Source organism: Xenopus laevis, chromosome 1S (genome assembly GCF_017654675.1).
Source record: "Xenopus laevis strain J_2021 chromosome 1S, Xenopus_laevis_v10.1, whole genome shotgun sequence".
Lineage (NCBI taxonomy): Eukaryota > Metazoa > Chordata > Amphibia > Anura > Pipidae > Xenopus > Xenopus laevis.
The window spans coordinates 172,015,610-172,087,698 of record NC_054372.1 but is presented as its reverse complement, the minus strand read 5'-3'; the positions used below and the strand labels follow the sequence as shown (position 1 = coordinate 172,087,698).

General features: G+C 39.5%; 1 long non-coding RNA gene across 1 annotated transcript; it reads left to right on the top strand.

Annotated features, from left to right (window-relative positions):
- Window positions 1-29,713: 29,713 nt before the first annotated feature.
- On the top strand, window positions 29,714-60,100 carry LOC108707257. The gene is made up of 3 exons (XR_001934257.2): window positions 29,714-30,145; window positions 40,134-40,238; window positions 58,715-60,100. It is a non-coding gene; the product is annotated as an uncharacterized LOC108707257 (long non-coding RNA).
- The last annotated feature ends 11,989 nt before the right edge of the window (window positions 60,101-72,089 follow it).

Sequence of the window (72,089 nt, the reverse complement as noted above, 5' to 3'; positions counted from 1 at the left end):
AGGGGCACATTTACTTAGCTCGAGCGAAGGATTAGAATGAAAAATACTTTGGAGTATTTTTTGGCTACTTTGACCATCGAATTGGCTACTTCCACCTTTGACTACGACTTCGAATCGAACGATTCGAACTAAAAATCGTTAGACTATTCGACCATTCAATAGTGGAAGTACTGTCTCTTTAAAAAAAACTTCGACCACCTACTTCGCCACCTAAAACCTACCGAGCACCAATGTTAGCCTATAGGGAAGGTCCCCATAGGCTTTCCTAGCAATTTCTGAAATCGTTAGATCGATGGATTAAAATCCTTCGAATCGTGCGATCGAACGAATTGCGGTAAATCCTTCGACTTCGATATTCGAAGTCGAAGAATTTAACTTCGATGGTCGAATATCGAGGGTTAATTAACCCTCGATATTCGACCATTAGTAAATGAGTCCCATAATGTACATATGCCCCATAGATGTTTCATTTAAAGTTAACAAAATAATTAAGTAGAATTGACATGGGCATTGTCCTGCAAAATGTGTTCCATGAAAGTGCAATTTGTTTATGCTCTGCAATTGCCACATCATCTTTGATCTAAAGTCTATTCAAACAGTCATTTATTTAGCCTAATGCCATTTATTTCAGTTAAGCTGCACAATTATATTTAACTTAAAAACAATATTTTTCAAAAATGATACAGCAATTCCGAAATACAATCAAAATGAAACATTTGTATGCACATAGGGCCATTTTATATACATAAAAATATATAGATGTAGTCGTGAAGAAGCCACACATCTGTGAATATCCTTGTGGACTGCACCCAGGCATCTAAAGTTGTAGTTTTCGATGATGCCGATACTCTACCCTGTGTGGGTGTGTATATGTATAATACACAAAAGCCATGAATATCTTTTAAATTATATCCTTATAAACGGTGAGTTCTGATGTCATCAGTTATAAACGGTGAGTTCTGATGTCATTTCTGTCACATGACTCACTGAAACTTGTGTATTATAATAAATAAAGTACCCCAGTTGCAAAATATGAGGATATTAGAAGTTATCTCAGAGTTCCTTGACCTGTATAAAAATGATATGGTCATGAAACTCCTCGGTGACTTATAATATCCTTATATTTTACAAGAGGGGGTACTTTATTCACTATATATATATATGTACTATATACACACGCACAGGGTAGAGTATCAGCACTTTCGAAAAATACAACTTTTGAAGAAGAAAATTTTTGGGTAGCAAGAGGGAAAATTTGTATATATGGTGTTTATCAGTGTATTAACTCATGAAATTTGTGGCTAAGATGTTTGTACTATAAGATCTATGTACAGGACTCTGAAAGCTAATAATTAGTATTTTCCCTCACGACCCAAAAATCTTCTGCTTCAAGGAGAAAACCACGTAATGTAAATATATTATCTTGCAATAAGAATGAAGTGGAACTATTGTATGTTATATAAGCCTACTGCTGCAGTACAGCCTGAGTTGCTTTTCCCTGTGGGGAAAATGCTAAAGGAGTTTACAATCTGGGCCCCAGAGTGGTATTTCCCTCTGCTCCTACATCTGGTGTGGGGCTTAGACAATTATAAATAGCTTCTATCAATGGGAATCAGGAGAAAAGGATGTAGAGACATTTTTGCAACTATCTGTCAAAGCTCTTACAGATGAATGTTTTTTTCCTGCAGTCGATTTTTCATATGTTTTACCACAGGGGACACATGAGTTAACACAGCTTGTTCTGTTCAATCCGTTTTGCTCAATCTGCTGCAGGGAAGTACCAAACGCAGGTAAAATGCATGAAATTGAGGCTTCCTTGCCACAAGTACAGGTATGGGACATGTAATCTAGCATGCTTGGGACCTGGGGTTTTCTGGATAAGGGATATTTCCATAATATTTCTCTCTTTAATCTAAAAATATTTAAAAAAATAAATAAACCCAATAGGCTTGCTTTGCATCCAGTAAGGATTAGTTATATCTTAGTTGGGATCAAGTACAAGCTACTGTTTTATTATTACAGAGAAAAAGGAAATCATGTTTAAAAATCAGAATTATTTAGTTGTAATGGAGTCTGTGGTGGTTGGTAGTGATGGGCGAATTTGTCCCATTTCACCGAAAAATTAGGGAATTTCCCGCAAAATTGCAAAAAAATTGCCCAACATGAATTTTGATGCCTGCGTCAATTTTGCCGCTGCCGTTAAAGTCAATGGGTGTCTAACTAATGTTGACATGCGACAGTTTTGACGTGATCGACTTTTCCGACGGGCGTCCAAAAATGTTTGGAGTTTTTTTGGAGCGGCAGTTTCACGAAACGCGGAAATTCGCCGTGAATTTGCGTCTGGCGAATTTATTCGACCATCACTAGTAGTTGGCCTTCCCATAATGCAGAGCTTTCTGGAAAATGGGTTTTCTGGATAACAGTGTCTCATGCACTGGAATGCATGAAAGACTCGCTCATGTAAGAGCCCTAACTGAGCTTTATATCTGTAGGCCCCATTGCCTGTTGCAAGAGAAAAGGGAACAGTTATATTTTGCACAATAAGAGAAATTTAAATGTTGCTATATATTTTTCTGGCAGTATTTGGTTGGCTATACCACCAGTGCTGTCAAACCTTAAGTGTTTATTATACCAAACCACATGCTGGTGTCTAGTAAGGGTGCAATTTGCTCACTGCATCTGTGAATGTGCCCTAATGTCAGACATGCAGAGACAAGCGGTGTTTTATGCAACGATGAAACTGCAAGATCAGTCTGCCACACCTAAACAGGAGCTATAGCGAACAAGGGGAGAGGAGAATCATTACTCTAAGTGGGTAATTTACTAAAATGCTAAATGTTCTTAATATTTTAGTAAAACAACTTTGACTCTCATCCACAATTTTAACTTAGATATCAATAAGTACAATTATTTCAGATTTGACGCCCGAATGCTCAGACTTTTCTGAATTGGACGCCTGAAAACTCCGAATTTCTAAAAACTAAACATGTTTTGGATTAATGTACAATGATCATGATATCTTCCAATTGTAGAAGGGACATCTGCCATTGACTTCTACATGACCTTGGCAGGTTTGAGTATTTTCAGATTCTGACTTTTAGCAGCCTCAGGGTATAATTAATCTCGAAAAATTCAAGTTTTTTTTCCCACACGAAAAATGTATGTTTTTCCCCTCTAAAACCCAGACAAGAAAAATTTGAGTTTTAGTAAATAAGCCCCTTAAGTTAGGCAGATACACGCCTAATTGTAAATTTCTTTTTTGTGGAGTTCAACAAATTATTATAGAATGGCAAATCCTAGGCTTCCAATATCCACAGGGAATCATTGAGAATGACCTGACGCTTTCTCTACATTTCTGCTCACCCTGTTGTCATTGCCTCATTACTATGGAAATAAATATAGCTAGAAATATAACCTGCAAGCTATAGTTCAGCTATACCTTGATGGGACTGGACACCCCCTGTTGTAGTGAGCCAAATTACTTTCTGTCTTTTTATTCATATTCAGCCATCATCATTAATGTATGGATCAGGTTAATCGCTGAAGACCCATGTGACGTAAACTGGCAAATGAGTATTTCTTGGAGTAAATATATTGGTATTTACAGTGACCATATCTCCAGTTTAATTCACACTAAATGAAATATAAGTAGAAATGCACCAAACTGCCAGAGGCCACTGCAGGGGTCACCTTTAACACTAGCGCCTCCTCATCCCCTTGAGGCCCTCCAGAGGCTCGTGCTGATGCGAAGGCAAATGGGGGGCCCAGGCTGCTCTGTCTGCACCCAGGCTCCAGCGATCGTAGTTCCGTTACTGAATGGGAAGTTCCAGTTTGTGGGTTCTCCATTCTAATCTCAAAGCAGAAGCTGTGTTCTTGATGGGTAGTGATGGACGAATAAATTGGGCTGCCACGAATTTGCGACGAATTTTCCGCGTTTCATCGCCAGCGTCGATTTTCTTGATTTTTCCGTGAAAATGTCAGATTTTCACGATTTTTTTGTGAAAACCTTCAAATTTCACGATTTTTGAGTGAAATCCTTCAAATTTCACAATTTTTGAGTGAAATCCTTCAAATTTCAAAATTTTTGAGTGGAATCCTTCTAATTTCACAATTTTTTGTGTGAAAACGTCTGATTTGCACGATTTTATTCTGAAACCGTTAGAATTTCACAATTTTTTCGGGAACTTTACGATTTCATGATTTTTTGCGAACTTTTCGCCATTTTGAAAACGTCTGATTTGCACGATTTTATTCTGAAACCGTTAGAATTTCACAATTTTTTCGGGAACTTTACGATTTCATGATTTTTTGCGAACTTTTCGCCATTTTGCGGGAAATTCGCAAATTTTTTGGCAAAGCGAAATGGGAGAAATTCACCTCACTGTTGATGAGGGTGCTGAGCAGCAGATTGATTAGGGACTGTTGCCTTCACCACCTTAAGGTCCCCATAGACGCAAAGATTTCTCTTGCCGAACGACCGATTTTAGCGAAGTCCGACCAATCCTTCAAAATTATCATGCGGTTAGTGGGATTCGAACGATCGAACATCTTACGATCTTTCAGCCGACATCTGTCAGGAAATTGATCGGCCAGGTTAAAAAATCTTTGTGGGTCCCAGTGAAATGTATCTATGTTTACAGGGCCAAGCAGGCAGCTATTCTTTGTTTTCCTGGCAAATTGGTCAGTTGATGGACAATTCGTACGATTGTATGATCTTTCCGAGATAATCGTGGTCTCACGATGATAATCAGATCTTTTAAAAATCTCAACATCTATGGCAGGCATTAGAGGTGGATCAGTAAGAAAGAATGTGTGAAAGCAGATGGAACAGATAATAATTCCAATCCAGGGCACTCACTATCCTAAAGGCACAGTGCCTGCAAATGCAACAGATCTCTAGCCAATCCAGAGTGTCTGAATCTATAAGGCTACTTTCTGCACCAATGACTGCTTATTTAGATTTGGAAGAATTTCTACATAAAGAGTAGCCAAAACCGAACTTGGTTAGGGTGAGATGGGTTAAAAGGAGCCGAAATGTCCTTCACAAGCAATTACATGCAACGTGAAGCCTTCTGAAAACAGAAAGTATTTCATTGTCTCATGCCATACACATAGCACTGCCTTTGTATACAAAAAGAGTGAGATTCGACTTGAAAAAATTTAACTGAATTTGGAGAAAAGTTTTTTCTCCCTGAAATTGAATCTTACATTTTCATGTGATAAACCATGAGATAACATTTTGACACTGAATTGAATCTTGAACATATTCTACTTAAAAGAACAATGTGGCAGTGCATTGTAATCTCTTAACATAGAAGAAATGTACTTTAAAGTAGTCCCATCCATCCATTCCACTTCCAGCTGCCTCCTTTCCCAGGCTGTGCAGGGGAACACTCAGCACACTGCACTGTAGGATAGCTAGGCTGACCTGATAGGGAACTGAAGCCTGTCTTTGTTTGTGTGAATGCAAGGCTGTGATTGGCTATCCCTCTCCTACTGTGCCTAAACACACGCCCACCCCTTATTTGAAACATGGACAGGGATTGTAGCTTATCTATAGGGAGCTCCAATAAAGGGTTGTTTTTAAAGAAAATATAAAAATTTAGCCCATTGTGAAAGCTGCACCTCATATTAGCAATAACTGCCTGATAATTGTTTATGTTATATGTCTCCTTTAATGGATGCCCAAAAAGGCTGAATTCAAATATTATGCAAGATTTTTTTGCTGCTCCTCATGAAGATGGGACCATAAAGAATTGACTGTGTCTGGGCCTGGCCTGCGCTCTCCTGTGGTTGAACGGATTGTAACCGAACGCATGAGAATTCAGCCCAGAACGCTCATGTGTAAAGGTCTAAGACTTCTGAGCTGTTCATATTTGGAATGCAATGAATCCTGGAATCGGATCAGAATCTGGAGTATCCCAGCATTTTTTGTCAAATTCAATGGCTGATTGCAAGCCAAATGCAAATCTTTAAAATCATATGTGACTTTTTAAATCATAGGACCAATGAATGCAACAATCTATTCTTTTTAACAGATGCAGTTTTCACATTTCTTCCCCCTCAAATTTACATGTGTAATTTAGGATTCAATCATATGTGGGAGGTTCGGTTTTTGTCCAAATCCAAAAATTGTGGTTTGGGTTCATCCCTAGTACAACTGAAAATGAATTGTGTCGTGTAAAATCAAACTTTCATAATTTCATTGAATTGACCTACAGCATTAAACCTCTTCTGAAGATTCCCTAATACATTTCCTTCCGTTGTATTGGAGTCATTTTTCATTCCTTGGCTTTGTGTGAAACACTTTTAGAATTGTATTTGGAAGGTACAGGTTGGTTTTGGTTTGGAAAAGGAGCCAAAGTCCCAGTAAAGTCTGCTGATACCATTATTAGCCCACATGCTTTGTTTTAGTAGTGTGGTCTTCCAATAAATCTTTTACCACTCTTGACTTTATCCCAACGTGTTCATTGGAAACCAGATGCATCAGGTTATGCGCAGATGCTTTTGATTGAAAATTTACATTATGGATAATGCCACACACAGAGTTTTGAAGTTCAATTTCACTATTTTTCTCCTCTGGTAACATCTCTATCCCAGTTACTATACCTACATTCCCAAACCACATTCACTTTCTACAAAACTCCTTAGCACTCCATAGAAAAGCAAAAGCACAAGGCTGAATTTCTCTCGGTGCACATTGTGAGCGTCACAAATATAAATGTCTTTATAAACCATTTCTCTAGGTTTCATTTATACTTCAAAGACATTATTACATTTATATTTTGATCTATTATATACCTTCTGTAAATGCTTCACTAAAGATGTCCAAATTAGCAGATAACCAAGTGATCCCATAAACAGGAAAGTCATGATACCAGAATTTAATTCCACTATTCAAGATTTTACGTTACTGTTATTGCATAGAGAATAAAAAGCTGCAAAAGTGCCCTAAAATGTGCAGTGAAGCTGGAGGCAGACATTTTCATTCATCATTCATACAAACTGGATATTGTAGTGCATTGCAGGGCAAACTGTTTGCAGCATATTTGATAGAGACTGGGAATAAAGGTGTTTTTTTTGGTTTCCCCCATACTGCTGGTATGATAATGGCTGATGACATAGGTGTACAGGTTATGTATCCGTTATCCAGGATCTCAGAATTACAGGCAGGTCATCTCCCATTTCTCTGTTGTAATAAAACAATACCTTGTACTTAATCCTAACTAGGATACAAGTAATCCTTATTGATGACAAAACAATCCTTTTGGGTTTAAGTAATGTTTTTATGATTGTTTAAGTAGAGCTAAAGTAGGGAGATCCAAATTACATTATCCGAAAACTCCCCAGGTCCTAGGCATTCTGGATGACTGGTCTGTATATATCTAGAAGGGTATATAGTAAGCAGGTATTCCGCAATCAAATAGAGTAAGTGGGGACTGTAACTTGCATGTAAGGTGCTTACAGCACTAAGTAATGTATTTTGTTGTTGAAGAACCCAAATATAAAGAATTCTTCCTTCAAAATGGTACACAATGTTGATGCACTGTACTTAAATGGATATTTTCATTTTCAAAATTAACCAATTAATAGTGCTGCTCCAGCAGACTTCTGCACTGAAATTCGTTTTTCTAAAGAGAAAATGGATTTTGAATTTTGAAATCTGACATGGGGCTATATTGTCAGTTTCCCAGGTGCCCCCAGTCATGTGACTTGTATTCTGATAAATCTCAGTCACTCTTTACTGCTGCACTGCAAGTTGGAGTGACATCACCTCCCCCCAGCAGCCCATCAGCAGAACAATGGGAAGGTAACCAGATAACACCATAAGAAATCATGACAGAATCCATTTAATGTGTTACAATGGTATGTATTGCATTTTAAACGCTTCTCTCCGCCTGTGGATTTAAATGAGATAGCGTTCTGCCCTGATCAGTATCTTCATGTAGCTGCACTTTCAGACACAACTTCAGCCTATATAGAGAGGAGATGGGCTTACAAACACAAAATAAGGCATTATAAATCCAATCTCTTCTCCATGTACCTGCACTCAGGCAGAAGCCTGACAGTGGAGTTACAGAAGCCACTAATTAGAACGGATACGCTTCTCTCATCCTCATTTAAATCCACAGAGAGACAGAGAGAGAAGCATTTCAAAGTAAATGTGTGCCTTAGTGTGATGCAGCCAATGTGTATAAGAAACGGATCCGCACACACGCTGATTAATGCAGTCAGGAAATATCCCCTTTTATTCAGCCACCAAGCAATCAACGTTTCGTTCGGGGGGGGGGAGCCCACGCCCACCCTTCATCTCGCACACACGCTGATTAATGCAGTCGGGGAATATCCCCTTTTATTCCGCCACCAAACATTCAACGTTTCGGGGGGAAGCACCCACCCTTCATCCTGATGAAACCCCCGAAACGTTGAATGTTTGGTGGCTGAATAAAAGGGTATATTCCCCCGACTGCATTAATCAGCGTGTGTGCGGATCCGTTTCTTATACACATTGGTTGCTAAGGGACACGGCCGGGTCAACAGAAGGAACGCACCACCAATTGCAGGATTGGTGAACTACATGTGTGCAGTAGGAGAATTACATTGTAATCAAGTTAGTGTGATGCAGAGCAGGACATTAATATTGGGCTGCATTTGCTGTCCTCTAGTGCCTGACAAAGAGTTACTAATGAGGCCCAAAAAATCCATTATATGTAATAGCGTAAACCGCGAGCACTCACTCGCACCTGTCCCATGGGTCAGGATAGCGCCTGTGCTACAACGTAAATCACGTCCCCGGATCCAGACGAACTTGATACAAGTATACGGCAGTCGTACGGAGCACACGGTGCCTGGAGTGATTAAAACTGCGTTTATTGAAAATCCATTAAAAGGATAAGTAAATTTCATGAATGTGACGCGTTTCGTGGCGTCTCGCTACTTCCTCAGAAGCAAAATATCCATTGCTGTTGGTGAAAGTGCCATCTCAGCAGCAGGTAGTGGGATGGTTTATAACACGAAATTAGTATCACTCGCTTCACATATAACCTCAGAGCTATTTCTCTCTATTTACTGAATGATGGAATGTGTGCAACACATAGATTAGCACACACATCTAAAGGAATTGTCTCTCTGTGGTTACACTTAACTCTCTGTAAGTTTCTATACCTCACGTGGTATATTTCAGCAAGGTAATATAAGTATTAAAATATGTTTTAAATAATATGTATTTATGCTGCAAGATAGTGGTAGAATTCACTGATTGCAAATCTTTCTTATTTACAGATATATTAAGTTCCCTGTGATTGTGGATCAGTCTGTGTTTTGGTGATATATGCAGGCCCGGATTTGTGGAAAGGCCACCTAGGCACGGGCCTAGGGCGGCAGGATTTTAGGGTGCTGCCCAACCACACCCACATTGTTTCAAATACACTGAGGATGCGTTAGAGATAAAATAATTTTTTTAATTCCCATGCGACAATCCCCATTGATCCTGTCCAGATGATAAAAATTTGCACGGATAAAGGGGAGGGGATAGGGGCGACGAACGGCAGTGGGCCTAGGGGTGCCCGCTATGTAAATCCGGCCCTGGATATATGTTAGGTTGTGTTTGTATGCACAGTATATAAACAAGTCAGATAGCTGCATGTACACCCAATGGACAGGGAAATGCACTTTATTATCCTTTTTGCCCTGTCAGCTAAATTATAGACTTTGATCTGCTATACTGAACCATTAAAATGCCTCTTAATTAAACATCATTTTAATAACCATTATGAACCTATTGATCGTTTAGTCACTAATGACTAACATAATGAAAATACTAATTTAATCTATTAGAAAATTACAGGTTATTTTAAAGTATTAACATTGCCTCTACCAGATCCCTGAATTATGACATCAGCGCAACATTTTCTACACCGATGCCTTGATGTTGTTTAAGTGGTAAATTATATATAAAGTATGTGCATTACCATTTTTTATCTATTGCTGTCTATGTATCTTTCTTAGAAACAAGTGCTAGTAGGCAGTGTTATCTTCAAGCAGACTAATATATCACTCTGGCAAGGGGAGATAGAAAATTGTGTATACAAGCATAATTTCAAGGTTACAGAGATCTCATTATACCGTTAGCTTTTATTGAAAAGGATTTAATAATGTAATTTAAAAGGTAGGTCAAAATAGGTTGCCACCTCAAAGAGAATGAAGAAATAACATATTGTGCATATATATTCCCTGACTGTAGTGCCATGTTAGTTGCCTTTGAGAATTATGAGTATACATGACAATAACAAAGCATAATTGTGCACATTTTCATGAATGAAAATATTATTGAATTCGGCTTTGAAATAAAATTATGGAGTTGAATCAACTCAACCAGCCTAAATTGCTGGATGTAAAATTGAGTAGAGAACAAATAGGCCAACATGGAACAGGCTGACTGCAAAGATTTGCTAATACTAGGCAAGGAACAAGAAGAAAAACTACATTATCTCTATTATAGGTTGGGTTAGTGATGGGACAACAATCAAAACTGTATCCAATGAACAGGGCCTTGCACTAATGAGGCTAGTTGAAAAACATGCCCCAGGAGACAGCGCCAAATGGGTTACCAGGGGTTGTAAAAAGACACTCCTGGTACCTTAAGAGCCAAATTTCCTTTTTTTAAAATTCAACTTTACTTGGTGGGAGAAATAAATGGAGAACGGTGTTTCTTTGCCCACCAATATTCTGTGTGCCTCCATCTTCTTTGCAATACAGTGGACTGCATCCCAATTTTGGGTCACCTGCATCCAAAGAGTTATTCAGGAGGGCTCAATGTTCCAGTCAGAGATTTAATTTCTTAGGGCTAATACAGGGAGCTTCAATTACTAATAGTAAATGTGTGTGTTGATGCCTACAATTAAACAGGCTACCCTGAATTTCATTGTCATTGCTCACATGGCAACATTTTTGTGGATGCAAGAAATATATGGCAATAATGGAACAAAATTTGATTCTTCTGATAAATCTAGACATGCACCAAAGCTTGCTTGCTGCAAAGGTTTCACATTTGGTTTGTGCAGTCTCTTGGGTTTGGCTGAATCAGAATCCCGCTAAAAAACAGTACCGATTTGGCCGAATCACTAGCCAATTCCAGGATTTGGTACATCTCTAGATAAATCACAAATTGCGTCCATGACAGTAATGGACATGGGTGTTATCATAAATGAGAACACCCATAAGATGTGGAGATCACAATAAACTTAGAAAATTTAGCAAATATTGATGTGTTGAGTGTCATCTGATTTCCTTATTACTATTGTTCACGGAACAGTGAGCAGCAGTGTTCTCATAAGCAGGCACAAGCCTTGGGCAACATAACTTTAAAGGAGAATTCAACCCTTTAAAAAAAAAAACCATCCCACATAGACCCCCCCTCCCTCCTCCCCCCAGCCTAACTCCCCCCCAGGAAAATGCCCCAAAGTTTATACTTACCCTTCGGCGAAGATTCAGGCATCGAAGTTCCACGCAGCCATCTTCCGGCACTTCAGCAATTTCCATGAGTTTCGGTGCATGCGCAGTTGTCTCAAACTCCAACTGCACATGCGCCGACATGCTGATCTCCCACTCAGCTTGTCTGGAGACCCGGAAGAGGGCTTCATGGAACTTGATGCCAGAATCTGCACCGAAGGGTTAGTATAAAGAATGGGGCATTTCCCGGGGGAGGCAGTTAGGCTGGGAGGAGGAGGGAGGGGGGTCTAAGTAGGGTAGGGGGTATGGTTTTTTTTGTTAAAGGGTTGAATTCTCCTTTAAGGGCAGCATGCTGCATAGCCACTTTCTAAGGACCACTAGGGATGCGAAGCTTCTGTGATCCTCAGTGCTTCAGCCCAGGTGTGTGTACACTTATGGGAGGGGGTGGTGTGCACCTCAAGAGCGGGCACATAGGGGCACCTGCAACTGAAATCCGGGTCGGCTCAAAAGTGCCCTACATTTTTGCAATTTACGAAGAAAGGTATAAATGGTGGGGTTTTTCTGGCTTTTTCTCTAATTGCTGACATTTTTTGGCCTTTTTCCCTGAATTGTTTGTTTTTTCGAGTTTTTGCGCGAAAACCCAGAAAAAGTTGGATTTTCTGGAGAAAACACCCAAAGAACCCGATAACTTTAATTTCAGATAGGTGCCTCTCTCCATTGTGCCTCTCCCATATAGGACCTCAACAGGTTTGAGATAGTGGATTTTCGGATTTGGGCTTTTTGCAGCTTTTTGGTTTTTTTCCTCTAAAATTTGAGTTTTTACATTTTGGACCCCCTAAGGGTAATGGCAGATGGGGCCTTGAAAGTAGGGTTGCCACCTGGTCGGTAAAAATTATGGTTGATCCCAATGTTATTAATAGGGAAATTAGGAAGGCTGGTATTTGTTTTCCAGAAAAGGTGGCAACCCTACTTGAAAGGCAACTTTGGGCCTACACAATACATATACTGTATTTTACCAAGTTAATTCTGGTAGAAATGTAACTTCAGGCATTTATCACCAACTCAGGAGGAGATTAAGCATTATCGTCTCCATTTCTACATTGTCAATCTTTCTTCTGTACAATCTGTCCTGTATTTACTGGAACTCTATACATACTTGTTATTATTTATAATAATTACATGGAATGCACAGTATCCACTATCTTTCATAAACCAGACATTTTTGCTCAATAAAATATAATATTAATATGGAAAAATCTGGTATATGAAAAAGAACACATTTAAGGCCATACTGATTGGACTCCCACTACTTGTTATTATGTTAGTTTGTGCAGATTGTGTGCTTGGATAGGGGCCTAACTATGCAATGACTCACACTGCTCATTGAAAGTGCTCAAAGAACATATGCAGTTTTTACATGGCAGTCAGCTACAGAGAAATTTGCTAAATTCTAATAATGCAGTAAATAAACATTTAGTGAATGCCAGGTATGTTTTTGTGTAGGAGTGTTTGTTTAGGAAATGTATAGTAGTTCATGTTGTTTTAGAGCGGCGACTTGGAGACATATTTTTTGTAGTATTTATATATAATTATTTCTTTATAAAATGCCAACACCAACATAACTGAACAATAGTAAAGCTGATGTGCCAACACTGTCACTGCCTGTTCTGGAGACCAAGTTGGCAAGTTTTCGGTTCATATATGGAGTCAAAATCCCTGATTGGGGATTGGCCACATATATCAAGCAGGTTTGAAAATTCCAATGGGTGAGAACTGCATGGAGTACTGATGCAGTATTCTCCCGATGGGAGAGCATAGTCCACCCTGTTGTTGACCCTCTGGATCAAATGATTGGATCATCTTCATTTCACCCACTATCCGAGTGTCCAAACTGCATAAAGATCGGCTTTTTGTGAATCTATCCATATATGGAAAGCTTTAGCACAAAAATTATGTAGATTAAATATAAGTCAAATTCTTTTGTTTTGGTGGTATTCAATCTCTCCAGCTGGAAAAAGATCCACAAAGAAGTGTGGTCTGAATTGTCCATCTTGGTTAAAAACCATTATTATTAACAGATTGATTACCAGCTTGTGATTATGCACTGAGTGAGCAGTGTAACTACTGGGGGAGCTCTTGTTCACTTGCACTTCTTTTTGAAGTCTTCTGCCTACTTGCCTCCCCAAAGTTTGAAAAGGTTGTGCGTGCAGCTTGTGTATTTTTTTGTGCTTAAGTGTGTGTCTTTGCTCTATGTGTATGTTAGTAAATGATGCCCTTTTAGGCTAAAGCTGGCCATAGACGCAAAGATTTGATCGTACGAATCTCCGTTTCGTATGATTTTCGTATGTGTGTGGAGTGTCCCTACATTTTTCGTGAGATTTAGATCGGTCGTTAAGTTGTTCGGACAGGTTAGAAAATTTCTGTCGGCTACAGATATTATCTCTGCATGTATTGCTGATCTGGTGATATCAGTGGGAGACAGTCACCAGCTTTTGTTGGACATAACTTTCCTACGATTACTGTCAGGGGCAGAACATCGTCTGATCTGTTTTTTGACTACTTTATTTGATCTAAATGGTTTGTGGCAGGTCGGGAGATGGCACCGCATGATATGAAGCTAAATCTGCACGTCTATGGCCAACTTTGGGCTGCCAGGTCACATGAAAAATCAGGGACACTTTTAAAAGAAACAGCAGAAAGAATTACAATTAATCAAAATCAATGATTTTACATTCAGTGTAGCCCAGCAGTCTTTCTGTATTACAAGTGTCCCTAATTGACCTAATAACCTTACTTGATGATGGTGAATCTTTTTATTTAGCTTCTTGTAGTTGTAGTGCTGATCCCCTATAACCGGATGACAACGTGTTCTCTGAACATTGAATATTTTCTCTGTATGTTGCTCAGTGTCAATCTATGTCCACCCATAAGTACACGGCCCCTTTAAACACACTCTGCCAAGGCACATACAGTATTAATAAGACTTTTTTCTTATAAATACACAAAGCTCGCCCTTTGTCCTGCCTTTCAGATCTGCCACCCAGTTGTTAGTGATCATGCATCTGATACTGTTGCTGTGTGGTTACATTCTCTTTGGTTTTACACATTACTGCTATGCTGTAGTTGAAGTCAAACTGAAGGCAAATGAGATTATAAAATGAGTATTTCCTGCTTTGTCCCAGCTATTTCCTCATTAAATAGTCTATAATTAGAGCTAAAGGTTTTACAATTAACTTCCTAAAATATTTGGAAAATGTTTCAGAAGTGATTTCATCTCATATGTCCCAGTTTCCTTCCCTGCTCCCTAATTAGTCTAAGCAGTGTTTAGTTTGAATTGCCCAGAGCTGCTTTATTTGCATGACAAGTCGGCATTCGTCCAAAGCAACCCCTGGGGAGGGAGACAGTGGGGGTCATTCACACTCAACTGTCTTTGGTTATCTCAACACAATACTCAACTGTCATTAGTCTACTAGGCTTTCACCAATTATTTAAAACTGTCACGGGGCTTGTTTCCTCTGTTAGTTTACTTAAACGGTATGTTTGATTTATCTAGTTGGCAGCTCCAAACACAAAAGCCAGTTCTAGTATATCCTCCTGTGCATGGATAGTTCTGCCTCTCAATAACAAAAGACATTTCATGTGATGCAGTTAATAAATGACAGAAATTAAACATTTCCAAAGGATCTTGATAATGTGGTTCAGACAAATATCAAGATTTGGTTCTTCCAAAATGTACATATGTCTCTAATGCAAATGTGGACTAAGCAATAAACACATATGAAGTAAAATAATTAGCCAGTTCAGCAATTTCCAAGCCATTGCTTCGTGTGTTTGCCCCTAGCTGCCCATTCTGCACATTTATGGTGTGATCCATTTGATTACTCTAGATTGGTGGTTGTCTGACTTATTTGGTTTAAGCCCCTCAGAGGACCAACCCTTGTTCAGGGCCCCACTTAACTCATGAAAACATTATAGATATAGAAGTAGACATGCACCGAATCCACTATTTAGGATTCGGCCGAACCCCCGAATCCTTTGTGAAAGATTCGGCCGAATACCGAACCAAATCCGAACCCCAATTTTCATATGCAAAATAAGGGTAGGAGGGAAAAATAATTTTACTTCCTTGTTTTGTGACGAAAAGTCACACGATTTCCCTCCCCACCCCTAATTTGCATATGCAAATTAGGATTCAGATTCGGTTCAGCCGGGCAGAAGTATTCCAAATTCCTAATCCTGCTGAAAAAGGCCGAATCCTGGCCGAATCCCCAACCGAATCCTGGATTCGGTGCATCCATATGTAGAAGTACACTCCTTTATCATATACATATACTGCGCTGGAATTGGTTGCAAAGTGAGATGGAGCTCGGTGTTTAGAATTGATGTTTTGCACTATATGGCAAATCTGTTAACACATCTCAGAGACTTTAAAATGACGTGCTAATCCCTGTTTCACTTGCCTCAGGCCATCTGGTTTCTATTTCCCTACCTGCTTAGAGATTCCCTAGGAACCTCCTCTGTTTGAGCACAAGGGGAAGCCACAACTCATTAACAACTTATATCAAACCCTTGTGGGAATATAACCACTGTGGTTTGTTGTTCCAATAGATTAGAGGCGATACTATTTTCATTACAGCAAATTAAGGACACAGAGGGAAAGTGTGGATGTGGCAGCACTAAACTTCTAAACTTGCCGCTGCTGTAGGTTCATTTTACGAGTGCAACTAGCAATCCACAGCGGTTAAATTAGTGAGAAACGAGTATAAGCAGATGCTGGTGGAGGTCCAGTGTGTGAGATTTACTGACTTACATGATACTGATAGCATACCTCCCAATGTATTGGAAATAGAAAGAGGGACAAAAAGATGTGACCACGCCCATTTACGTGACCACACCCCTAATTACCATTTACAAAATTTGACAGGTAATAAACGTTTGAACACATTTCTGTGGTTTTTATGTGTTATTACAGTTTTGCTAATGAAGGTGAATTGCCCTTTAAGTTACAAGTCAGCTTCTCCTGCTTATCTTAAATGGTTACTATTGCTTCTTTGCTTATCTTAAATTGTTACAAAAGTATCTAAGTGCACCTGCCACGTATTCTAGGCTCTCTGACAAAAGCCAATTACGTTTTAGAAAGATTGTATCTTTTTTTATCTTCAGTGAAGGAGATCGAAAAAGAAAGTCAGGCATTTCAGTAACAATCAGGACTGTGGGTTGAGCTGTTAAAATCGGGACTGTTCCGTGAAAAAATGGGAGGTAGGCGATAGCATACAGTAGGTAAAATATACCAGTTGTCTTTGGGGTCCATGGTAAAAAAAAACCTCTTGAGTTGGCCCCAATATATATAACCTAGCCTGCATCTCATTCCCTGTAAAAACCGCAACAATCAGCAGCCAAAAGCTTCCTGACATATAGCCCAATAATGGCACACAGTTATATACATTGTTAAATCATAATTCAGGGGTGCCACAGAATTTTGTGAAAAAGGACATTGCATATATGCTAGAACTTTTATGGTTATACCAAAGGATTAGACAGTCATCCAGCACTTAAAGGAGAAGGAAAGGTTAAAACTAAGTAAGCCTTATCAGAAAGGTACATCTAAATATACCAGTAAACCCCCAAAGTAATGTTGCTCTGAGTCCCCTGTCAAAAGAAACCCAGCATTTCTTTCCTTCTATTGTGTACACATGGGCTTCTGTATCAGACTTCCTGCCTTCAGCTTAAACCTCATTGCCCTGGGCAAGAGCATGCTCAGTTTGCTCCTCTCCCCCTCCCCTCCCTTCTCTACTGTAATCTGAGCCCAGAGCAGGGAGAGACTCAGGCAGGAAGTGATGTCACACCACATTAATACTGCAGCTCCTATTCTAAACAAACAGAGAGTTTCTAGAGCTGATTTCTCAGGTATGGTAAAACATTCTACAGAATGAATATAGCATTCTAGCTTGCACTATTGCAGCTAATCTATTGGCAATAAACTGCCTCCGTAGCTTTCCTTCTCCTTTAAATTTGTAGGAACTTACTTTTTAGGGGTGCACACCAAACAATGTGTTCACCTACACATCCTTCAGGCAAAATCCAAAATAGACAGCAGCACTCCCATATCGCAATAAAACCGCCTTTATTATAAAATTACATCTGGCACAGCAGCATTTCGGACTGCCTGGTTCTTTTTCATCTTGAAAAAGGACCAGTCGGTCCTAAACGTTGCTGTGCCAGATGTAATTTTATAATAAAGTCGGTTTTATTGTGATATGGGAGTGCTGCTGTCTATTTTGGATTATACCAAAGGATTAAACAGACATTTGTAATAACTTTAGGTTATAGTGTGAGAGGAGGTGCTGATTTCTGGAAACACTAGCGGATTAATGAGATTTAGGGACCCTAAGCTACATCACCAGGCCCCCCTTCCAGGCTACTGCACCCATCTGGTGTTTGCATGTGCCAGAGGCGGGCCAGGCCAGCCAGGCACCCTAGGTGACCCAGCTGGCCGTCACATTTATGCACATGTGCAGTGACGAGTCACGAGCGCTTACACGCATGGGCGTTCTTCCTGGTGAGCAGGTGAGTCTGGTCTAGGGGTAGGCAGAAGAGGTAGCCCAGCGCCCCCCAATTGTTGCGCCCTAGGCAGCTGCCTCTTCTGCCTACCCCTGGTTCCGGCCCTGGCATGTGCCATGCCTGCCTTCTTCTCCCACCAGGTTCTCCTGAACAGACCGAACAGTGCAAATAAAAATAAATATTAAAAGAAAATAGAAATAATACTTGAAAAAAGCTAGATGGTTCCCTAATCACTATGCGCCCCTAGGCTATGGCCTAGGGGAGAAAGTTCATTATCTGTCGCTGTCTGAGAATGTAACAACTTGAATTTTTCTGCATAGCTTGTCAGAGCAGAGACATTGCCAGGGACAGTCATTTCCATATTTATTTCCAGTTTCAGTCTCTGTCCCTGGATATTTTTGTAAGAGTCAGCTGGCAACTTTACTGGCTACTAACAGTATATACACTATAAGAGGGTTGCAGGCCTGTCCATGCCACATTCATGCATTTGCACTATACAACCTAAGCGGCGATCGTCTTTCCAGCTCAAGTCACTTTCAATATTGCATCTACTGTATATTTTAAATTAGAACCTAAATGGTTACTCAGAATTTCATTTATCTGCTTGGAGATAATTATGTGACATAGACGGAACATTATTTATGTAAAATAGAGAAGTGCCAACAAACTTTAGACATAAACTTACAACGGTAAGAAGAGAAGTGAGAAAATGGACAGGTCCAAATGTATTCTGACTTGGTAACAAGTGATAAAATGTACAGTTAATAAACCAATCATACAGTGCGGGATTACATAGACTGAAAGTGACCAATCAAAGGATGAAAATTGTAATATGCTGTTGATGTCATGTCATAAAATAAAAAATAAATATATAAATGCTATGCAAGGGAGACAAGTGTTCCGGTGATATAGAATGCAGAAGTATTTGATGTTTGTTGCATCAAAGGAATAGACTGAACATCATATATGTTCTTCAAGTGTCAGTGATCTTGGGTAAACTTAACCACAGTCTTAACACACCCTTCTGAGCAGGTTGCAACCTCATGAGCAGGTAATTGCAGTCCAGAATAGACTATGAAGTAAGGGGTTTCCACGAATAGAGTGCTGTCTACATCCGGCAGCTCTGTATTCATGAGAAATGGCACATGATGTCCCCTTGGACACCCCCTAGCGTCTACATCATTTAGATGCACTAGCTATGGAGCAAAAACAAGGTCAATGGCAGGCATTAAATACAGGGCATCCTTGTGTCTGGCAGAACTGTTCTCAGCACCTTCTGGAGAGGTATAATGTAGCTAGTTCAGTTGTGGGTTTGTCTAAAGCTAATGCCCTTCTGTTACTTGTTTGGCACTGCTGACAACAATAGGTGCCACTGAGGGTAACACTAGACCTCCTAATATACAGTAAGTGCACTTGTTTATTATTATTACAATGGGTGAGTGTTACCCGGTACGCATCGCCAATCCCATTTATCCTTAGGGTAAGCATCCCACAGTGACTCATAGCTTTCTTGATCAGATAAACCAGCCCCATAAAAAGTTGTTATTAAGGAAGTCATACTAAGGGTAAGGTCACACAAGGATTCGGGGAGATTTTGTCGCCTGGCGACTAATCGCCTCTTCTTCTGAGCGATAATCTCAGAAAAAAACGCTGAGGCAGTTTGGGGAGATTGTCGCTCAGAAGAAGAGGCGATTAGTCGCTAGGGGACAAAATCTACCCGAATCTCTTCGTGTGGACTAACCCTAAGTAGTAAAGTTCACTGTAAAAATTATTAGTTTACTAGACTTGAACCTAATAAAGGGAAATTAGAGATATACATTTTTTAAAAAATGTAAATTTTGCATTGAATTAAATATTAAAATTAACTTAGTTGTTTGTTTCATAAAAACGAAGCCAGAGAACATTTTTTACTTAAATGTAAAAATAATAACCTGAGCTATTTTATATTGCTATAAAAAAGAAGAACGAAACTTTCAGTTTTTAAATTGCATGAAATGCCCAGAAGCCAATAGCAACAATCCAGTGAAAATTTCACAAGGAGAAAGAATTGGATTAGAGTAAGAACTTTATTATGTTTCCTGCCCGTTGGCTACAGCAGATCAATCCCTTGCGTTACTAAAGGCAGCTATAACATGATTAGGGTTCTTTCACAAAAGGCCTCTGGGAAAGGCACAAAATCCACTAGGAACAGATCCATACTTATAGCCCTGGATGGCACAAACACACCCAACAGCAGTTTTACTGGTCAAATCAGGAGAGTAAATACATTTATGTGAACATAGGATACAAGGTTAGAGTCGACATGGCCTAAATTATGCTGGTGTTGAGTTGAAGCAAGTGTGCATCAGATGAGCAACATTATGGATTTTACCTTATCTTGATAGTAGGGATGCACTAAATCTAGGATTTAGTTTAAAAAACAGGGGTTTTTAGTTTCAAATTTATGATCATAAAGTTGGTAAGCCCACTGGTCCCTAATTATTTGCCTGTGGTCATTAAATCAGTGTCACGGCCGGCACCCAATACCAGAACAAATGCCAAGGACCCTGGTCTCGGCTCGGCTTCACCAGTAGTGTGACCACCTTTGGGCTTCGGGAGGAGCCCTCAGCTTAATTGGGTGCCCCCTGGACTTAACGAGGGCTACAAGGCGAGGAGTTCTGGCTGGCAAAGGGGCACGACCGGATAGCAAGAGTCTTTGGGCAGAAGGTCAAGGACAAGGCGTCTGGTGGAAACGGAACAGACCGGATCAGGACAGGCAGATAACAGAATCGTCAGGCAGGCAAGGGGTCAAAACCAGATAATCAAACAGACTGGATAAGGCAGAAGGATGGTCAGACAGGCTGGGTCGAGGCAGGCGGATATCAGAATCGTCAGGCAGGCAAGGGTCAAACCAGGTTGTCAATCAAAGGGTTAAGCAAGAATCGTTTTCATAGGGAGGCTAAGGTCAGGATACAGAGTTCAGAGTAGTCAGGATACAGGCAGGGTCAAACACAGATAATCAGTCAGGATAACAAATTCAGGAACAGGTAGCAAAAAGCTCAGGAAACCACAGGATTTGATCCTATAACGGACACTGGCTACAGGTCTGAATGGGCCTTAAATAGGGATCCAATTGGCGCCAAAATGTGCGCAATTTCGCGCCGTTGTGCGCTGGCGCAATTACGCCAGCGCGCCTGCGCTTTTAAGAGGCGCACCCTAGTAATCAAAGATGGCGCCGGCAAGGGCAGAATAGGAGCGGCGCAGCGGGCGTCCACGCCAAGGACGCGGCGTGGACCCGGCTGCCCACTAGACCACCAGGGTAAGTTTCTTACAATCAGCCCCATAAAACTTGTTTGCTCATATCATGTTGGTACACAGGACAGATTTCCTCTTATCTGGAGGAAATAATATGTTTGTAGTAAAGGAAGATAAGGACGGAATATTAGAACTTAGAAACAACTGTCTGTGATGAATTGTGGAGTATAGAATAAAGGCAGGTGAATCAATAGGCAGGTAAATATATTTTCTTTGAAGATATTCACCCTTTTATAGTAAATCAAATAAACTGACCATTTCCGTCAAAATCAATAGCCTTTGGACTCTTCTTCCCACTAAAAACCCCTCTAGATATTTGCTTGCCTTAGCATCTCCATCTTTTGCTCATGAATAACATACGGACTGATTCATAGCCAAATCTTTCTCCCAGCCTGTCTATGTATAATCATGTGGAAGAACCCAGAAATTGTTATACCAATGATACTTTACACTTTACTCCGGTGAGGAGGTCAGGTTACTCTGTGGTCACCTTCGCTGAGTTCTTGGGGAAGGAAGGATAAGGGCTGTGCCTCTATACCAGGATAAAGAAGGATGAACTGACCACTAGCTTCTCAGTTTGGCTCCTTTCTGTGCCTTCAACTATATATGTATTTGGATAACTGCACATGTTTATTAGCATGGGAGATCCTGTGCTTCTAGTCAAACTAATATTAACCAGAAGGGAATAAGAAAGGCTAATGTAGGGTTACAAGACAACCGCAAACCATACAATGAAAAATCTCTCCAGTCTTTGATATGTTTATGCTTACGGGATGGAATAAGCAAAATAAATATATTATCAGCTGCTTGGGTTCACTAGACCTTCAACTCTTTGCCTTAGGTCCGGTGTAGTTGCATCAATTTTAGTTTGGTGCATGACTAAGTCTTCCTTCCTTCATGGTTAGTTCCCGGACCCCTGCTGGGCTGTATCCACTGATCTATAATTGTCAGATTGATTCACTAGGGAAATCCATGGGAAGCATAAGATCACACAGAAGGCACCGCTGGGAAGCTTAAAAGGGTTTGGACACTTCAGGCAAGATTCTGCCTTGTCAGTATATATATGAAACAAGGACATTAAATATGAATGCATTGGTGCAGAATCTAACTGAGTCGCATGCACTCATCTGACTGATCTGGTCTCTCTGATTTAACTGACTTTCAGAATTATTTTTAACATCATAACTACTCACCACACTATACAGGTTCATATTGTCCAAGCACACACGTCTGTGATTTAGGAAACATGTAAGAATCCAAATCCAGAAGCGTACAAGTCCCCTTTAACAAACACTTGGTTTTATATTGAATAGCATGTACCCTCTATTTAGAATACATATCTTGCTGATAAGACCACATATTATAAAACCAATTTATCTTCTTTGAAAGCATATCAATTTAAATTTTTCACGTGCATTAAAAGGATATATAACAAATTAGGAAATGATGCACAACTAACAGTCAGAACCTACTGCAAATGTAAAGCTTCTTTGTAGACAGTAATTAAATGCTGTGTTGCCCTTTAGAATACAGAGTATGTGTCACAAGGAAGGACTGAAAGAGAGAGATAGTGTGGCCTGCCTGAAATTTCTCATGTATCACCTTGTGCAGCCTCATAAATTACACTGGAAACTGTGGAAATCTGTTTATTAAATGGACAGTAATATTAATATAAATGTGTGGGTCTGATTTATTATTCATTGGTTGGCTAACTTGAAAAAATATAAAGATGTTTACAAATATCACGATTTTTTCTGCATACAGAAAAGTGACACAACCCTTTGCACTCAGTTTGGAAACGGTGGGTGGAATATGGGTGCAAAGTGAAAACACTTTTACTAAGGGTCGAATTTCGAAGTGGTAAAACTTCGAAATTCGACCATCGAATTGTAGACATTCGATAGTCTAAGGTTTTTTTCGAGTGAATTTAGCCGTTTTCGATCAAATCGAATGTAGAAATTCGATCCGATCAATCGAACAATTTTCAAAAAAAAAAATTTGACTTCTAAAAACTTAGCCAAATACTGGCTATAGGTTCTGGTTTAAAGTGGCGAAGTGTCGAAGTCGAAGTTTTTTATAGAGACAGTACTTCGATTTATGAATGGTCGAATATTGCAAGTTTTTTTAATTCAAATCGAATTTTGGCCTATTCAATGGTCGAAGTACCCAAACATTACTTAGAAATTCGAAGTTTTTGAATTCGAAAATTCACTTTGAATTCACTTCGACCCTTAGTAAATGTGCCCCCGAATGTTATTTACTAAAACCCAACCGTTTCTCATTATTTTATTAAAACAACTTCTACCAAACTCCCATCCACAATTTTACCTTATTTATCAATAAAATAATTAGAAAAATTCTGTGTGGGAAAAGATCAAGAGAATCTTTTTGTCTGAAAACCACGAATGTTCGGATTATCGTGCAAAACCCAACCCAGATCACAATATCTTGTAATTGTAAAAGAGAGATCTGCCATTGACTTCTACATTCTCATTGAGATGGAGTATTTTCAGATTCAGACTTTAATTAGCCTTGGGTTACATAATAAATCTTTAAAAATTCGAGTTTTTTTTCCATGAAAATTTTGTGTTTTCCCCTTTAAAACCCGACCAGAAAAATTTGGATTTTAGAAAATTACCCCTTTAGACTTTGCTCCTAGTCCACAACAAAACTGAATTCAGTTTCAGTATATGTTTGCAAAACAGATTAAGAATGATGTTTTAGGGCTTCAAACTTTCAAGTTACGCCACTGTGTACAAGACAATTGAATTTCATTCATTATGCACGTTTTTTTTATTTATACATTTATTTAATTAACCTCTAAATTATTAAATGATCTGATAATTCAGATTATTTATTTTTCTGTTGTGACTTCAATGCTGTATCTCCCATGGACAACATTTACAGGTTACTGTATATATAATGAAAGCACTTGGACTCTGTTGGTTTGTACTTTAAAGGGATCAGTTCTCTCTGTCTCTGCAAGGACAACAAACAGGTGCATTACAGTCATAACTGCGTCTCGCAAACTGTGTAAAGATTTCCCTCTCTATAAGATATGAAGAACCGTGAATCATACAAGTCAAGTAAAATGAATGTGATGGGTCCTCGGACGTAAACAGCCACCTTTGGATGATCAGAAATGCAACGGTAAGAAATTGTTGATCTTTGTAACAGACCTTGAAATATTTTGTTCAGATTACAGATTGTTCCAGTTCTTTGACTTGGAGACTGTTCTGTGATTCTTAATCATTCCGCATGTAGCATTTAGTTGAAAAGGAACAATTAGGTCTTAGACAATATAGCAGTAGTATAATGTATCTGCATAAAAAGCTTAAAGGAGAACTCAGGCTTTAAGGGGTGGTTCACCTTCACATTAACGTTTAGTAAGTTATAGAGTTGATAATTCTAAGCAACTTCATTTTTTCTTTTTTACATATTTTTAATTACTTGCCCTTTTCTTCTGACACTCCCCTATAGAACATTGTTATTGATTGAGGACAGGCCTGATTTTGACAGCTTAGCCCGCAGTCCAGATTTTTTATTACAAAGTCGCAGGTTTCTCTTTGATCTCCTGCACTGATACCAGAAAAAAATTATACAAAGTTTCTGAAACGTAATTAAAATAAAAGGCTTTTTTTTTTTTTACAAAGCCCAAAACACTCAGCAGCTGCACTTAGATACATTTGTAACAATTTAAGCAAACATACAATTGTAACTATTTAAGATAAGCAAGTCACTTGGGAGAACTGAGACTCACAGCTTAAAGGGCAATTTCACCATCATTAGCAAATCTGCTTTAATACATACAATATTCTAGTGATTTGCGGAATACCCGTGGGTCGGTCGGGTTCGGGCTGACCTCGCACCCCCATTTGCGGGTGGTGGGTGGATTCAAGTCGAGCTATTCTTCCTGCTCTCCCCGCCAGTCAACTTAAACTGCCGGCTTCCGACTTCCAGGTTCAATTTTTATAGCCATGCGTCTGCTCGCCCTGGTCCTTTTGTGACGTCATCGGCGGGGCGGCGAGGGTCTATAAAAGGAACCCGAAAGTCGTACTCGGGCAGGTTGGGAAAAACCTGACCCGCACATCACTACAACATTGCCCTAAAACCCCCATAAAAGTGTTCAAACTTTCATAACCTGCCAAATTTGTAAAATGGACTAGACAATTTAGGTTGTATGGCCATAAAATGGGTGTGGTAAAAAAAAAATCTGCCGTGATAAGCGTGGCAGAATTTTTTGCCCCTCTTTCCATTGTTCAGATGTTGGTAGATGTGTTGCTCACCTACACTATTTTTCACACGTGAATGTGTCTCTGAGTGCTATATGAGGCTGATCATTAGTGATGGGCAAATTTATTCGCCAGGTGCTAATTCGCGCGATTCGCCCCCGGCGAATAAATTCACGAAATGGCCGTGAAAATTCACCGGCGTAAAAAAAAATTTTCCGCAGTTTCGCGAATTTCGAAAATTTTCCGGCGAAACATCGCAAATTCGCCTATCACTACTGATCATTGAAGAGTAGGGTGTCTCTGCAAAGAGCTTGCAGGGATTAAATACATTTGTTTGATTTTTAGTTGCATCTCTGATGCTTATTAGTGGATTTTAAAAATGTACTCTTTGAGAGTCTTGTAGGCCCTGGAGACTATTTCCATTATGTCCCTTGTTTCTCACTGCAACCTTCCTTTTAACCTGTGAAACACATGTTCATTTGTTCCCTTTTTTTTTTGCTATAAGACATTCCAATAGTGACTACACATTGCCCGTCTATAGGCAACAACATATTTTCTAAATGTGCATTTGGTATTACGAGCATGTGCAACCAATTATTTGGGCTTTTCCAACACTAGAATGCTACGTGGACAAAGTTGATTCAGTCACATCTGTGCGTTGTAGGTTGTTGAATAAAATGTGCCTTTTCCCAGCATCTCAGGAGTTCAGTGTAGACAATCTTTTGCCCATCAATTTTAGACAATCAATTTTCCATTGGCCCCAGTTGTTTGTTTTGCCCAAGTTTCAGAAAAACCTTGGTATCGAATATCTCTGTACGACACTAAAGTAGGGACTAAGGAGTTTATTTATCAAAATCAGAAAAGTTCTCACTATTTCCGGAAAACTACTCCATCCAAATTCGCACAGACTTTTCCCCCCTATTTATGAATACGTTTTTCCGAGAATTTATTGTGTGCGAAAAAAAAATGATAAAATCTTAAAAAATGTGAATCGTACATATTTTTTGGTTTTGTCGCAGAAACCTGTGACTTTTTCGGATTTGGCGTCCAAAGCAAATAATCTTCGGGTAATTGAACGAAACCCAGCGCAGATAAGGATATCAACTAAATATCTGTTATTGACTTCTACATGAACGTGGCTGATTTGAGTTGGAGTACTTTTTTATACAGACTTTTAACACCAGTGAGGTTAAAGGGATACTGTCATGGGAAAAATTTTTTTTTTTCAAAATGAATCATTTAATAGTGCTGCTCCAGCAGAATTCTGCACTGAAATCCATTTCTCAAAAGAGCAAACAGATTTTTTTATATTCAATTTTGAAATCTGACATGGGGCTAGACATATTGTCAATTTCCCAGCTGCCCCAAGTCATGTGACTTGTGCTCTGATAAACGTCAATCACTCTTTACTGCTGTACTGCAAGTTGGAGTGATATCACCCCCCTCCCTTTCCCCCCCAGCAGCCAAACAAAAGAACAATGGGAAGGTAACCAGATAGCAGCTCCCTAACACAAGATAACAGCTGCCTGGTAGATCTAAGAACAACACTCAATAGTAAAAACCCATGTCCCACTGAGACTCCTTCAGTTACATTGAGAAGGAAAAACAGCAGCCTGCCAGAAAGCATTTCTCTCCTAAAGTGCAGGCACAAGTCACATGACCAGGGGCAGCTGGGAAATTGACAAAATGTCTAGCCCCATGTCAGATTTCAAAATTGAATTTAAAAAAAATCTGTTTGCTCTTTTGAGAAATGGATTTCAGTGCAGAATTCTGCTGGAGTACCACTATTAACTGATGTGTGAAAAAAACATGTTGTCCCATGACAGGATCCCTTTAAATAATTCACAAAAAATTATTTTCACGAAAAATTCTTATCTCCTTTAAAAGTTCAACGAGAAAAAATAACAAATAACCCCCGGAGTATCAAGACTAGAGTTGGAAAAGACTGGCAATGCAGGAATACTGGAGCCCCAATCCCAGGGAAATCCTTCCTGCCAACTACTCAAAACAGCTGGAAGTAGCAGTAACCAACAATCTGTAGCAAACAAGCAAACAACAAAGAAACAAACATATATTTGACTAGATGTGTTATAAGACCTGGAGCAAACTTTTTATTTCATTAGCCATTTCCAAAACTCCCCTAGTGAAAACAATACAAGATCCAACAGGATACTATTGTTGGTATGGCATGACTTATTAACATCTCATAGACAACTATTTTATTTCTCTTTAGAAATGTTAAGGTCATATTTAAACATTTTGTCACAGCAAGGTCCTCAGGTTTACAAAACTATTCTGGCAATATAAAGTAGATATCTGACTGACAGCTAAATGTTTCTGACCCTTTATTTGAAAACACACGCATTGTCTATCTGTCATAGTTTGTTGTTGCTACCAATGTGCATAGTCCAATAGCCTCTATTCATCACAATGAGACATGAATGATGGCATGGCAGAGGGTCTGCTAAACAGCTAAACAGGAGGCCTACACATTTATGCTGCACCCAAGAATGGGAGCACAGTAACTATAAAAAGCAGATAATGGTAATGTGTGTCCAGAAGTCCACTGAAACCAACTGAACTGAAAAGGGTTTGGAAGTTTAACAATAAGTACTTTTGCAGGAAAAAAAAAATATTCTTAAACTGGCTACATAAAGGTTGTTCAACTCGTCCTCTCCAGTCGACAGCTTATTGGCCCATATATGTCCACTGACCTGTCCTGCCCATCCAATATCTGGCTTAATATTTCTGGATATCAATTAGGTAAATTTGACAAGCCCATCAATTGGAGACTGCATCAACACAGTGCTTGTGTGATGGGGCTTCATATATATATTCAATCTGATTTAGTTGTCCATGTTGTTTGTGGGGACCTTTGGATTCAGCTTCTTTGGTGGACCCCAGGTGCCCCAGTGCTGGGAGAAATGATTGAATCTTACCGTGTATGGCCAGCTTTGCTTGCAACTGGCACCCTAATTTTAAAGGCGTTGTTCACCTTTGAGTTAACTTTTAGTAGGATGTAGAGCAGGGATCCCCCAACCTTTTGAACCCATGAGTAACATTCAGAAGTAAAAGGAGTTGGGGAGCAACACAAGCATGAAAAATGTTCTTGGGGTGCCAAATAAGTGCTGTGATTGGCCATTTGGTAGCCCCTTTGTGGATTGTCAACCTACATTGAGACTCTGTTTGGCAGTACACCTGGTTTTTATACAACCAAACTGCCTCCAAGCCTGGAATTCAAAAATAAGCACCTGCTTTGAGGTCACTGGGAGCAACATCCAAGGAGTTGGAGAACAACATGTTACTCGTGAGCCTGGTTGGGGATCACTGATGTAGAGAGTGATAGTCTAAGACAATTTGCAATAGGGTTTCATTTTTTATTTATGTTTTTTATTAGTTATTTAGCTTTTCGGTCAGCATCTCTCCTGTTTGCAGCTTCAGTGATATGGTTGCTAGGGTCCAAATGACCCTAGCAACCACGCACTGATTTGAATAAGAGACTGGAATATGAATAGGAGAGGCCTGAATACAAGGATGAGTAATTAAAGGTAGCAATAACAATACATTTGTAGCTTTACAGAGCATTTATTTTTAGATGGGGTCAGTGATCCCCATTTGAAAGCTGGAAAGAGTTAAAAGAGTCAAAAGGAAAAGGTTAATAATTAAAAAAATTATAAAAAAAATAAATAATGAAGACCAATTGTAAAGATGAATAGAATGAATCATTCTATAACATACTAAAGGACAACTTTTAATGGGGGTGTTCTCCTTAAAATGAACTTTGAGTATTATGTAGAGAGTGATACTCTGAAACAGTTTGCACTTGGTCTTCATTTTTGTAATTATTTGTGGTTTTTGAGTTATTTAGCTTTTTATTCAGTAGCTGCCCAGTTTGCAATTTCAGCAATCTCCTTGCTAGGGTCCAAATTACCCTAGCAGCCATACATTTGTTTGAATAAGAGACTGGAATGTGAATAGGAGAGCGTCTGAATAGAAATATGAGTAATAAAATGTAGCAATAACAATAGATTGTATTTTTATTAAAAAACAGAATAAAATGAAGGCCAATTGAAAAGTTGCTTAGAATGAGTCATTCTATAAAATACTAACAGTTAAATTAAAGGTGAACCACCCCTTTAAACACTGCTAATTTTACTTGAACTCAAGAAATAAAATACAGTAATGGCTGATAAGATAGAATAATACTATCAAGAGATGACTGATACAGGTATGTGCTGAGCTGTACATTTAGCATTTGGAGACAAGTCACTATTAAAAATGAATTTTACTCTTCTATTACAGAAATGTACTCGTCTATTAGGATTCTTTTAATTTCGAAACCAAGTGTAATATAAATCTAAATCCTTGGCATTTCATTTCACACCCTTTTTGTAGCTTCAGACTGTATCTAGTTTCCCAGGATTGTAACAGTTTTATCTTAAATTTAGTACATGGTGTCCCAGTCCAACACTGCTCTGCGCAGTAACTTGCATGTGCCCGGACATGTGCCGGCATCAGTAAGGATGCGCGCACTTCCGCGTGCGCCTACGTCCCGATGGCTGTGACATCAGAACCGACGGACGGAGACATGCCAATGTACCCGCTCAGTAAGTATTCTTACAGTCTGTGCCCAATAATTTAGATGCATGTGTGCTGCGTCTATTGATGCTGGGCATGAAGGGAACACTAAAACTACTGCATTGTGAGGAGATGTTGGTAGCTCCAGGGTTGCCCTGGGTTAATAGACACAGCAACAATCCAGGCAGGAAGGACTGAGCGGCACAGAGCACAACTATAAGGAAGTACAATGAGGGCATGTTGATGCAAGTACCTTTAATGGACCTGGTTTAACATGCAACTTACTTCAGGGAGATTGCAGGAACTGCAGTTGCACTTGCAGATGTAAATGAGCTCTTATATCTTACACAGGCTTTAATAGTAAGTCAGTTCTGCAGCTAAATCTAGCTAGCTAGTACACAGAATATTTCCTGTTCCCAGGATTGTAACAGTTTTATCTTAAATTTAGTACATGTAGTAGAAGAAAAGCCACCGGACAAGCAGAGCCATGTGTCGGCCAAACAAGCCTTTATGCAAATGGCACAGTTACAAATCATCGCACACAATGGCGGGAGAGCTTTAGAACTGGTTAAGCCTGCGATAATGACCAAAGTAATATGTGACCTGAAGCAGTCTATGCACAACAAAAAAAGTTTAATGATGACAACTTAATAGCATGTAATTAGGCTGTGCCAAGTTCTAATATGCAGTTAAACATTTTTTAATAGGTCGTTGAGGGCAAATGTCAGCTCTGACAATAAAACAGAACCCCATCACTCACACACATACCAATATGTGTTTTTTTTTTTTTAAAGTAATTCTGATTTAAATTAGTTTCTTTTGTCAGTACATGTGCCAGGGAAAATTTCATTTATAAATGTGCAGCCCTCGTGTTGTGGAACTGCAACCCCCCCATCATCATTAAAAAGCTGAATGCTATGAATCGTAGTTTAACAAGAAAGCAGGCCCTGGAAATTAGATATTCACGAATTGAATACAAATGACAAAAATACATTTATACAAGAGCATATTATAATATATCATTTGTCATTTGGATAGCTTCTCTGAATGTGGAGATCCAAGGCAAATGCCCTTCCGTATAACGGGGCCTAGACAGAAGCAGTTGCATAAACTGGTCAACGTACTGAGTATAATGCTTAAACCCCCACATTCAGGTCCCCACAAGAGTCAATGGTGCAGGATTGTAGTTGGAAACAAAATGAATGAGCAATTTCAACATGCATTGGAAAATATGTCAAATTAGAGATTATTTATCTAAATGGACTTGCTGTAAAGTTCAATGAGTTCTTATTATGCCACTAGGGAAATCAATCTTTCGACCTGTAGTTATCCATCTGTAGTTGAATTATAGGGCTCTTTTATTTTCACAAGTGTATCGAGTAAAGCCCATTTTCGAGTATCGTTTTTTACCCACAATGCAGAGTCTTTCCCAGATTTCCAGTGTCATTGAGGGGACTATGCAGTTGATGCAATTGCACTGTTACTGGTGCAATTGTGTCCAGTTTTTCCAAAATTAATGCAACTGCTTGTACATTTCAACTCAAATCTATCTGGCATCATTTTTGGGGGCAAATTCACTAAAGGGTGATTTTTCACCTGCGAAGGCTCCGCCATGCTTCGCACCACTTAGTCAGGCGTAAATTTGCTACCACTTTGTTAATTCACTAAAATTTGAAGTTGCGTCTCAGCAGCCGAAAGCTGGCGAAGTTTCGCCATTCGTCAGGGCAAGCATTTCATAGGGAATTTTCACTAAAGTATGTTTCTGCCTAGCGCAACTTTGTTAGTTCTCTTACATTTAGATCAATTTAAATAGGCCGGGTACATATAGGTCATAGATATGTTTTTATTAGAGATGCTGCAAATGCTTGAAGTGGCCACTTATTAATACTCATGTCCATGAGCCCACCCGAAAACAAATGTGGCATGTCCCTCAAATGGTAAAAAAAATGAAATCAAAATTTTCTAATTAAATTTCTAATTTCTGTTAATGGGCCCTTATATCTTACACAGGCTTTAGTATTAAAATAAGTTCTGCAGCTATATCTAGATAGCTAGTACACAGTATACTATTTTTTACCATCCATAAAGGGATTTTTTTAAATGAATCAGTTGGAGGAAAAGATGCCCACCTTTTGTTATATAAACCACTAGGTGAATATAATGATTGGGCAGCTATAATATACTGTATCTATAATAGCTATAATTGCTGCAGTTTTAACCCAGAAATTGTATTTGCTTCCATTCTACTCCTCTAATAAAACACAATGGCAAAGTCAGCAGTAGGTTTCTTTGTCTGCTTTTATACGCCTCGGGGTCAGTGACCTGCAAAGTCCTTTATGATCCCTGATCTGTGATGGGAACTATTTGAGGCTGAAGTCAGGGTGCCCTTATTTGCCTTCAGGAAATTTACAGGTCAAAGCCTTTTTATTTCTGACCATTTAGCTGACGCTGGTGGGTCATGAAAACCTAAAGACTCCTGGGAAGCAATGAATTACTCCAGTATAGTTTTCTGTGAGAATTTTGTAACCAAGTATGCACAAGGCCAAGCCTACAGGGGTTGTCCCCTCTGCTCAGTGTGTGGCACTAGGCCATGGGATGTCATTTACTAGGGATCAACACACACTAAATAGAAATAGTTCTGCACTTATCCAAACTATAGCAGTTCTTTAGAAATGACTTAATGCTTATATGTGACAATCTGTTAGCCCCACAATTCTAATTATTATCCTGGCAATATAACATCAAAGAAAATATGTATGTGACCATGTATATGAATATTATCAGTTTGCAAAGGAAAGGTATTTTCAGATTATGTCGCCCAGGTCAGGTTGGAAGAGATTTAGCATGGGTGACATAACACTTTATGTAACATTAACTTTAAAGTTCATTTTAGTACCCTCCTCATTTTCATTAAACTATCCTTGGCCGGCTGATGTTGGTGACCCACTTGGCCATGCTTGAACTACTTAATAGACTTCAGGTCTGTATGTCTCTGAAATGGGAGCATGTTTGATATCTGAAGTTTGGTCAGATATTGGAAAATCCTTTCAGGTTCAGACTGCATTGGGCAGAGGTTCACTGTTTTGGAGACCTTGTCAAATGAATGGATCTACCAATGCATGGTTTGGATATGCAGTGGCGCTCCTGCTGTTGCACAACTTCCAGTATACTTTTGTTATCAAAAATGGTGGCAATATTGGTTGGGTGTTGGGGGGTTTAACTTGCTATTCCTGATTTATTTTAGTACTACTACCCTAAATCTTGGACTCCTAGATGCTACTGGTCTACAGCTCCCATGATACTTCAACATATAAGGAATGCGTTTAATTGTAGACAAGCAACATCTAGGGACACATGGTTAAGGAACAGGATTGTAGAAGAACTTTTAAGATGGTGACACACGCTTAAATTCCGCCCAGCGACAAATCTCCTCTTCTTTGGGAGACTTAATTTCCCCAAAAAGCTTTCCTGCTGGCTAGAATGTAAATCACCTGCAGGGATGGCACTCGAATCGATTCGTTTTCCGAAGTCGCCTGAAGTTTCCTCGTGAGGCAACTTCTGGCAACTTTAGAAAACGAAGTGTTCCGAGTAGCATCCCGCCGGCGATTTACATTCTAGTCGTCGGGAAGGCTTATCGGGGAGATTAGTCACCCGAAGAACAGGAGATTTGTCACTGGGCGACTAATATCCCCGGAATCTTAACGTGTGTCACCCCCCTTATTGTCTCACCCATTAAATAAACGGCCAACGTAAATGTTTAGCAATGCAGCACTAATATAGTTGATGAGTACACCAATTAAATCAGGCACAGTATAACAATGGGTTTGAGTGAAACACACGTGTGGATTTTTATTTAAAGGAACAGTAACATCAAAAAATGAAAGCATTTTGAAGTAATGCAAATATAATGCAGTGTTGCCCTGCACTGGTAAAACTGCTGTGTTTGCTTCAGAAACACTACTATTGTTTATATAAATAAGCTGCTGTGTAGCAATGGGGCAGCCATTCAAAGGAGAAAAGGCTCAGGTTACACAGCAGATAAGCTTTGTAGAACATTATGGTGTTATCTGTTATCCACTATTTAACACATCAGTTTTATCAGTGCAGGGCAACAGTACATGATATTTTCATTACTTGAAATCACTTTCATTATATAGTGTTACCAGGGGCGCTCCACCAATTAGGTGAGTTGAGCTACTCTCCTCAGGAGGCAGCGCCCCCCTGGTTGCCAGGGGCAGCAAAAATCATGCTCCTGGTAACTGAGAGCCTAATTTCCCGTTTTCAACCCGGAAATTCAGCTCTTCTAGTGCAGAGAGCGCAATTGCGCTCTCTGCAATAAGCGACATGGACCGCCCCTGCTCTCTCCGGCGTGCTAAGGGCTCTTACACATGAGCGTTTTTACCTGCGCTCCCCTGCGTTCCGTTTTTCGGCGTTCAGCCGCAGGGGAGCGCAGGAATAGATGCATTTCATTATTTCAAATGGGGCTGTACTCACACAGGCGCGTGTAGGCGCCGAACGCAGGAAAAATGCAGCATGTTGCGTCTCAACCTGCGTTCGGCGCCTACATGCGCCTGTGTGAGTACAGCCCCATTTGAAATAATGAAATGCGTCTATTCCTGCGCTCCCCTGCAGCTGAATGCCGAAAAACGGAACGCAGGGGAGCGCAGGTAAAAACGCTCATGTGTAAGAGTCCTAAAGATGAGTGGGGGGGGGCGGCAAAAGAAGGCCGCATAATGGCTACAATCAGAACTGGTTGCAGGGTGGAGACGAAACCTTAAGCAGGCTGGGAATTCTTATAGCAACCTGGAACAGCAGATTAGATTCTGCTGAGCTTGTTAACTGGTCTGTGAGCTAACTGCATTTCCAGAAACTGAGAGCAAACTGCTCAAACCTGGGGCGGACATACACACCATCCTGCACAAATTCACAAACTTTTACTGACCTGCTGTCACAATATATATATAAATATATACAAGGATTAATATAATGATTTCTATTCTATTTCTATTCTATCAAACCTGCCCTGCAAATTGTGTAAGCTGTTTTCCCAAGAACAAAGGGTTTGTATATTGAATAGTTTTGGGTACCTTGTAAAACCGGTTATTCCTCTACAGATGGCATAACTGTCTCGTTTGATTCTGTAGCGTTTGATTCTGCAAGGGCATAGGCAATTAAAGAAATAATTGATTATTGGCTACTTTATTTAATGCAGCAATGACCATCCTGGGACCGGGGACCTAATCTAACAACAGCTGTTGTTAATGTTTTGACTTCCTATACCAATACAAAGTATATTGTTCTATTTACATGTACTCTATATTGAATAAGGAAGCAGTTCCATCCTTTACAAATAATTTAAAGGGTTGTTCACCTTTAAATTCAACTTTGAGTATGATGTAGACTATTCTGAGACAATTTGCAATTGTTTTTAATTTTTTATTATTTGTTGCTTTTAAGTTATTTAGTTTTTTATTCAGCAGCTCTCCAGTTTGCAAGTTCAGCATGGTTGCTAGGGTCTAAGTTAACTTAAAGGAAAACCAGGCCTTTAATTTAAGAAGTTTTCTTATGCGCGTTGATGTCTCCCTTAAAACTGTCCGGGAAGCAATGTATCTCATGTATTTTTAATTTTTGCTATTTGCAGATTTCCAGGGCAATAAATAAAAGTTTGTCATGCTTCTTTCAACTGTCTGTTGTAATGTGTGAACTTTTAATACCTTTGCACAACATATCAAACATAAACAAACAAATGGTTCCCCAGTCCCATAAAATGAGCTTTTGGACAATGTGTACACGGGCGAAAGGCCAGTCAGTGAATAGAAAGGCACAAGGGGGTTGTAGGAAAATAACACAGCTAATAAGGAAACAATCTTTTTAAATATCTATATACAAACAAGGAAGAGTAACTGATACACATTTCCTGATATCAGTAATTCATTCTCTCCATTTATTAGAAAACAAACAAAAAAGGATTTTAGCTACAGATTAATGATCACAAGAACACTATCCAATAGAAAGGTGCATACATAAAACATACAAACTGACTCACACAGGAGGCAAAGAGAACTCTGATCAACAGAGCTTAGGCTAAGGAATCATGGCAACTCGTTGTCTTTTATCCAGCTCCAGTGTAGTACAGTCATGGGTGAAAGAACACAAGTTACCAAAAAAACAACCTCCATGGATGAATTTTTTAGCAAATATAGAATGAATTGAAGCTGAAGGTGTATGAATTCTGCCAAAGTTAATTGAAATTAATTACAGTTAATTATTTATTGATTTTTTATTGATGACGTGTAACAAGGTAGGCCGACCGGCCAATTTTTAACCGATTGTAAAACTGCATGAGGTCTCAGTACCAATAAAATTATTTTAAATTATTGAACACCATTTTAGTTTGTAGGGTGCAAACAGATTATTGCACTGTATGGGTAAGAGAACCACACATAGAATCAGGATCAGACTGGTCCACTAGGGTACAGGGAAAATCCTGGAAAGGCCTGGGCTGGTCAGTTGGCCTCTACCCCTGGTACCTAGTGGGGCACTGCCACCTGAGGCAACAGCTTCAATTCGCCTCATTGGCGAAGCACCCCTGGTTCAGGTCCAATGGTAGGTCCCAGGTGTCCCAGTCCAACACTGTATATAATTAAATTGATGTATTTTGCTCCACTAATTGATCATCAATTTTTGTTTGTTGGTCCATTGGCTTGCAGGTTGAACAGCCAAATTTGGTCAGTTTGCCCATCCCATGTGTGGCCAGACTTACACAATCCAGTGGTTCAGGTGTATAGATGAGAAAACTAACTGCACAATAATGTTAGTAGAGTTTCTGAAGCAAACACACCAGTTGTAACAGTGTAGTGCACATGACATTATATTTTCATTACTTTAAAATTCTTTCATTTTTTGGTGTTACAGTATAGCCTATGCCCTTTGTTTGCCTAAAATAAAGTCTGCAGTTCCTTTGCTACATCTGCTTGTGGGATCTGTGGGAGCTTTATGTTTCCTCATGGAATGATTCATCCTACTTGAGCTGTAGGTTTGGGGCATGTGCACCCAGACCCCAACTCAACTGGTAAAACATTCTACTTTGTGTGACTATACATCAAAACGTATTCTCTTGTGCTTTAAGATTTAAACAGCCAATCATTTTGACTCCAAAATATTATATTTATCTGATGTACCTCTCTTGTGATTGCACTGAAGCCAACTCATGAGCCAATTTGGCTTGTGTCGTTGACTGTCCTTGAAAGTCATACAGTTGTGGAGGAACTAAGGGCCATATATCAAGGAATCTACTCCATGTTTTCCAGCAGTATCCTACATTGGTGTAGAACAAGAGGGAATAGCAGAACAATCCCTGTGACATCCTTGAATTGGGCGAGCTGGTCAATGTTTAGTAGATGAAGGGGATCAAATCCCAAAACCTTGTGGGGAAGTATTCCAGTGTCATAAAGAATCAATTTCTGCTACATTCTTACAACATCATGAATGAAATTCCTCGGCCAGTGGACTAATCGGTGAGTCAGTTGCTACTCTGGCCTAACAGTTATTTGACTGAAACCACAACAATACTTTCCCATCTATGCTGCAATTTCTTAAAATGTATTGGACCTTGGGCTGCGGAGACAAAAGTGACTGAATGAGCACACGTATCATGATCACGTTTCAGTGGTTTCTCTTTGTTTTCCTGAGGGATCATGAGCACTTCCCACACCTGAACACTTGCTCATTCCTATAGTTGCCCTCTTTTACCATTGTGGATAAGCATAGTATGAAAAAACACAGATTCCCCCTATGGAACACTATCTCTGCTTCTTGAAGCCTGTGCTACTTCATTTCCTCAGGGAAGGAGGCAGAGATTTTTGGGGAGACATTCCTTCAGAACTATAGAGAATTATATTTGAATAAATAGCTTATTTTTGGGGAGTCTAAGCTTCGCTTAGTCTTTATTATTCTCCACCTATACTTTCCTTCTGATTTTGATGACTGGCTGGAACCAAGTAGCTGAACCCAATAATATTAATAATCTCTTGGTGGTGAAGAATGGAAAACATGCTATCTTGTACTCCATCACATTTGCAGCGGGATATGCAGAATCTGCATCAAAAGAGAGCTGAGAGGTAGCAGCCAAAGCAGATGGTCTTGAAAAAGAGGCTTCTGCCATGACCTGTACCCTCAATTTCAAACCCAACTGCTGCCCAACCACATCCCATGCTTAGACGTGCACTAGCGAGCTTTCAGCAAAGAGTGCAGGGAAGGGATAGCAGCATGGACAGGTACATAGTAACATAGTAAGTAAGGTTGAAAAAAGACCATTAAGTTCAACCTTTTAGTTATTTTTTTAATCTGCCTAACTCCTAGTTGATCCAGAGGAAGACAAAAAACCCATCTGAAGCCTCTCCAATTTGCCTCAGAAGGGGAAAAAATTCCTTCCTGACTCCAAAATGGCAATCGTACTAGTCCCTGGATCAACTTATCTTCCAAAACCCTGTATTCCCTCACTTGCTAAAAAGCCATCCAACCCCTTCTTAAAGCTATCTAATGTATCAGCCTGTACCACTGATTCAGGGAGAGAATTCCACATCTTCACAGCTCTCACTGTAAAAAACCCCTTCCGAATATTTAGGCAGAACCTCTTTTCTTCTAATCGGAATTGGTGACCTTGTGTCAGCTGGAAAGACCTACTGGTAAATAAAGCATCAGAGAGATTATTATATGATCCCCTTATATATTTATACATAGTTATCATATCTCCCCTTAAACGCCTCTTCTCCAGCGTGAACATCCCCAATTTGCCAGTCTTTCCTCATAGCTAAGATTTTCAATACCTTTTACCAGCTTAGTTGCCCTTCTCTGTTCCCTCTCTAATACAATAATGTCCTGTTGTCGCCAAATGAGCGGATCTCTCTACGATATGCCCACATTGAAGTGGGCAATATAGGGCTAATCCGATTGTGGGCCCTAGGGCCCAATGATCGGATCAGAATGGAGGCCAAAATAGCAGTCGGACCACATCAATGGAAAGTTGCAACCGCGATCTGACGGGATTTTTTAACCAGCCCGATCCGGATCTGGCCGACTTCAATATTGATCAGGGATGCCTGTCGGATGGTCCCACACATGGGCCAATAAGCTGCTGACTCGGTCTGTTGGCAGCTTTGATCGACCCGTGTATGGGGGCCTTTATCCAGGGCTGGACTGGTCGCCTAGAGTACTTGGATCTCCCGGTGGGCGCCAGGGACAATTTCCATCAGCACTTTCTTATTTCCAATCTAGGTTTATATGAAGTGTATGTATTACATTTATGACTGTCTACATCTTATTGTTGTAGGAGTGGGCCCTCTATAAAGGGCCAAGTCCAATCCATTGCCTTATTGCTAGGACTGAAACACTAGCAAACATAGGGCCATTGAAATTCCTTACTGGAAAGCTAGAACAAGATCTAGAGATTTGTACAAACAGCGAGCAGTCCCTTCCTGCATCATACAGTTCTTTGATTTCCATGATATCTTATATCTGCTGGGCAGTTTCACCTGTTCAGCGGATAAGGGCTAGAACATTGATTTTCCTTCAAGTACACATTCGTTGAATAATATGAATTATTTAGCTTCTGAGCTTTTTAAAGCTTTATGATATTGAAGCAAGTGTTTGGCGTCATTGAAATGTTAAGTGCAACAATGGAGTTGGGGAGGCCTTGAAGTTTTATTTTAAATTCCAAATTTTTTGGTTGATTATTTATTGATGATAAACTACAGAACAAAGAGCAAAGCCTGAACCTGCTTTTTCTGCCTGCCCATTGCAGCTGCATGTTTTAAAATATAGTTAAAAAAAACTCACTTAAAGTACATTCTAAAATGAACTCACTTTCAAGTGATCCTGTAGAAAAAAAAACTAAATTTTCCTGACCATTTCTCCATGTCTGAGGACTTTTGGCAAGCCATTTTATGAAACTGAAAATGAATATGATTGTATGGCATTTTGGTCTGCTGATAATTCCCATCCCTGTTGTGTAAATAGGAGGTTATTGGCCACTGGGAAAAATTGACTGTTCTGGCAGGAAACCCTTCTTTCTCTGGGCAGTGGCCTGGGATCACTGACTACTGCAACTATCCAAACTGAAAGGTAAGTCATTGACACTCCCCACCTGATGTAAAAATCTACAATTTCTACTAAAAGTGAATTTCTGTTTGAGCTCTATACCAGTGGAAGAAAATATCTATTAAAGGGAATCTGTCATGATTTTTCTATGTTACTTCTTATTTCTAAATTACACTGTTTGCATTGAAAATAATTCACTCTACCATTTAAAAATGTAATCTTGAACCAACAAGTGTATTTTTTTTAGTTGTAGTATTGGTGTGGAGGCAGTTATCTCAGTGCATTGTGCCTGATTCGGAGGTTTGAGAAGGAGCCAGTGCTTCACAATATAACTGCTTTGTAATAAGCTATTGTTTCTCCCCTTCCCATTGTACTTCAATACGACCTAGGTCGTGCAAAAGCTAAGCAGGATTTTTCCTGCTTGGGAATGCAACTATTTCTGACTTCATTTTGATCTCTACAATGCTCAAATGTTCTCCAGCCTTCAGGAAACCTGTTTGTTTGAAAGGGTAAGGAAGTCTGATGTGTCAGAAATCTTTGCCTCTCATTGTATTCTATGTATTTTGGCCTAACATTCTCACTGCCTCTTAGTGTATTTATTATACACGGGGCTAATGTTCCCACTGCTTTTCACTGTATTTAATGTAGTTTGGGTGCCACTACTTTATTATTTACACTACTTTATTATTTACAAGTCCATACTGTGTGTATATCTATATGTCCTTTACTGTACAAGCAATTGAGGCTAATGGTACATGGGACAGTTTTTTTATAGCTGGAAAAGAAGTACCTGAAGCCAACCTAAGTTTTTGGGAGGCAGTGTAGACAGTTTTGCCTGTTCACCCACTAGCTAAAATTGAGGACAGTAGCTGCAGTGTTTTTAGCCCCTGGAGGCACTATCAGTTCAGGTATCTGAATCCTTCAGCAGATGTGTTAGAGAGATGTTATCCTATTACCTTCCCATTGTCCTGTTGATAGGCTGCTGGAAGGGGTGATATCACTCCAACTTGAGTAGCAGTAAAGAGTGACTGAAGTTTATCAGAGCACAAGTCATATGGTTTGGGGCACCTGGGAAATAGACATCATGTCTAGCCCTTTGCCAAATTTCAACAAAACACATCTGTTAGCTATTTTTAATAACAGATGTTAGTGCAGAATTCTGCTAGAGCAGCACTTTTTAAAAAAACAAACAGTATGCATTTAAAGTAGCCCCTTTGTTTTTAACTTTTTGGTGCAGAGGATTCCTGGTCCCCTACTCAATCCCCATCCACCTCCCCAAACTAAACTGTTTGCTGAATTTAACTCCTTAAATGCAGGGGATACGAACATGTCAAGCAGTTACATTTGGGGAATTAGGGGGATGGGGAATTTGGGGACCTTTGCATTTAGATATTTGTTGAAAAATAGAACTGAAGCAACCTGTGTTGTAATGGTCCACATACTGTAGAAACCTAACTCAAAGACAATTGACTTCATGGCAATGGCACACAAGAAAATCTCAAGCATTTTATCATCCAAGGCATTTGTAGCACCCCTTTTACTTTGAATGGCAATCACCTGAAATTACTTGAAAGGAGCCCTCAGCATCCAAAGCTATAACAGTTTCTCAAGAAATTGGGGGAGGAAAAATAAAAAATTTGCCCTGTTTACCATTGCCGTTAAAGGCATGGCAGGCACTTTTGTGGACTGTATACAAAGCAATTGCAACAGTACTGTAGTAATATCTTAGGCAACTATCTTTGCTTTTTTAAGTTTATTTTTGCCAGTTTATCTTCATTTAAAAATTATATTAATGTAACTAAAAGGGGGTAACTATTGCTCATTATCCTGTCTGATTGCAATTAAATATATTTACTTTTCCCAGTTCCAGAGAAAGGCAAATATACCGTGACATGACATGTGCTGCTATGCCAGGGTAACGTAAACACACAATGACATTAAATATTAGTCAGCCTCAAGGAAATGCAGATACTTATCAAACATAAAAAAGTATATTAAGGGAAGAAGTTCCTTGTTCCTAGACATGAAGGCACTGTCGAGGATTCTTAGCCAAAACAAACATTCTTAATTCTAGCCAACTTTACTACAGAAATATTTCAAAGGGAATGTCCCATATTTGGCTGTTATTAACTAAATGTTATACCTTGCTAACACCTATTTCACAGGGTCAGGGTATTCCTTTCCAACTCTTGCTAGATCCAATATGTCAAGAAAGATATAATTGTAACTCCCAACTAGTGATGGGCGAATTTATTCGCCAGGCTCGAATTTGCGGCGAATTTGCGCGATTCGCCGCCAGCGAATAAATTTGCAAAACGCCCACGAAAATTTGCGGAAAAAATTCAAAAACGGACGCCAGCGTCGTAAAAACGGGCGCCGGCGTCAAAAACGAGACGCCGGCGCCGGTTCGCGAATTTTTCGCCGTTTCGCAAATTTTTCGGCGAAGCAAAACGGCGCAAATTCGCCCATCACTACTCCCAACATTAGACCCCTCTTAAATTATATAAATTAAATTGTGTACAAGTCCTACCCCTCAGAAGCCATGTTCCAATATCTTGCACTGATTAGATCTAACAAGATTGAAACAGACTGTCTGCAAGTTTGGATACATGGCTCTGATCCATTAGGCTGTATCTGTGCTATAAACCAGTGGTTCTGGATGAATAGTTGGGCAAATGGACATAAAGGCGTGATTTGCATGTCTCCGCCCATGATGCCTTATGGGAGAATTAAAACTCTTATTTTGGTATTTAGGCAGTGCCGTGTGAATGGCACGAGACAAGTAAATACCTTCTGATTTCAGAATGTACAGTAGCAGAAACTGATAAAGGAAATATGTTATTCTACGGTCTGACTTTAGTACCTAGAAGGGCTGCAGTGCATTAATGGTATTTCGGATGTGCACTTGCTGAAGTCATGGAGGAAAGGATAATATAGCTGAACTGTAACTTTCAAATGATGTGCCAGTAGAAATACAGAATTAAATGGACACCAGGCAGTGATGTCACCAGGTTTTGTCACAGAAGAATGCCCATAGACTCCAGTGTATTGTGTGCTAAAAAAAAAACCACTGCAAAAAAGTTGTGACTTTATTTTTTTTTTTGCCATTTCAAGAATTTTCCAGCATAATGAAATGGGACAGATTTACCCATCTTTAGCACCAGTCGTTCTTAGCCACAAACTATAGACGTATGAAACATCCAAATAGTAAGCAAATGATGCTTCCACATTTCCGGATTTGAAGTATGGGTGCCTTTAGGCCAGAACACCTGCTCGACCCTGCCACCACCACCTTCACTTCCTTACAGTATGGAGCTTTTACATTCTCCCCACCACCCTACTTCCTGAAGCACATCATTAGCAATAGCAATAGATAGGACTCGGAGGGCATCAAATAGCTGCTGAGATCTTCTATCTGTTCAGTTCTCAATGTAGGTTTCACCCCTACAGTCCTGCCGCCCTAGGTCTGGGCCTTTCTACAAATCTGAGCTTATACTTCCTTGTATGAACTGAGGTACTAAAGAGTAACAGGTGCTAATGAGTATTCATACTAAAGAGTAACAAGTAGAATCATTGTACTCAAATTACATATTTAAATAGGATATACATTAATATGAAAGGTTTAGTCTAAACAGCATGTATGGCAGTGTTTTGTATACCCTCAGCGGATACATTCCAGGGAGAAGAGCATTAGCCTGGATTCCTACACTAGTTAAGCCTTATCTAGAGAATACTGACTCCACAATACTTCTACTTGAGGGAGCACATTATTGCTCTTGCTGATTAACTCTGCCTCACACTCCTGGAATGTGCTATGACTGGATACAGTCTATCATACCTCCCAAATGTCCCCATTTCTGCGGGACAGTCACAATTTTGAAAACTCAACCGGCAGTCCTGGATTTTATGACAAAGTCTCTCTTTGATCTCCTGCCCTTTTATCAGAAAAAAATATACAACGTTTCTGAAGCTTAATTAAACAAAATGCTTTTTGGCAGAGAGCACAGAATACTCAGCACCTGCACTTAGATACATTTGTAATAATTTAAGATACACAAAGATACAATTGTAACAATTTAAGATAAACAAGTATCTTGGGAGAACTGTGAACTGCAATTTCACATTGATAGGCAAAAAGTTATAACACATAAAACATGGCCCTAAAACCCTCAGACATGCATTCAGACTTTTATAACCTGACAAATCATGTAAAATGGACATGGTAATTAGGGTGTGTGGCCATAATATGGCGTGGTCAAATGTTTTTGTAATCCCTCTTTCCATTTTTTAAATGTTGGCAGGTATGGGTTATTGTCTAATTATCATTCATGTTGTCCCAGTCTCTGACTTCTTGAATGTCTCTGAACTTCTTCTCCATTACTGGGGTCTCCCTTTATCTTGGTCCCTTTCCCCCTTGCTATTGGAGCACAAGTCTGAAGAATTATAAGTTTCCTCCCCTTTTATAGATTTAGGAACCAGAAAAATACCTATAGTACACCTGGGCCAATGAGAACACCTTTCTCGCATAGGCCAGAGGTCACCCCTGTAGGGTTTCCTGCAACATTGGGAAACTATTTCAAATAGTAATGGAGGGAAGACCAAATGAACAGTAAGTTGGCTTGTAATGAACAGAACCAGCAGAAACGTGGGGTGCAGCTGAAGAGAGGTGTGAGCCAGCCTTTATTAATTTCTTAAAAAAGTCTGAGGAGCACTTCAGCAAACTGCTGGCTTTAGAAATCCCCTGTGTGGATTGTATCTGATCCAAAAGATGGCAGTTAGAGGGCCCTTCAATATAAGACAGATAGAAAACCAATGGGACGGAGGAAAAGAATGAGTGGTTACAACTGTGCCTGTACAACTACATTATTCAGCAAAGAGACATTAGAATCAGTCAAATGACTGCAAAACATACTAACTAAACATTATTCTGACTACAATAACACATTCAGCCCTTCTGTATCCAACAACAAGCCTAACTGGCTTAGCAGAGTCTTCTTTTCACAGAACCCTTAACTTGACAATAAAAATAAATTGCCTAAAAAATCTAGAATAAACCCTGTCACTCTGTTCAAAAGTTTATCTACTCTTACCCAGAATAACAGAACATATTAGACTTGTTTAGAGAGTTAAGTTTACACCATAAAGTGCACACGACTAATGGATCATATTTGAATAGAAGAAGATTTGGTCAATGCATTTAGTGCAGGTTTTCAGTTGCCTCTAATTGTTTGTTATGACAGATTAGGAAGGTAAGAGAAGCCCTCAGCGAGTGGAAGAACTTGCTCCAGGAATAGAGTAGAATGCGTGACAGATAAGTAGAATTTAACAGATTTTACTAGAGAGACAAAGAGAAACATGCTGGGAAACAATTGGTAGACAATGGATGGGAATACACTGTCCCGCACAGATGAATGGAACTTTCACTGGTCTTCACAAACCAAGGAAAACAGACTCCAGACTGTAATAATAAAAACCTGAACTTTAGCAAAGTGCATTTCTTTAGGGACTCCCACTTGAACTTCTCGGAGATTGAATTTAGCAATATCTTTTTGTAGTTCTCAAAGGGGGCGTAGCAAAGATCCTTTTTAAATGTAAACTTAAATCTTTCTGTTCAGATTTCCTATTGAAGATATTTATAGTTTATATCTTTTACATATTACTGTTGTTTAAGGTCCAAGGCTGTTTTCACAACCTACATTATTAAGACCCCTAAGAAGAGGTTGATGGTCAATGACAGTATACACAGCGCTAGTGTCATCATCCACTGAACAGATTTCCAATTGAGGCTGATGGGTACTGGCAGATCTGTACCAGCTGGTTGAGGTGGTCATCTCAAGGACGATGGCAGACAAATTGTTTAAAAATCACTTTGTACTTAGATGAATATGAATCTTTGCCTATAAAGCAGTTGAATAACAGGAGATGGTATTTTCAGACTGACTAGTGTTTTTGGATGTTTTATCACCCACAATAGAGGAGATTTAGCAAGGGCAACAAATAGTCCCATTTGCTATCACCCTATACACACTGTAAAAGCTCAAATACAAGTTGTCATGGCCCACGTATGGCCTGCTCAAGCAATATATGGGCAAAAATTGCTAAATATCTATAGTGAAGTAACTAGCGGGCAGGTTCCCCTGCAAAAAAATGAAAAAGTGTTTGGGGAGGGGGAATAACTGACCCGGTGACCCAGACACCCCCCTGCCCCCCCATGGGGTCTGCTTCCTCTATAATGATGCAGCTGGATATCTATCAAGCTGGCAGACAGATGAGCACCATTTCCTCTCTCAACAGGTCTCCATAGGTATGACTGTTATCCCATGAAACAAATTATTGGAACCAGAGCCGGGCCAAACCGGCCAGGCGCCCTAGCTAACCTGGCCAGGCCACCTCACCCTCCCTTGTGTGAGCAATCCTTCACGTGCTGACATCACATGTGCATGCTCTGCAAGCTGACATCAGAAGGGTGCGCCAGAGAGTGCTCATACGCCCATAGTAAGCAGAAGAGGGTGCAGACTAGGGGTAAGTGAAGGGAAGAGTTAATGTATGTACCCAGCACCCCCTTCACCTTTGTGCATTAGGCACATGCCTCTTCTTTCTACCCTTAGTTCCGGCACTGTAAGGAACATTCCAATTGGGCTTAATACTTGGGTGGCCAATACAGGCAATTGAAATCCCTGCATAGGCCTCATTTTATGAACACAAATGTCATATAAAATGAGCTTGCTCCTAGTCTCTATGTGCACCATTGTGTCAGTTGCATCTAACTGGTGCACAGAAAACAAAGCTGCAGCATAGTTAGTTACATAGTTAAATTGGGTTGAAAAAAGACAAAGTCCATCAAGTTCAACCCCTCCAAATGAAAACCCAGCATCCATACATACACCCATCCCTACTTTTAATTAAATTCTATATACCCATACCTATACTAACTATAGAGCTTAGTATCACAATAGCCTTTGATATTATGTCTGTCCAAGAAATCATCCAAGCCATTCCTATAGGCATTAACTGAATCAGCATCACAACATCACCCGGCAGTGCATTCCACAACCTCACTGTCCTGACTGTGAAGAACCCCCTACATTGCTTCAAATGAAAGTTCTTTTTTCTAGTCTAAAGGGGTGGCCTCTGGTACGGCGATCCACTTTATAATATAATATAATATATATATAATATTATATTTCACAAACACCAATTTCTTATGTAACCTTACCAACCTCACCTGAAAGAAAAACATGAAACAGGAGGGTGAATTAGACAAGCTGTTTTTTGACAGAGATCTACTGATCACCAACTAAGGGTCTACCTCTTGGACACCCCTGCCCTAGGGACATATGATACATGTGTGCTGTTTGCCTTAAAATCAATGTGTACCTTTTATTAAAAATTTTAGAGCGCTAAGTTATCCAATGTTTGTGATACAAAAAGTGTGATCATTGTACAATTTTCACAGCTGAGCCAACTTAGCTTTCAGCAGAGCAGATGGAAATCCTCAGCACATGAAACAGGAAAGACGGTCTTGCCTGTATTTAGATAGCCGTGACAGATCTGTCCTTCCTGGATATCTTTGTTTTAAATAGCAGCTAATACATTTAGTCAGGATGTTGGCAGTTATATGGGAATGAGGTACAATTTAATTGTGTCTCTTCTCACAGCAATGCTTGAAGTTCTCACCATAAACTCTTGTCTTTTCCAATACTCATTTACTTTCTCAGCTATGTGATTGCACTGCTGGCCTCCTACTCTCTTGATGGTAAGCTACAGTAGAGAAATCTCATTAAAATTTTAACCTGTTATAAAATATTTGTGTCTTAAAGAGAAATGTAGTAATTTCTACACTTGAACTCAACCATTAACATGATTCTTATAAATGTTGAGCAAAAGATGTTTTGTTGTGTGAGTAAGCTAATAGTTCAATACCTTCCAAAACTTGTTTTTTTTCTGTTATGTCTGAAATCCTGGGTCCAGCCCAGTGTCCTTCTGGGCCTTCTAAGACCACCAGAGAACCTAACAGCAAGGGTCCACTTTCATAACAGTTAGATGTAAATGGCTATAAAGCTCTGATCTTACTTCTGAGCAAGGACTTCATGGAAACAGCTACCATTCATTTGTAACAGGCCACAGCGGATCTGTGGGGAACTCCTAATGTATTATTCATCATTTGCTACATGATAAGGGTTGTTTTAAAATATTCAACATTTCCCCTTCAACTCTACCCTTCTGTACCCTAGCCCCAGGAACACTGCTTCCATGAGCTTGGTTGAAGGACTAGCCTCAGGTTTCAGCATCTCCCAGGATACCAGGGGCAGCAAAAATCCACCCCTGCAATTGTGCTCTTGGCACTAGCACTGTGGCCCCATCTGAGACCTGCACAGAAGCTCTGAATGTTAGCCTCAGGGGGGGAAAAGTAGGACTCTAGAAAAACTCTGCCTTAGGTGGACAGGAGCAGCATATCGCCCCCTGCATAGACCTGCCCCTGTTCCAGAATTCCTTTCACTTTTCCGTGCAGAGTGAAGGACTGACCTGAGAAGAACAAGACAGTTTAGAAGTGAATTTTGTCACCCAAGTCTAGGGTATGAGGATCATTAATATCAAAGGAAAGCCCGAGTTTTGTATAAACACTGACCCCAATCTGTTAAAAATGAAAATGTCAAAACAATGTCACTATTGTGGGTGCGTTAGAGGATCAGACCTTTCATCTTCTCAATAACCACAACAAACAAATCAGCCTGATAGGTGAGCTAGGGTTACTATATGTCTACGTCTGGGTGTATAAATCTTTTGATGGATTTTGTGTACTTGACAAGCAGACAGATGATTCAGTCATGGGTCATTTGCATGGACAAGTCACAAGAAACCCTTATTTCATCATTATACACAGCTTTTGAAGTGGTTTGATGAAGACCACAACAGGTAAAACCTTATGACATCATTTGTTGATTTGTTTTTTGGTGGTCAAAAATCAGAGGAAAGATGTTGAAAAACTGGTGATAACATCTATCATCTATCTATCTGTTGTTTCTATCAATCTATTGATCATCTATTGATCTATCAACCATATATGACTAATTGTCCTCATGACAGTTATAATATTTATATTTGCATATTCTAAAGCAGTGGTCCCCATCAGTGGCTCATGAGCAACATGTTGCTCTCCGAACCCTTGGATGTTGCTCCTCATGGCCGCAAAGCAGGTGCTTATTTTTGAATGCCTGACTTGTAGGCAAGATTTGGTTGCATAAGAAACAGATGTACTCTCAAAATGAGCCTCCTGTAGGTTGACAATCCATCTAGGGGCAACCAAATAGCCATTCACAGTCTTTATTTCGCTCCCCAGGAACATTTTTCATGCTTGCGTTGCTCCTCAACTCCTTTTACATCTGAATGTTGCTCACAGTGAAAAAGGTTGGGGACCCCTGTTCTAAAGGATGGCATACACAACAAGATCAACCCATTTGGCAAGGCTGTTTTTCTTGATATTAACACAATTTGGTCACCAGCATGCTTGCCAAGATCAAGACTATCCAACTCTTTGGCAATTGGACCTACTGAGGGCCTAGAGAGACCTCTCACAAGCGAACTGCAAATGGCAAGCATCAAGAGGACCCCATACAGTAGCCAATAAGCATCTGACTGTGGAGGGCTGAGTCAGCATCTTTTATTGGTTTATGTCTGGCCACATTGGGTGGGGTTGCAACATAAGTGAAAGATGAATGAGGGTGGTGCAGGGCAGAGCTGATGTTTGGGTGGGAGACAAATGTATCCAGGGGATACCCAGGTCTGCTGCCCATAATTATCCATGCAGGGTGACCTGTTGTACTCCACCATCTTGACAATGAACAGTAGTAACCAGGCATTTTTATTGTCTCAAAAAGTAACAGCAATTACAATTTTAATTATGCCATTATTACACTGCATTGCATTAAATATACAAAATGTACAAAGTGGTGAGTGTACCATTGGTATATGAGAGGGAGATAAAGTGCACACCATGCAGCTTCTAATTGAAACCATTTCCACTTACACAAAAATCTACTGTACTAATTCCCAAAATGTTGAATATGCCACAAAAAAGAGCTACTAACTATAAAGTACGCATTTTGACGTCTGTATTTGGCAACTGTGATACTGCAGCTTTTATAAGCATTTCATAAATGCCTTAGGAGTTCTGTTTAACGGCATATGTGTCTCTCATATTACAGTATCACATTATTTGCACCATGAAACAATCTGTAATGAATGAGAAAGAATACAGATGTATCTAGTTGGTTCTTTGTGCCTGGGGGGGAGCGGCAAGAAAGGATTCCTTGGAATATTAAAACAGCTGGTGGTCACACCCTGATCCTCGTCTGAAGCTGCAATTATAGGATTTTATTTCTCTTACACTAGTAGTGCTCAATTACTAACATGGACAAAGTAAAAAATACTGACCCAACTGGCTGTTTTTTATCCTAGAATACATAATTTTCCCCAGAATTTCAGTATAGTTTTGGGCAACATTTTGTGGCAGAAACAAGATGCAAAATGATTTGTTCTGCTTGGCGAATCATACTAATTTATGCCTGTGATATCCACAAATTTGTAAGTGCATGACCCATGTCTTAACCACCAACACCATCAGGGCATGAACTTGCTTTACATTCAATTTTGTGCTTAGGGTTCTATCTATAATTAAGCTTAGGGTTCTATTGCACCTATGCTTATGCTCTATGAAAAATCAGGCCTGACATCAGGGGTTACTGGAATAAGGGGCCGCATAGCAAATGGGGGCCCTTAGAGGGAAAATTCAATTTGTGGGTGTAAAAAAACTGGAGCTTGGGGCAGAATAGGTGGAGTTTGGGTGGATCATGGCAGAAATTTTGGGATAATTGGGGAGCGGCCAGGGTGGCTCAGGCCATGGCAGTGCATGTAAGGGGCATTTTTATTGGGTCCCTTTGGGGAGTGTTCTGCTAACTTTGTAGTATGGGCCCATGATAATTGATTGTATGTAATACCACCACATGGTGTGTATAGTATAGAACAGTATAGTATGATCCATTTGTGTACTCCACACCAATAAAAGTTTGGAGGTACTTTTTGTACACCTAATTGATCGTCTGTGCATCTTCTTATCCTTCCATATTGGCTTCCACTTCACACCGAGTCACATGATATATTGTAGATAACACCGACTAAGAAGTGTCCATAAGTTGCAACAAATCGTGAGTGTATTGAACCCCTAATCTTTAGACTATAGTATAGAATAGCAGCAGTAGATAGGAACCCTTTCTGTGTATTGAGTTTTAATGGGCACAATTCTGCACCTATTTTAGCACTTCGAGCTGCTCCTATAAATAGTAAAGGTGCTATTATAATTCAAGCGGTTCAGTTGTTCAAAGGATCAAATTATTACCCTTTTAACAATTCTATTAAAGATTATTCCCCCCCAAAGATGAGCAATAGCCCATTGCATCCCATAAGATGTTTGCTTTTCAATAGGTTACTAGCAAATGCTACCTGCTGATTGGTTGCTGTCGATGATTAACACGCCTTTGATTACATAACCTCCATAGTGTGTTATGTTTGAATTTATATATTCCCTAACTTTTGTTAGATTTGCTACAGCTTTTTATTCCTCTCACTCTACTTAAATGTCCTGTTAACAGTTTGTTTCTCAAAAATATATATTTTCTGTATTGTTTGAAACCATGAAACCTGCTGATAAGCAATTTCCCTTGAGCAACATTTCGTGTTTGCATAGCACCTCCAGGGGGCCATTTGCATTGCAGATTAGGCAATTAGAAACAATTGTTCATGCTGCACCAGAGTAACAGAAAATCCCAGAATTATAAAACTATTATCCCTCAGATTTAGCTCTGAGAATTATCTTTTCAATTAAAATAACAGCATACTGAACATACCAAAGCATAGATTAAAACATTATTTATTTTTGGGGTTCATGCCCACAGCCTCTGATGTTCCAGAAGTTGGTGTCCCCAATTTAGCTATAATAAGCTTACATATGCAGTATTTGAAAGCATTGTCATAGTAGTCATCCTGCTGTAGTCCCAGAAGTATCAAACAACATCGTATTGAGGTGTCTGAGGGTGTCGCCTTCCATGGTGGGCCACCACCTCAAGAGCCCACTATCCCAGGCCATGGAGACCCCCCACATACCTACCTGGTTCTGATAACGTGTGACCAACCTGAAGATCATGGGCTGGTTGAAGACCCATGAGAGTTGGGCCCATCAGGATTTCTTCTTCTTTGACCCTGGTATCAATTCAGCATTCAACATAAATATCACACTTAGGGTTATTTATAATGCTCCGAATATCTGAACCTCAATAATTCGTAGTTTTCAGAGCAAAAAAAAAAACTATGAATTTTTCGAGATTTATTAAAGTCTGATGGTATCTACAAGCTCTTGAGGTCCTGTATAAGTCAGTGGGGAAGGTTCCAGTGTCTGCGCAGATGTCCGTACTGATCGGGGTTTCGTCAAAAAAAACTCTGAAAACTACGTTGTTTTGGCGGAAAAGCTCCAAAGTTTGTCCCACCCTATTTTTTTAGGCGTTTTTATTCATGAATAAGGCCCATTCGGGAATTTGGAGTTGCTCGAAGTTTGATAACAGAAATACTGAGATAAATTCGGACCTTGATAAATAACCCCCATAAACTGTGCCCCACTATGCTCAACTTGAAGAGGCAGATCTACAGTTTGACAGTCCTTGCATAAAATGGATTGGAGACTTGAACTGACATCAGTGATTCCAATAAGTGTGCATACACGTGTCAGGGACGGGTCATAGTGGGTTTCTTTGACGAGGCAATAAGAACCATGGCACTGCCAGTGGCCATAACAAAAGTCTTTTTATATAGCCACACCATCTATAACCAAGTGAAAGTCTTAATGCAGCCTATTTGCATATGCAGGTTGGAGACCTATTATCCAGAATGCTCAGGACCTGGGGTTTTCCAGATAATGGATATTTCTGTACTTAGGCTCTCAAGTCTACTTAAATATGATTTAAATATTAAATAAATTAATGCCTCCAATAAGGATTAATTATATCTTAGCTGGGACAAGGTACTGTTTTATTATTACATACAAAAAAGTAAATTTAAACTTTTTTTAATTATTTGATTAAAATGGAGACTATGGGAGATGGACATCCTGTAATTCAGAGCTTTCTGGATATCAAGTTTCCGGACAACAGATCCCATACCTGTACTGCTGTAGTACTGTTATTTTAATTATATTTACTCTTTTACTATACACTTCTGCTCTGTTTTTAATATGGCCTTCCATTCTTCAGACAAAAGCCTAAATAAACAATTAAAATACCCAACAAAAAGGTGAAACTGATGGTATGCCATTCACTTAATCTACTGAGAAAAAGGAATTCTATTTCTCCAGACAACCATGATAAGAGGCACTTTGAAACTGTTTGCAAAGTCAAGCCCCGGCCTTTAATGAATAAGACTGGAGACTGACTGCAGCTACAACTAACCCTAAAATAAACACAACTACTGGCCTGGGCGTAGTACACTTGTGTCAGCCGATAAACAATGCTTTTTCCCACTGTGTCTTTATCTCCTTCACATCTTCTTCCAGGGGCAGATACATGCTGGGGAGATGCAGGAGATCTGGAGATGGTGCCATGGTCCTCGCTATGTTATTTTAGCTGGAAAGGTTTAGAAAACATAGGGCTATCGTCTGACTGCAAGAGAAAAGCTGCAGGGATCTTCCTGTTCTCAAAGCACAACTTATAAAGCTGATTTTTAATTGCCAAAGACAAACAAAGATGAAGGGTATTAAGAAACAGAAACCACAAGGGTTGACAGTATCAGTTATCTGATATGGATTTCATTAAGTGAAATTTAGTGGTTCCCACAGAATCAGTACGGGACCTCCATGCAGGCAGAAAGACCACTGACTGATACTTTATGAGTATTTCATTACGATTACACACAAACACAGTATACATTTATTTAGAAATAGGTGATAGAAATAGCGTGGCATATCCCGATGCACCTGGAAGTATTTTCAATCCCCTGCCCAAATATCATTATTATCTTTTGGAAGATTTTGGTGAATTCTGGAGTCTTTTTTTTGCTTTTATTTAGACTTACAAATGCTGTTGGTTCTGTTTCCATAAAATAATTTAAATTAAAGTGATACCCTTTATTGGCCTGTTTGAATTGCAAGGTTTCAAGAACATCATTCTATTAGAAAGGTCAGGCATGGTGTTCTTGGTGTTTTTTGTATAGACTCCTTTGTACTACATCTGACTCTCTCCTATTCTAGACATATCTCTCCATATTCACTTACTGGCAGATTTGAGGGGTCATTTAAAACCCACACATTATGCAAGTGCACTTTTGGAAGCAATTGCCATGTTTTTAACCATTTTTAGAGTGTTTTCCCCAGCTACCAGCGGCCAATTTGTCTGACACAGTTGCAGGTGATCAAACTGTCATTTTTGTGTCTGCCATATAACTGAATCAGATGCAATTGCACTTGGTCCTCCAGGCACGGATGGTCTATGGATTTCTGGGGCCATTTGTTGAATACAAAATTTAGAGTACCCTTCTGATTTCTTGGTTGCCTGATTTGGCTGTTCCACAGTTTGACTGGCCATATAACTCAGCAGGTAGGTTCACTTAATTAATGGAAAACTATACCCCCAAAATAAATTCTTAAATAAATTCTTAAACAATACTGTATACAGCTTACTGTATATGATATTAAGTGGCATATTAAAGATTCTTACCAAACTGGAATATATATTTAAGTAATCTCTTACCTTGATCCACTATGTCGTGATAGTCTCTGTGCTGACTCAGAGATCATCTGACCAGAAATATTGCAGCTCTAAGGGCAGAGACGCATGCTCAGATTCGGGGAGATAAGTCATCCAGTGACAAATCACCTCTTCTTCCGGGTGACTAATCTTCCCGAACTGCCTCCAGCTGGCTAGAATGTAAATTGCCGGCAGGATGGCAATTGGTGCGCTTCGTCTTTGGCTTTGCCTGACGAGGAAACTTTGGGCGACTTTGGAAAACAAATCGATCCGAGTGCCATCCTGCCGGCGATTTCGATTCTAGCCGGCGGGAGGCAAGTCAGGGAGATTATTCGCCACGAAGAAGAGCCGATTTGTCGCTGGTTGACTAAATCTCCCCGAATCTGAGCGTGTGTCTCTGCCCTTACTGTAACAGTAAGAAGAGTTGAAGCAAATGAAAGAACTTTATCCATTAATTGGCTCCTGTGACCTAACATGTATGGTTTGTTTGTGTGCACTGTGAATCATTGGATCCTCAGGGCCGCTCCTGCCATGAGGCAAGGTGAGAACCTTGCCTTAGGCCACAGCAAACAGCCAGTTACGACAAGCGACAAAATTCCGTCTCTTGTAACTTTAAGAGCCAATTTTTTATTAACCCGGAAATTCAGCTTCGCTAGTACAGAGAGCAGTATTGTACTCAATGCACTAACGATGCTGCCTCCCTTTGACCCGATCCAACACTGCTTTTCAAGCGTGGATCGGTAGAGGGGCCGGCATCTGAGCTGCTGCCTTAGGCAGCAGCCCCAAAATCGCCCCGGTGGCCCTTAGTTCCTAAAATGGCAGTTTTTTTATTTAGAATTACCCAACGGCACACACATGGATATCTGTTGCTTTCGACAATCACCACTAATGTTCTGACTATCCTTTTGTACAATAGTATTTGTACGTGTATTGTCAGCTTTATGCAGTCCTTTCCAAACTGTGGGGTTGGCCTCCTTCGCAGCCTGAAGAACATACACTACTTACAGAATGGTTGATACAGCAATGTTTTCATATTCATGGAGGAGCTAATAAAATTTTGGGGAAATTGAGACAAAAAAAAAACACATTGGTCTCATGTTTCTATCCTTGCCTCTTACAAAGACTGATTTAACTCTTTTAATCTTAAAATAAGTTCTTAATACCATCTGCGCCTACTGAAAAATCGGATAGAGCTGGAAGGCACTAGGGGTCACTTTCTAAACCCAAACATGACTCTTTCTGGCCAAATGAAGGTCATGTATTAATGTGCTTTAGGATCATGTCCCTCGGAGAACAAGTGGACCAACTGGCACAGATGGCAAAAAACTGTTAAAACAAATTCAACCCATGAGGTATCAGTGATAGTTAGTGTGGAAAAGTGTTTTTCTATGGATTTCTGGGGCCATTTGTTGAATAAAAAATTTAGAGTACCCTTCTGATTTCTTAGTTGTCGGATTTGGCTGTTCTTCAGTTTGATTGGCCATATAACTCAGCAGGTAGGTTCACTTAATTAATGGAAAACTATACCCCCAAAATAAATTCTTAAATAAATTCTTAAACAATACTGTATACAGCTTACTGTATATGATATTAAGTGGCATATTAAAGATTCTTACCAAACTGGAATATATATTTAAGTAATCTCTTACCTTGATCCACTATGTCGTGATAGTCTCTGTGCTGACTCAGAGATCATCTGACCAGAAATATTGCAGCTCTAAGGGCAGAGACGCATGCTCAGATTCGGGGAGATAAGTCGTCCAGTGACAAATCACCTCTTCTTCCGGGTGACTAATCTTCCCGAACTGCCTCCAGCTGGCTAGAATGTAAATTGCCGGCAGGATGGCAATTGGTGCGCTTCGTCTTTGGCTTTGCCTGACGAGGAAACTTTGGGCGACTTTGGAAAACAAATCGATCCGAGTGCCATCCTGCCGGCGATTTCGATTCTAGCCGGCGGGAGGCAAGTCAGGGAGATTATTCGCCACGAAGAAGAGCCGATTTGTCGCTGGTTGACTAAATCTCCCCGAATCTGAGCGTGTGTCTCTGCCCTTACTGTAACAGTAAGAAGAGTTGAAGCAAATGAAAGAACTTTATCCATTAATTGGCTCCTGTGACCTAACATGTATGGTTTGTTTGTGTGCACTGTGAATCATTGGATCCTCAGGGCCGCTCCTGCCATGAGGCAAGGTGAGAACCTTGCCTTAGGCCACAGCAAACAGCCAGTTACGACAAGCGACAAAATTCCGTCTCTTGTAACTTTAAGAGCCAATTTTTTATTAACCCGGAAATTCAGCTTCGCTAGTGCAGAGAGCAGTATTGTACTCAATGCACTAACGATGCTGCCTCCCTTTGACCCGATCCAACACTGCTTTTCAAGCGTGGATCGGTAGAGGGGCCGGCATCTGAGCTGCTGCCTTAGGCAGCAGCCCCAAAATCGCCCCGGTGGCCCTTAGTTCCTAAAATGGCAGTTTTTTTATTTAGAATTACCCAACGGCACACACTAGTAAAAAAAGTATATTTTTATGATAAGGGTTTATTTACATGAAGCAGGGTTTTACATATGAGCTGTTTTATGCACTGTAGTTGTTTGGGTGTATAGTTTTCCTTTAAATGTATGATATATTGATGGGGGTTTGGCAAGCCTATATGAAGATAAAACTGGCTGGCACACAAAGTGAATTAAACTGGGGTCCTACCACTGGTGTGTTTATTGCATCACACAACGTTTCGGAGTGACGAAGGGGTACCAGGGGTAGGACCCCGGTTTAATTTGCTCTGTGTGCCAACCAGTTTTATCTTCATATAGGCTTGCCAAACACTGCTTCATGTAAATAAACCCTTATCATTTTTTATATTGGATTGTTGGGAGTGCCGTCTCCCTTAGGCCTTGTGCACCAGCGGAAATCTATTGAAGGGCCTGAGTGTGCACGTGACCTCTCAACACGGTTTGGCAAGCCTAGCCTACTAAACTATTTCAACATATGCTCTAAATAAACTGTTTATTTTATTTACACAATATGTTTCCAAATAAATGGCAATTGTATAGAGTTGTGCGTAGAACATACTGATACACAACTTGTTTCTACTAGTGAAAGAATTATGGGTCTGATTGATATTGCTTATTGCTTTTAGTATGTTTGTGTATGGCAAATAACAGCCTAGCGACTCCAGCTCAATATTGTGATAATTATCTAGGCTGAATTTGCCAAGGCACTCTTATTTGCCATGGGATACTGAAATAAGTTAATCCTTAGTTTTGTCCCTGATGTACAGACTCTAGACACAAATATAACAATTCTTAATGTTTACATATATTCACTACTGGTTAAATAGATTCACTAGTCGCTAATTACAAGGGACCTTCCACAAAAAGAAAATGTGATAGTTCTGTAATACAATAGGATAGTGATAGGATGACAGTCTCGTACACTCAACAAAATAAACATTTTTTTGTTGTTGTTGGCCATTTTATTTCTTCTGTCATAGGCCATACCAACATCTGTAAAGCGCTGATAAGAGATTTTTTTTTATTTCAGGAATAGGACCATATTATTTGTGATTAAGATGCAGTACATGATAATACTACTTTATGGTACAAAGATAAATAGAAGATTGTCAAGTCCATGACCGACTTGCAGTTTTCACTGTGGAAGGTCCCATTCTCACTGATATTTATTTTTTCTTTTGTTTGTTTTTTGTTTTTGGCCCCTGCAGATACGGCTGAGATGTGCTTTGATGACTCCAAGAAATGAACGTGACTGAATCCTTATCTGCTGGAAGACTCTGTGAAATGAGGAAAGTGAAAATGTCATTCTCATATTACAAAGAAAAATGTAATGCACATTGGAATGGAATGTAATATATGGGGCATACAACTTCACACATCCCATACTGCAGGGATGATAAACCTTGAAAAACAGAATTGATGATAATACTTATGCTAATGGCACACAAGGCTATTTTTATGACTGCAGAGAAAGTCAATCCAAGCAGATAGATATCCATTCTTGTGTGTTAACAAACAATTACATTATATTGGTTCTGCTACATTTACTTTTTTTACAGCCTTAGGAGCCGGTCTTACTTTGGATTAGCAACAGACTGTATTCTGTGAGCTGAATAATACAGTCAATAAATGACACAAAACTTCTTTTTGGAGAATTATTTATAAAGCTCTTTTCACCCATGGCTCTTTACAGTAATGAAGGCTGCCCCCTTTTAATGTTGCTCCCAGTGACATCAAAGTACAGTGGGTGCTCCTTTATAAATGTCTTGCTTGTAAGCAAGTTTTAAAGTGTTAAAAATACAAGTTCAGTTAGAAAAAAGCCTTCTGCAGGCTGGCAGTCTACACGTAACTACCAAATAGCCAATCACAAAATTTATTTGGCAACACCCATGAACATTTTTCATGCTTGTGTTGCTCCCTAACAGTTTTTACATTTGAATGTGGCTCACAAGTAAAAAAGGTTGGAAGCCTTTTTTACCTGAGACAGTGTTCATTGAAACTAAAGGCAGCCATACACAGCCCAATCTTCCTAGGCTTCTGACCAGTCAACCCAGGGGCTGAACTGATGTATACTGAGGGCCATGCATGGGGTGTCTTTTTATTATTCTGATGCTTTGGGCAGACAACCAAACAATATGAACACTTCTTCATCTGCCACTGCACTATATACTGGCAGATATGGTGAATGGACAGATAAGACTTTCTAGCATGTCTTATCATCAAACCAGCATATATCTATAGCACATGGATATCTGTTGCTTTCGACAATCACCACTAATGTTCTTACTATCCTTTTGTACAATAGTATTTGTACGTGTATTGTCAGCTTTATGCAGTCCTTTCCAAACTGTGGGGTTGGCCTCCTTCGCAGCCTGAAGAACATACACTACTTACAGAATGGTTGACACAGCAATGTTTTCATATTCATGGAGGAGCTAATAAAATTTTGGGGAAATTGAGACAAAAAAAAAACACATTGGTCTCATGTTTCTATCCTTGCCTCTTACAAAGACTGATTTAACTCTTTTAATCTTAAAATAAGTTCTTAATACCATCTGCGCCTACTGAAAAATCGGATAGAGCTGGAAGGCACTAGGGGTCACTTTCTAAACCCAAAAATGACTCTTTCTGGCCAAATGAAGGTCATGTATTAATGTGCTGTAGGATCCTGTCCCTCGGAGAACAAGTGGACCAACTGGCACAGATGGCAAAAAACTGTTAAAACAAATTCAACCCATGAGGTATCAGTGATTGTTAGTGTGGAAAAGTGTTTTTCTATGGATTTCTGGGGCCATTTGTTGAATAAAAAATTTAGAGTACCCTTCTGATTTCTTAGTTGTCGGATTTGGCTGTTCTTCAGTTTGATTGGCCATATAACTCAGCAGGTAGGTTCACTTACTTAAAGGAAAACTATACCCCCAAACAATGTAGGTCTCTATAAAAAGATATTGCATAAAACAGCTCATATGTAAAATCCTGCTTCATGTAAATAAACCATTTTCATAATAATATACTTTTCTAGTAGTATGTGCCATTGGGTAATCATAAATAGAAAATTGCCATTTTAAAAAATAAGGGCCGCCCCCTGGGATCATAGGATTCACTGTACTCACAACCATACCAACAAACCATACATGTTAGGTCACATGAGCCAATAAACAGACAGAGTTGTGTCTTTTGCTTCCACACTTCTTCCTGTTACAGTTAGAGTTGAAGTATTTCTGGTCAGGTGATCTCTGAGACAGCACACAGACCATCATGAAATGGTGGCTCAAGGCAAGAGATGTAAAAGGGCAATATTTACTTAAATATATATTCCAGTTTGGTAAGATTCTTTAATATGCCACATAAAATGATATGAACTATCTGTTGCTCAAGTGTTCATTTTGGGGGTATAGTTTTCCTTTAAAGGCTAGCCTAGTCTGCTAAACTATTTGAGCATATGCTCTAAATCAACTATATATTTTATTTACACAATATGTTTCCTAATAAATGGCCACTGTATAAAGATTGGAGTGTGAGCAGAGCATACTGATACACAACTTGTTTCTACTAGTGAATGAATAATGAGTCTGATTGATATTGCTTATTGCTTTTAGTATGTTTGTGTATGGCAAATAACAGCCTAGCGACTCCAGCTCAATACTGTGATAATTATCAAGGCTGAATTTGCCAAGGCACTCTCATTTGCCATTAATTATGGGATTCTAAAATAAGGTCATAAAAATGCCAAAACGAAACCATTATCATCCTGTTGACTTGTAGTTAATTGGCAGGTACTGATTTTATTTCTTCACATTCAAGGATAAATTTTGTTCTTGTTCTTGTTCTCTACAACACATTCTAAGGTTGGGTACATCAGTAAAGTTCCAATCCTGTATCATGGTTCTTTATGGGACTTAATACTGTACTGTAAATGAAGAATACACAGTGTCTAAGTTTGAAAAAGATATCACATTTCCTACATAGCCTTGAATAGTATAGAGATTGTATTTTTGAACTATTAGAACATGAAAAAAAAGTTTTACATTTTTTTTGGAGTGACGGCAATGGGTTACAATAATTGTCTGTTCATACTTAAATGTACATTATTTACAAATACATAGTGACAAAACATGTTAGTCCTTTTCTAATTATTTGCAAATAAAAACTTGAAGGGAAATACTATTTGGAAACGTATTTAACCCCGCTCTTGCGATATTTTCATCCATACTGTTTAATTTGATGTGCAACAAGGGTCAGAGGACGAATGACTGCCTCCTACACAGAAAATGATTATCTCTATGGAAACCAGTTGATTAGGCTTCTACTGTCAATAAAATATTCACATTCCCCTTCAGAATGCTCCTGCATTCTCAACTGCTCAAATTCCTTTAATTAATGAATGTATAAATCTGCCTGAGAGCTGCCTAACATATGGGTGAGTATCCTCTTCTTCCCTCGTTGTAAAAGCTGTGAGTACATTTTGCATTTCACTTGGCCTAACGATGTGTACATATCAACAGAACACAGTATAAGTACAAGCATATGCTCCGATTTTGGCTTAACCTCTGCCAAAGATATTTGGATAGTAGAAAAGATCATACACTGAACCAAATGGCGTTGAGTTGTTTTCTCTACTTCAAAGCTTTATCTTATCCAAGCCAAAAAATATTTTGATATTGTTGTGTGTCCTAAATTAAATATGGGAATAAGCCATGTTATGTTTTGTTGCACGGAAATTCAGTATTAAGTGCAGAGACACAAGCAAAGATTCGGGGAGATTTAGTCGCCCAGTGACAAATCACTCCTTCTTTGGGTGACTAATCTCCCCGAATTGCCTTCTCGCTGGGCTAGAATCTAAATCGCTGGCGGGATGGCACTCGGAGCATGCGTTTTTTGAAGTTGCCTGCAGTTGCCTCAAGAGGAAACTTCGAGCGACTTCGGAAAATGGAGCGATCCGAGTGCCATCCCGATGGCGATTCAGATTCTAGATAGTGGGAAAGCTTTTCGGGGAGATTAGTTTGTCGCCGGGGGACTAAATCTCCCCGAATCTTTGCGTGTGTCTCTGCCCTAAGCCTTTCTGGTTAAAGAGATGGATCCAGAGTAGCCATTCTAGGAGCTAAATGGAAGCAACTAGTTACCCCTTTTCACTCCCTCTCTCTAGTAACCCAATTACTTGTTGCCTTTGGAAATAGAAACTCCAGCTGATAGTAGCTAGTCTTTTCAACTCTTTGAAAATAATGTCTATTAAAACAGAGCTGTCTACTACTAATTTTATCTTCTGCAGATCTGCAGTCTAGGGCAAGAATGTCCAAACTCACCAAATCATTTTTCCCCAAGAGCATTAAGAAATTAATAAATAATAAAGATAATAATACAGGTTAATTAATTAATGTAACCAAAAACATATTAACCTCAAATAAACCCAATCGATTTGCTTATATTTTTTATATATATTTTAAAATATATAAAAAATGTAATTGCAAATGAAAGTAATCTTTGTTCTCTTGGCCTGACTTCATACAGTGTAGCAAAAATCAGTTCTCTTCCAGGTCTGTTAATAAGCTGACCTGCTACATTGTTTCAGAGGTCATAACCAGTAGTGCAGAGAATATAACCAACCAGATAGATCCTGCTTTCATCAGCAATTACATTCAAAAATAACTTCATTATGCAAATGTTTTTTTGGGTGGAGATCCGATTACATAACAGGGCTTTACAATAAACCATCTCATGTACAGGAACATAAAAATACACCACAACTTCCAATAACTCCTTTACCTTGACAAACAACTAGAAATCCAGTACAGGTATTGGACCTATTATCCAGAATGCTCGGACCTGGGGTTTGCCAGATAACATATCTTTCCATAGTTTGGATCTTCATATTACAAGAAAATCATGTAAACATTAAATACCCAATAAGCTGGTTTTGCTTCTAATAAGGATCAATTACTTAGTTTTGTTTTATTATATACTGTTTTATTATTACAAAGAAAAAGGAAATCATTTGTAAAAATTTTGGATTATTTGGATAAAATGGAGTCTGTGGGAGATGGCCTTTCCGTTATTTGGAGTATTCTGGATAATGGGTTTCTGGATAACAGATCCCATACCTGTATTTCAATTCCATGTTTAATCACCTGTATCAATTGAAATAATGTGTTTACTGTTCAAAGCAGCAAATTGCAATTATGCAGCAAGGTATCTACTGCCTATTAGATTCCTTTGTGCCCTGGAGCTGAGGTTACTTATGCTCCTTTTATTTAAGTGCAAGTGGTGATCTAATGCTACATTTATTTTTGAATGAATTTCCCCGTTCTTTCTGCCCAAGGGAAGAGCTGCCGTTATGAATATGTAACATACCATAAGGCTAATAAATCATGCTGTATGTGTGGGAACATTCTATACACTCTTGGAGAGAATGTATCTAATGTTCTGGAAGAGTTGAGCTTGGTGTAGTTAATGCAGTTGCATCCGTTAAATCAGACATGTCATGCAGCCTCCTTCCAGCTCTTGTTCAACTACAACTTCACCAGCAGGTTGCTGAAGAATGATGGGAGTTTTAATTTACCACCGGTCATTTTAGATCCATGCACTATAGCAATAATTCATGTTTATGTCCTCAACAGTTGATGACCTACAGCACACGGTGAGCTTCACCACCTTGATCACCTGATCATTGTTAGTTGAGTTGCTCTGCAGCAACAATGGCCATATTTGCTAGGCTTTCTTGGTCATTGGTGGTGTATGAACAGAATGGCCATCTATATCCATGGAGGCACTGTGGTTAGTGTTGCAGCCTGGCAGTTGGGGTTTAGGTAGGGTTGCCACCTTTTCTGGAAAAAAATACCTCCTATATATATATTTTTTTTTCCCTATTAATAACATTGGGATCAGCCATCATTTTTACCAGCCAGGCCAGTAAAATAGTAACCAGTTGGCAACCCTAGTTGTAGGTATGATTTTAGCCAGGGTACAATGTGCAAGGAGTATGTTCTTCCCCATGCTTTATGTTGCCTGTTTATGACAGTTAGGGGCAAATTCACCAAGGGGCGAATATCGAGGGTTAATTAACCCTCGATATTCAACTGGGAATTAAAATCCTTCGACTTTGAATATCGAAGTCGAAGGATTTTAGTGGAAATAGTTTGATCGAACGATCGAAGGAATAATCCTTCGATCGAACGATTAAATCCTTCGAATTGAACGATTCGAAGGATTTTAATCCAACGATCGAAGGATTATCCTTCGACCAAAAAAACTTAGCCACGCCTATGGGGACCTTCCAGAGACAGTACTTTGACTATCGAATAGTCAAACGATTTTTAGTTCGAATCCTTTGATTCGAAGTCGTAGTCGAAGGTCGAAGTAGCCCATTCAATGGTCGAAGTAGCCCAAAAAACACTTAGAAATTTGAAGTTTTTTTACTTCGAATCCTTCACTCGAGCTTGGTGAATTGGCCCCTTAGTGATGAGCGAATCGGTCCTGTTTCACAAAATTCAGGAAACGCAGAAAAGATTTGCGCAATTAAGTAAAATTCAATTTTTTCTCACTCCAAATGCATTAAAGTCAATGGGCGTATTTTCTTCTAGAGATTTTTTTTGTCTCTGCAACTTTTTTGTCCAAATGCATTAAAGTCAATGGTTTTTTTTTCGTATTGGCAACTTTTTTGTTGCGGTGAAATTTTCCGCTTCAAATTTTTGCAGCAGTTTCGTGAAAAAAATGTGCAGGTGGCAAAGTACGGAATTTCACCGCAAATCCATGCCTGGTGATTAAATTTGCTCATCACTAATGACAGTAACCACAACTACATCTCATGCCAGTTGGCTAACGAAGACTGGTACACTCCCAATCTGTCCTGTGCCCAAGGCAAAACCTCCTATTAATTCCCAGTAACTTGGCAAACACATATGTGAACTATCCTCTGGGGAACAGCCTCCTGGGAAATTGTTCCTCAAATTCTGACAACGCCTCTAGAGCTGCTTTGCTGGTTTCTTTACACTGTCGATTTTCCACTACTATAATTGTTATAGCATTTTCTAGTGTTCTCACCCAAAATACCCACTTTCTTTAGGCTGTGAGCACATGTTCTTATTTGTGGTGTTCTGCCCACCACCCTTACAGTGACAGTGTATGGAAGGTGATCTGTGGTTTTTCATGCAGCATTTCAATCTATAAATAATAAATTAAACAAATAAAAAAAAAAGATCCCTACCAGATGCCTTACTGAGTAAATATCTCCTATCCATATGTGGGACTCAATCACTCAATAAAACATTTTTTTTAAACTGATCTGCAAATCAATGTTTAGATGAAGAATAGCCCCCCAAAAAAGGACCCTTACAAGTTGGAGTTTCCAGAGCATTTGAATATTCAGGGACACATATAATTAATATTTTGCTGATTGCATTTAAAGGAACAGTAACACCAAAAAATGAAGGAATGCCAATATAATGTACTGGTGCCCTGCATTGTTTTGTTTTAGAAATACAATTACAGTTTAGATAAACAAGCTGCTGTGAAGCCATGGGGGCAGCAGTTCAAGCACAGAATACACAGTAGATAACAGATAAATTCAGAAGAATCTCATTGTATACTATAGAGCTTATCTTAATCTGCTGTGTAACCTGTGCCTTCTTTCCTTTTTTGCAGCTTGAATGGCAGAAGTGCAAAGGTTTTGTTTCATCAGTGCCTAGGCACCATCACTAAATACAGCCCTGGCTGTAAGATGCCATAGACTGTCAGTGTTTATTGGATTGGTGGGTAGCTGTTTGGGCCTCTGTATACTTGAAATGCCATGACATATTTTAAGTTCTAACATAGTCATGTCCAGGCTTCCCCTCAAATTTTTGTGTCAGTAGACACAGCAGACTTCATGTAAAAAATCACGGGAAAACACCATTTTATTGATGATCAGCAAAACTGACGCTGATTAAAAAAACATTGTTGCTAGTAAAGCTGAGACGCTGCAGAAATCATATTTCTAGCATCAGTAAGAGAGGGATCCCAGTAGAAGTGGAATTAGAATGATTTCTGGCTCGGGATTATAAATAGGAAGAAAAATGTTGCAATGGAGGTACAGTCTCATAACTTGGCAACGTTTTCTCTTGTGAACAGCAATAGCAATCCCTAAATAAAGTTTATCCCACACAAAGTTTACTTATCATTGGCAGGAGATGAGAGAGAGATGGAATCTCAGATGCAGGCAAGAGGCAGAATATGAAAGCAAATATTGAAAAATGGAAGCACCGAATGATGAAACAAAACCTTTGTACTTCAGTGGGAGAACCAGGTGGATAATTCTTTCTCTTGTGAAGAAAAGTGTTTTTATTGGCTCACGGCAGACATAAAGTTTGGCAACGTTTCAGGCCACGCAGGGCCCTTTATCAAGCCTCAGGCTTGATAAAGGGCCCTGCGTGGCCCGAAACGTTGCCAAACTTTATGTCTGCCGTGAGCCAATAAAAACACTTTTCTTCACAAGACAAGTTTGATCGGTGTGCTACAGTTTTCTTTGGATGTTCGAGTTATTTGGACCTTGAGCAGGAGGTCCTGTGGACTGTTTAGCACCCGGCACCCGAGAGGGTAATTACGTTCAGGTGAGCACTCTAATTCTGTGTGATAATTCTTTCTCTGTCTCTTTGCTATATTACATGACCCCATTGAACAAGAGCACCTGACCCAGATAATTGACTTGCTTGCCATTTGTAATTTTTAATTAACATTTTAGTCACTTATATTTCCACTGCAAAAGGCCTTCAGGTGGATCTGGGGACTGTAGTTCTGCTTGTGGTCCTCATTTCAGCCTTGATATAAGGTGTTGTGTGGACATGTATTCATTTAGAGGCATAGTTTACATAGTGAAGAAGTATATCCAGCAATGTAATTTTTTCCCAGGACCCTCCCCGCTAAAAAAATATCTTCGGAGGGGCCTTCCGCTAGTGTCTTCTGCTCACTTTGTCCTCCCTTTCTGCAAGCATCTGCCACTCACTGTGTCCACCCCACTTACATGTAGGAAAGACTCTACTGCTTTTTCTATAGTTATGTCACTGAGTACATCAATTCATCAGGTATAGCCCAACTTATATAGCCTCCAGGCAATCAGCTTGGATCAGTAAATCCCAAACAACAGCTGGTGAGCAACATGTTGCTCATTACCCTGTTTGATGTTGCTCCCAACTGCCCTGTTTCTCATAAGCTAGGGCCAGATGATACAGATTCTCTGCAAGGGGAAAATCCACTACTCAGCTGCTCCCCTCCTCTTCTACAGGTAGGGTGGATTTAGGCACGGAATGCTAAATGTCACGTTTCAGCTCTGAAATCAGCCACGTCTTCCTACACCCGAGTGGAGACAATGCTTCTGGTTGCAGGCAGAGCAGGAGCAGAGAAGCAGCAGAGAAGCAGATTAGCGGCCTCCGTTTCTCAGAAGGACAAGATCTGCAATCATGTGACACTAGACTAAGCTGAAACACTTATGAAACAATGGAAAAATTTGTAAAATGGCAAAGTATTGGAGTCAATGGGTGTTTTTTGCTGCATAAGTCAATGAGCACTTCTTCTACAGTATATGTTTTTTCTAATGCCAAGTGTGTTGGAGTTGGTCTTCCTTCTCACACTAAATGCATTGGAGTCAATGGTCATTTTTTTCTCCATAATTTTTCTCGCTCCTAATGCATTCAAGTCAATGGTTGTCCTTTTCTTGTTTTTTTTCCCTGCATGAAAAAAAATCAAAAAATACGCACATGAAATTCTAGGGAAGATTTGCAGAATTGTTTGGCCTCTAATGGAAAAGTGAATTTCACTGTGAATCTACATCAGACAAACTAATTCATCCCTGCAATGGTGGTTGTTGCTCCTTATGAGCAAAGGACTTTACAATGTCTTTAATATTGTGCCTTGTGGGCACATTTGAAATTGAAATTGGGACTTGGGATAGCACAATGGAAACAGAGGAGAATATGTGAGGCAGTTGTGAGCAGGTGGTGATTGAGCAGGGGTGTGTGTGAGGGGGGTGCTGGGTGGATGGCTGTGAGAAGCCCGGGGTGCACCAGCTTTAAATCCAGCCCTGTTCAAAGACGCCCCTTGGTGTGTGCATGATCAGTTAAGTGTATTCCGTTAATATTTCTTCCTCCTCCCCTCATTTGTGTATCTGGTAGTACCAAAGCACACTAGGAGAACAAACAAAATTGAAAATGAAGATGAGCTTGCCATATCAGTTAAACAGGGCCAGAACTAGGGGTAGGGAAAAGAGGCACCTTCCTACCCCTAGTCCATGTTCCCTCCCCTCTTTCACTCTCCCTCACCTCCTCTCTCCTCTGTCGCTTTCCCTCCACTCCATCATTCTCCCACCACTCTGCCTCTGCCAAACCAGCCCCCCATATGTTCCTTCGGTAAAGAAGGCAATATTCAGTGACATAGAAAATGTGCAAAAAGTGCATTTGACAAGGCACTGGACCCACCATCAGATTTTCTTCTGCTATTACTTTTGAAGGAAGCATAACCCAATAATAATAATCCATTTATTTAGCTTGTGTTCAGCTATTCAGCTACAACTATGAATGTTTTTTTATTTTAAATTCTAATGAAAATCTATGCAGGTCTAGCCAGTTTAAGCTGGCAGTAATACAGCCAGAAATTTGAGGCTGTGGGTGTTGGCTATCACAAAAGATGACATATGGGATCCCTAGCCCTGGGCCCTCCAGTTTAAAGTGACCCCAGCAATATTATACTGCATATATTTTTATAGTAATGATTATACAACAGATACCATGCAATTTTGACTGACAAATGAAGTTCAAAGGTGAAACCCAGTACCCAGTGGTGCTCTATGACGGTGACTGACTAGTTTACATTCTGCAGTTATTCACATACTCTCTGATTTCATCACATGTAAGCAGAGTCATTTCAGTTCAAAAGCCTTTGGAAATAAGTATGATTTCCCCCTTCAACTTTCTTGAAAAAATGCAATTGGAACCAGATACAATTTTACTGACAGAATGCCATTGAGCAGCCTCCTAAACCTCTGATTTGTCATACTCCCTGGGAACCTTGGAGAAAAGAACCAAAACATTGGTTTAATGTAGATTAAGATTTCAAAGCAAAGACCTGGCTGTGGAATCTAAGGGATTGAATGCATTTTCAAGCTTCAGTCTAACAAGACTTTATAGATTTTGGGTGCTTTAGATTTTTTTCTACCAGGATAAAACGTTTTATGGGCAGAAAAGAAGCCTTTGTGTGCAAGTGGGAGGTGGGAACTCTCTATAATCCAGTTAGGTACCATAACATCATAAATTTGGATAGATGTCCGGTGTCAAGTGCTAATTTGGTTACATGTTGGAGGTACCATAAAGAGCATTACATGGATGATCAATCCAACCAGACCTTTGTGTGTCCTTTCATTGCACTGTTACATTGTAAGGCACACAGCAAAGATTTGTGTGTGTGTGTGTGCCAATGAGAGAATCTTACTGTGAAAAGCTAAAAAAATAATTAATCTTAAGCAATGGAAATCTTGGCCATGAATTCATAAAGACTGGTAGCTCTGTGACTAAATAAGAGGTGCAACTAATGCCCTTGCACATTGCACAAACTGTTCTGAAGTTGTTGGAAGAGTACAAATAGAAGTAAATTAGTGACTGGAAAGTAAAAACAACCCAACACATTTCTTTTACAACTTAGATTGTAAGCTCTACGCGTCAGGGACCTCTTTCCTTGTCTCTTTAACACTTATCTTTAACTGGAGTTTTCTTTTAATATGAAAAAAAACAAAAACTCACTAAACAAATGCTCATTTTAAAAAAAGACTAGAATCTCGAAAACTCAATTACTAAAAACATGAAAAGAAACCTGAACATAGCGCATTTCAATTCTATCTTTTTCAATCTTTTTCATCTTTTGAAAAATGTTAAATTAAAAAAAAATCTTGAATTTTGTTATCACAACTCCCATTCACATCCACATGAACGTGCCAGCTTTTAGATGCTTGTGGTTTTTTTTTGTGTTTAAAAAGTCTTGAGCATTCGTGTTTTGGAAATCCCAAATAGAATTTGTGATCTATTGCTCCAAAAAACTCAAATCATGGTAAAAACTATTTGAATCTTAACAATTCAGATACTTTATGTTGACTATAACTGTATTTTGTATTTATTCATGTTTTATTATTCTAATGTATAAGGTATATTATAGAATATTATGTTGAATATTACTGTGCTATATAAATTATAACAACAATCCATAAGTATTTTGCTTGGTATTTTCCTTATGTCCACTTCTTGGTTTTGGAGATGTTTAGTTTACTTAAAGGGCATGTAAAGGCAAAAAAATAAAATCCCATTTTTACTTTCTTTAATGAAAAAGAAACCTATCTCCAGTATACTTTAATTAAAAAATGTGTACGGTTTTTATAACAAACCTGACTGTATGCAGTGAAATTCTCTGCATACGGGTTATAACATTGTAAGGAAATGAAACTGCTTTTATCTATAAACAGATCAAACAATAGCATGTAATCACCCTAAACTTAAATACTACAGGATATCCTAATGTGATTTTATGGCAGTAAAGATAAAAAAGGAACACAGCTATAAACCTGCAAAACTGCTCACTGTTAAAAGTCATTACATTTCCAACAAGCCATTAACACCCTGCTCCCAGGAATTAGCTTTGTGGGTGGTTGCTGGGTGATCATTAGTTACAACTCCCAGTTCAGAGTTTGACTTCACTGCTATGGAAGCCAACATCAAAGGAAAGAAGATAAGCAAATCATATTGTGAAGGTAAATTCCACCGCATGTAGAAAGGGAATTACACACTTTATGTTGATTCAGAGCACATCTTTCTGTACTTAGTGTAGGAGTAAAGGTGGCCATAGACTCAAAGATCCGCTCGTTTGGCGACATCGACAAACGAGCGGATCTTTCCCCGATATGCCACTAACGGCATGGCTATATCGGGGGTAATTAGAACATTCAGCCGTATGGCCGAACGATCGAATTACTATGCGCCAAGGGGCTCCGACGGGTCGGTCGGTTAAAAATCAAACCTTCCCGATTGATATCGTGGCCAGATATCGATCGGGAAGACCCGTCGGAAGCCCCCATACACGGGCAGATAAGCTGTAAATCAGTCCAAACGACCGATATCGGCAGCTTTATCTGCCCGTTTATGGCCACCTTTAAGGTGGCCATAGATGTAACAATTACAATCTTTCTTGGAAAAGATCTTTCCAAAAAAGATCGTTCGTTTCAATACACACATGTAGAGCTGAATCATCATATATACAGATAGAAACAATAGAATTCTACCTGTATCTAACAATTCAGCACTAACAATGGCCGATGTTTGGGTGTCTTCAAAGGCACCCGATCATAATTTTCCATCCACCCCGTGACCAACACTCATTTGTTTCAATCTAACATTAACCATTCAGATTAAAATAAGTAAGAAAAATAACAAATCAGATGATGTTCTGGCCATTAATTGACAGACAGAGATCTTATCGGAAGCCGATACAAAAAATGTAACCAGCCATTGTATGAAAAATGTCTAAAAATCATACAAATCTTCGTTTCATATGACTGTATCTTTGCATTTATAGTCATCT